The 71664-nt window shown below is 37.6% G+C and overlaps 5 protein-coding genes and 1 long non-coding RNA gene across 8 annotated transcripts; 4 read left to right on the forward strand and 2 right to left on the reverse strand.

The window, feature by feature from the left end:
• The first annotated feature begins 12089 nt into the window (after nt 1-12089).
• LOC113318520 (acyl-CoA-binding domain-containing protein 4-like) lies at nt 12090-19239 on the forward strand. Its single transcript, XM_026566689.1, has 18 exons — nt 12090-12386; nt 12690-12760; nt 12859-12922; nt 13005-13076; nt 13829-14020; nt 14176-14253; nt 14534-14641; nt 14767-14833; nt 14918-14979; nt 15622-15761; nt 16167-16293; nt 16384-16498; nt 16693-16781; nt 17664-17747; nt 17832-18008; nt 18212-18382; nt 18578-18637; nt 18742-19239. Exons 1-18 carry the CDS (start codon nt 12210-12212, stop codon nt 18955-18957), a joined length of 2070 nt encoding a protein of 689 aa, XP_026422474.1. The 5' UTR covers nt 12090-12209; the 3' UTR covers nt 18958-19239.
• A 310-nt stretch (nt 19240-19549) lies between these two features.
• Nucleotides 19550-23133, forward strand: LOC113317199 (autophagy-related protein 18a-like). Of its 2 annotated transcripts, XM_026565338.1 has the most exons (5): nt 19550-20030; nt 20611-21027; nt 22005-22197; nt 22404-22542; nt 22757-23133. In XM_026565338.1, exons 1-5 carry the CDS (start codon nt 19587-19589, stop codon nt 22833-22835), a joined length of 1272 nt encoding a protein of 423 aa, XP_026421123.1. In that variant the 5' UTR covers nt 19550-19586; the 3' UTR covers nt 22836-23133. The 2 variants fall into 2 exon arrangements, with proteins under 2 accessions (XP_026421123.1, XP_026421124.1); XM_026565339.1 differs by lacking the exon at nt 22757-23133 and having other exon boundaries at nt 22404-22546.
• A 1552-nt stretch (nt 23134-24685) lies between these two features.
• On the forward strand, nt 24686-26050 carry LOC113316953 (glutathione S-transferase F13-like). Its single transcript, XM_026565113.1, has 3 exons — nt 24686-24974; nt 25083-25131; nt 25291-26050. Exons 1-3 carry the CDS (start codon nt 24828-24830, stop codon nt 25740-25742), a joined length of 648 nt encoding a protein of 215 aa, XP_026420898.1. The 5' UTR covers nt 24686-24827; the 3' UTR covers nt 25743-26050.
• A 919-nt stretch (nt 26051-26969) lies between these two features.
• Nucleotides 26970-27581, reverse strand: LOC113315824. Its single transcript, XM_026564076.1, has one exon. It carries the CDS (start codon nt 27579-27581, stop codon nt 26970-26972), a length of 612 nt encoding a protein of 203 aa, XP_026419861.1.
• A 13544-nt stretch (nt 27582-41125) lies between these two features.
• Nucleotides 41126-44160, reverse strand: LOC113319531 (electron transfer flavoprotein subunit alpha, mitochondrial-like). Its single transcript, XM_026567784.1, has 8 exons — nt 43952-44160; nt 43374-43568; nt 43037-43248; nt 42672-42835; nt 42405-42563; nt 42100-42152; nt 41818-41958; nt 41126-41713 (listed from the first exon to the last, which is right to left on the reverse strand). Exons 1-8 carry the CDS (start codon nt 44030-44032, stop codon nt 41636-41638), a joined length of 1083 nt encoding a protein of 360 aa, XP_026423569.1. The 5' UTR covers nt 44033-44160; the 3' UTR covers nt 41126-41635.
• Nucleotides 44161-51796: 7636 nt separating this feature from the next.
• Nucleotides 51797-56729, forward strand: LOC113317987. Of its 2 annotated transcripts, XR_003344159.1 has the most exons (4): nt 51805-51917; nt 52023-53560; nt 54748-54868; nt 56220-56729. It is a non-coding gene; the product is annotated as an uncharacterized LOC113317987 (long non-coding RNA). The 2 variants fall into 2 exon arrangements; XR_003344158.1 differs by having other exon boundaries at nt 51797-53560; nt 56220-56722.
• Nucleotides 56730-71664: the final 14935 nt, after the last annotated feature.

The raw sequence follows: 71664 nt of genomic DNA on the forward strand, positions 1-71664 counted from the left end.
GAAGAATACAACATTGATAGAGCAGCTAGGCAGATGGGTCTTGATCAGTGTATGGGTCATCGGACAAATAAGCTAGAGATTGAGTACCTGAAGGCTCACTTATACTGCACACGTGTGGAAGGAAGCGATTATTTGTTTCCATGTTATGACCGAGATACTTTCGTAACCCCTGGTTACATAGACTTTTGGCGTCAGCAACTTGAGCGTGTGTACCAGTTTGCAATGGATGTTCAGTCCCCAGTTCGAGAATTCCCTTCCTCTGACATGATTTCTGATCGACCCATGCTGAGATACCTTTCCAGTGGTGACAAGAGGAAAACGTCTCCAAGTGCGACACAGGCAAATCCCTTTTTTTGCGATTTCAGCCAAAGTATGTAAATCACACTTTTAATTGTATTGTTGACCTTGTAATAGGATTGTCGTGCTGTGAGACCTCGAATTGATGTAAACTCTCCAAACCTTCAAGAAAGTCCTCAAGGAGGAGAAGGCAGGAGCAGGGCATCTCATAGGATGATACCGAACAATATACAATCCCCTGTCGCTTCTTTGGTGAGTTGTTAGCGCCTTCTTTGCCATTGTGACTTTCTCGTCCATATAGTTAGGATCTTGAAAGAATATTGTCAATTCGTTCCAGAATTTTGCTCCATCGGTTATTGATGGTCTTCGTTTTGCTCCTGGTCGAATAATTTAGGGATACAACACTGAAGAAGTCGACGTAAGTATTCTCTTTTCGCGTTAATCATTGTAACATGGTTTTGGACGAATTAGTGATGATTGTTGTTGATGTATTCAGGAGGAAATCATTGCGGACAAGCAGCATATTGATGAATCACACTCTTCTTTGAGTCATGGAGATATGGAGAGTTCCCGAAATCCTGAACCGAATGAAGATAACGGAGTTGCCAACGGAGATTTCAACGTTGTTTAGCCTTCAAATGGTTTAGAGACTCCCCTAGTAAGTATACCTCCTGTGAACTCTTCATACATATATGATATCGCTTATTTATGAATGAATGAGTGAAAATCCATGTGAATGTACGAGTAATTTTGCCGAAATACGTCACCAGAAAATTTCAGACTTTAGTCTTTTAGTAAAAATGCTGTAAAATTCTCGTTTGGAGTCGGATTTTCGATATCTGCATATGCATCTTCAAGCCCAGGAAATTTCCAAGCTTTAGCAAAGAAGCTTTTTGACTTTTGATCATGTTTAGATCCTGAAAAAGGCGAAACAGTAAAGTTCCAGGAGACTTTCAGGATTTTCCCAGATTGCATGTTGCCCAATGTTTTGGCCACATATCTTCGCTCTTTCCTACGATTATTATGAAATTTTGACATGTTGTAGAAGACTTCCGTATAAAGAGAATGGTGTATAACTTAACTCTAGATTCCTTACCAATTGCTCCCAGTTCGTCATTCAACACAGGGCAGTGTAAACTTTTTCCAGCTGAGCTTGTTTTGAAAACGTGTTTCATAACTTTCGCACTACTTGTGCATGTCTTAGATGCATAATAAGGAACTTAGATGATGTTAGTTCACTTAATTTCTTAAGTTTATGGTCGTATTAGGTTTCCATGCTTGAACCATTCTAATCCCATGTAATCTTCACATTAGGTGCCAAATGCGGAAGTTGGGAGTAACGGATCCAATGGTGATGGTTTGGGCAATCCTGGAGCTGTCAGTGATGAGACTTCCATACCTGCACCTCAGGGTCATGAAGTGCTGGTTGTTGATGCCGTGGAGGTGGCGGAAACCCCAATTGTGCCTGAGAATGTGGAATCCGAATCGAGAATGGTAGAAGCTACTCCAACTGAAGTTGTCCCCATGATTGTTGACACTGCTCCAGTAACTGAGAACCGTATGATAGCACATGAGTATCCCACTGCAGGGATTTATTTTGCTCCTCAATTTGTTGAGTTGATCCTATATCACCAGTTTGTTGGCGGATTTAGCGTTCCCATCGGATATGCTGCCATGTACGAGAAACTGTGGGAAATGTATGGACACGTCATTGTTACTCAGGATCCATGACGCAGTTATTTCTTGATGAGGCAAGTAGAAGCCATCTTGCGTGTTATAAATGATATCCAGATCACAGCCAGAAATGTTGTTACCCGAGATGTACTCTTTGATTGGGAGTACAACTTGAAGAATGCTGAAGAACTTGGCTTCAATCTGAAGTGGCTTCGTCAAAAGTTTGAGACTATCAGGAAAGCGGTAGAGGGTGATGCTCCTTTCCCCACTAGTTATGTTATGTTGAAGAAGATGAATGAAGTTGCTGAACTAACCAAGAAGCTGGAGGCGGAAAAGGCGGCCTTGAAAGTCTTGGAGGAGGCAGAGGAGTAGAAATCTTTCTTTGTTGACTTCCTTTAGTTTTCCTTTGACAATCTTCTGAGAGACGTGAGGTTTTATTGATGGGTTCTGAATTTATGAGTGGCTGTGGATTTTCTTTTGGATTTTGGATTCGATAGAGATTTTCTTAAATAAAAGACTTTGATATATTGCTGAATTTCAAATACTGAGTGCAAGTATGCACACGTTTTGGAGGAATTGAAAAATACAAGTAAAAGAAAATCCTAAGGTGTGAACGCCAAATAATTTGAGCGTTTTCCTTGGATATAAAACATCCAATGCTGAATGCTTCATGCGTCGAAAATCTTGAGCCAATTCTCATGAATCACTGGTACACTTGTCTTGCCTTTGATGTCATCCAATTTGTAGTATCCTCCAGCAACTGTCTTAGTAATCATAAAAGGTCCTTCCCAGTTAGAACTCTTTGTGGAGTGCAAATTGCGTCTGGTTTCCTTAAGAACCAAATCTCCGTCATGAAATTTGTTAGGCTTGGTTGTATGTGCTTTGAATATCTTCTGCTGGTTTGGAATTCCTCGTGGATTTGGTGGAGCTTTCCAGTTTTGCGGCACATGTAGACACTCATGCAAAGGAGAATACTTAGGATATTGATTGTGAAATTCAGTCATTATCCTAGCAATGACCGTGTTAGTGAGATGATGAATTTGGAGGGGCTCTGCGTCTAACCATTTGGTGAAGTATTGTTGAGGTGAGGCTAACCACTCATAGCGTTTGGTGATGGCTAGGTTTTGAGCGAGTCCCCGGATCAGAGTAACATATTTGAAAGTTGGTAACACATATGCATCATGAGGAATAACACTTGCCTGATTGTGAAACCTTCCGACAAACTCGTTGGCGTTCTCCCCAGGTTTTTGTGCGAGCTCCATCAAGGCTTTGACTTTTCCCAAATGCTCGAAAGGTTGATCGTCTTCCGAGTCAGAGATTTCTTCGACGGAGAATTATGCAACTGAAGATGATGAAGATATCGCAGCAACTTTTCCATCATGAATCCATGCTCGCCCGAGAACCATGTCATATCCCGGATCCTCCTTAATTATGAAGAATTTAGTTTCGGTCCAGGCTGAATCATTCATTATGTTGAGAATGATGTAACCAGAAGCCTCCCTGGAGGTTCCCTCATGATCTCGGATTGAAATAGGGGCATGAGTTGCTTCTTGTCGAGTAATTCCAACATCTCTGAGGGTTTTCAAAGGGATGATGTTAACAGCAGTGCCAACATCGATCAATATTCGTTTGAATTCATTTCCCTTGAGATGCACCATAGTGAGAAGTCCCCAGTCGTACATCTCTTTGTCCGTCACTGGCGGTTCAGGGAGTGTCTCCTGAATTGTCAGTCGTTTGCCTGACATAATATGGTTCAGTGCAACAAACACATCATTTATTTGAGACTTTGACAAGTACAACAACTCGCAGACGTGCTCAATTAAGGATTGAACTGCTTCTTTGACTGGCTGCTCGGAGAGTGCGAACGTTCTGATACGGAGAGGATTTCTGTGCACTCCTTCAGTCCCCAGTTCTCTTGAGTCGGCCTTCTCTTTGAATATGAGCTTCAAATTTCTGCAATCACTTGTTGGATGACTGACATACCTATGGAAATGACAGTATCGTGCATTTTCCATTTGTTCTGCAGTTGGTTCCTTTTTGACAGGAGGTAGATTGATTGCACCATCTTGGATCCAGACTTCTAATAGTTCGATCACTTCTTCAATGGGAAAAGGGAAGTCAGAAACTTCTTGATCATTCTGCTGAGGTTGTGCATTTCTAGTTTGGTTGTCCTTCCTTGGAGCTTTCGGAGGGTGAGACGTCGGAGCAGCATTCTTATGTTGTTGTGCCTCGGCTTTTCTCTTGCTCCCTTCAGCAACATTCATGGAAGTTTCAACGTTGTACTGCTTGTTGATCAGACGCCAGGAGGTGCTGCTTCGATCGTCTTTTGATTCCTCTACTTTGACAGTTTTAGTTCTTTCTAGTAAGGCCGGAGCAGTAGTCGCCGATCGCTTGGCCGCTTCATGAAGTTCTGAGAAGGTATGGAAACGAAGATTTTCCAGCAAAGCTCTATAGACTGGGATCATCCCATTGATGCACAAGTCCACCAATTGTTGTTCAGTAACGCTGGGATCATGACAATCCAAAGCTTGAACTCGGATCCTCTTCACATAATCATTCGTATTTTCGGCAGTTTTCTGAGCCATCCTTCCCAAGTCAGAAAGAGTAATTTTTACAGAAACAAAGAAATACTTCCTGTAGAAAGCATTAATCATTTCTCCCCAATTAGCTATGCTCCCTGATGCAATGTTGTTATACCAAGTATACGCTCGGCCTGTCAGGGATTTTGAAAACTCCTTCAAACGGACAACATGGTTATGTTCATGCTCTCCTAATGCTTCCAGGAACCGAGAAACGTGTTCTCGAGCATTCCCCGTTCCATTGTAGAGTGTGAACGTTGGAGAAGTATAACCCTTTGGGAGAGGGATTCTTTGCGTAGCAGCGGGATATGGAGGTTGGTGACGGTGCACGGACGGTGCATGGCCTCTTCCTCGATTTTCCATAAAACATTCCAGGTCTTCACGGGTGATGAAACTGGCAGGTTCAGGTTCTGCAGCTTTGCAGGTTTCATCATCGTCAGGGACTGGAATAACTTCGGGATCAGCAGTTGGAGATGTTTCCTTGTCTTTTCCTTTCTCCTGAGTTTTGTCTGACATCTTGTCAGTGGGAGTTTTGAGATAGTTAAATAGTTCCTTCTGAGTAGCAGCCATGTCAGTTTGATTCTTGGCGAGAACTTCTTGGACCTTCATGATATCGCCTATAGTAGGCGGATTTTCTCTGATTTCTTCTGGATACCGCCCAAAGAGAGGATGATTTTCGACATTGGTGTGAGGAGGAGTAATGTCACCACCATTATTAGAAGCAGGAATGGTTTCAGGAGTACCACCACTGTTGTTGCTGGTGCTAGCGTTGTTGGACTGAACCTGACCTAAGATTGACCATCTTGTGAAAAATGAGAGATTACAACCGAGAGATTAATCTCCCACTGTGGTCGCCAATCTGTGGATGGGAAAAAATGGGTCGTCGGTTTTTCGGGAAAGTGGAGATTCGAGCGTGCTGTCGAGACTCCTCAACCAGGAAAAATGTTAATCCTCACACAGATGCACCGCTGCAAAGGGGTTGCTTAGATTCGGGAAATCAATCTGTATGACTCCGGCCTAAACCAAGACAATGGCCGTTTCAGAGTCAATTCGGTCGCAAAGAGGGAGATGGGTTGATCTGTAGGAGGGAAGCTGAGAATTGTGTGGGATCAATGATGATCGAGGATTGTAGGTGTGTTGAAGGTTTCTGCAATAATGGTGAACTGATAAGTTCTAATAAGTTCTGATGGATTGATGAATTCCTGAGAGTGATAGCTCGAGAAATTCTACGTAAACGAGAGTCTGTCCGTTTAATCATGGTTTCAGAGACTTATTTATATTGTCAGAGTCGTGAACACCTTGATCCCTGTAAGTGTGAAGGTTTCTTGAGTGAAAGAGTGGGAAAGTGGGAGATCGTGGTAAAGTCAGTTCCATGTCGTGTGGAGACTTCTGATCGTGCACCCACTACTTTGCTAACTCCTTCAACCGTTTACACGACTTACGCACATTTCTCGTTGTGGTCCTTGTGGATGAATCCATGTGTCGTAGACCGCCAGACCAAAACCCTACATGATATCCCCCATTTGTGACGTGATTGATGTCTCACAAGTCGTGGAGTCTGCAGGGCAAACGTGTTTTGACCAGTCAATTGTTGACAATGAGTCTGAGTTTCGTTGAATCGAGCATGAATGATGAATGCTCAGCGATTCACGGGTTGAACATGTAGTTCTCTGAAGGGATGTCAGTATTGTTGATTCACTGATGAATTACTGATGAGCGACTGAGCAAGTATTGCTCAATTCTGCGAATTACTGAATATTGAGGATTTGATGAGCAACTGAGCAAGCATTGCTCAATTCACCAAATTAGTGATTTTTGATAGTCTGACGTGCAACTGATCAAGTATTGCTCAATTCGACAAATTACTGATGAGTTGCTGAATATTGAGCAATATTCGTGCAATTGAGAAAGTATTGCTCGATTCGGCGAATTATTTACTGGTGACGTGACCCAATAAAATATTAATTAAAATATTGGTAGATTACCGAATATTGTATAATTAATTTTTATGCTGATTGGTGGATCAACATAAATTTATTAGTGTCTGAAATTGCTCAGAATGATGGTTTCTCAGAGCGTTTATTCGAAACCCTAATTTTCGATCAATCCTCCATCAATTGGAGAATTGTTGAAAATTAGTCATGAATGAAGAGGGACCGACCACATGGGATGATGAACGCCCATGAGATGCCAGTGCCCGAGTGAGCACGCACCATGGTTCTCAGTTTGAGAGTTGGTGAAAGAATGATGATTAAATGGTGGTTTCACCATTTACTGAAAATATTCATGGATTCATCATTAGGTGGTAAAACCTAAGTATGAGAGATGGGACCGACCAAGGGGCATGGGACCGGCTCTTGGTGGTCACGGGACTAGTTGTTGGTCATTCGGAGAATCCCCAGTTGGTTTGAGAAAGTTCGGGCCCAGTATGAGCAATTGAGCAAATTAGGTCAGAATTATGAAAACATGTGGGACCGGCTTTGTGCAAGCCCTAGGAATGACTCTGGTCGGTCATGAAGGCGTGCACGTGTTTCCATGGTGTCCATGTCTCCATACTGAGAGTTTCAGTATTTTCTGATGTGCGTTCGAGCAACATCATGAATTTTCAGAAGAGTTTCATCTTGACTTAGAATTCTCGATTTTTATTGGAATGAGCATGTATGCTCAATTCATCAATATTTTGAAAATATTAAAATAAAAGTGTTTTAATATTTAAAATTACCTTGAGAGGCTAGCCAGTCGTGTGACCATGTTGGCTTTTGGTTTTTCGTGATTCGAGCAATATTTGAGAAAATATGAAGAAATCATGAATTTTGCTCAAACCCGGGAGTTTCACGAGTTGAGAAAAATAATAATTATGAAAGATTAGGGATTTCAAGGTGTGGGACCGGCCAAGGCTAGGGCATGGCCGGCCGTCCATGTTACCCGGTCCCGCACACCTTTCCCTATTTTATAATATTTTTTTTTCCGTGAATCTTTGAAGTTATGGAGAATCCTTGAAGATATGGAGAATCCATGAGTTTTTTTTGAAACGGAGGAGTTTCGTGAGATTGGGAATAATAATTATAAAAAGCTAAGGATTGTGAGGTGTGGGACCGGCCATGGGCATGGCCGGCCGGCTACGTTGCCCGGTCCCGCACACCTTTCCTTATTTTATAATATTATTTGGTGAATCCACCATGTCATGGAGAATTCACAAGTTTTGCACAAAATAAGGAATTTTGCTAAGATGGAGAAACCTTCATGAGTTTATGAAAATAAAATAAAAAAAATAATGGAGGAAGCATGGGACCTGCCACGGCTAAAGCACGACCGGCCGGTGGGCGCTTCTCTATTATTTTATTATTATTTTCTCTCTCCTATTTTTGTGTAGGATTCTTCATTATTTCATGTTTTTGGAAGCTCGTTCGTGCATCCAGGTGCTCAGTCGTGCATCATTGTCGAGTACACTCGAACCATTTTTGTGGGGCTTACTCAGTGATGGTCCAAATGCCCGATTGCTGAATATTTATTACTAATTTATGAAATTCAGTGGAGAATAGTTCATGAAACTGAGTAATTAAAAATGAATAATTGTTCATTATTAATTCATAGAATCAGCTATGGATTCGACTACGAATTCAGAATAATAAAATGAGCATTACCACCCTATGAGATCGTGGATTCAACCATAGAATCAGAGTAATTAAAATTATCCATTACCATTTCATGAGATCAGTGGATTCGATCATGAAATCGGTGCAATGAGATAACACAGTTGTGTTTTATTGTCATTCTATGAGATCAAGCCGTGGATTTGATCATAGAATCGGAGCAATTGTTATTGCAATTCCATGGGATCAGGCCGTGGATTCGACCATGGAATATGAGCAATGTTATTGCCATTCCATGGGATCAGGCCGTGGATTCGACCATGGAATAAGAGCAATGATAGATTATTCTGGGAATTCAGTAGTGAATGTCACGGCAGAAGTAATCTATTTCAGAAAAGATATTAGCCAGTTAAAGCGTCACATCCATTCTGAATGGTGCACAGTCAGGGAGTCACGACGTTGTTTACGACCTGAAGACGTTAGTGTTCCCAATCTACGGAGAACCGCCTGAATCTATGCACTCTCTCCACATAATCAGGGAACGGTGAGTGTCACCGACGTCTTGAAGGCGTCCGCCGCCCAACTATTCTTCTATGTGGAGGTGGGTCTCTCTCCTGCAGTCAGGGAACAGTGAGTATCACTGACGTTCTGAAGGCGTTGAGTTCTCAATCTACGGAGAACCGCCCAAATACGTTATTCTGCATAGAGGGCACGACGAAATTCCAGGGATCGAACGCTCAACTAGTGGAGGCTTTTCGAAAACATATTCCTCATGGGTTTGTAAAATATGAATCGTTGCATGCATGAAAGCCGTGTCAAAAACATACCTCATGATTTTACGGTTTTGCCCTTTGTTGAAAATCCACCATCTACAGATGAAAGCATTGTATCACTGGGTTGTGATATCGTAGGAGCATAATCCCACCTATTTATGGTCCCTTGTCCCCCCTCCCCCCCCCCCCTTTTTTTAAGGTAACAACTCAAATAGGAAAGTTTTTCTACACAAGAACCTAAACAAAAACCTAGCCTAAACTCACAAGGTTACTATTGCAAGTTATGAGAAGTCATAGAGTTAAAATCAACTCCCCTTTTGTTTTTCTGGAGTTTAGCAAATCATCGAAAGATGCTTTCACATTGATATCACTAGATATTTCTAGATCCTTTTTGAGTATAAGCACTAGACTTTCATAGTCATCTTTGTCTAAGATTAAAACTGGATTGTTTTTCTTATAAACTATTTTAGATAACTTTGTTTTGGATACCTCCTCAAATTTTAGTATCAACTTGTAGGTGGACTTTGAATGAAGGTTCTTCATTTCTAGTGACATCGCATTTTTCCATCTTGAAACATCAGATCTCATATCCCCATTAATAAAAGTATGACATTTTCTATTATTTTTCCTTTTAGGAATGCTTCTCTTGGGATATGATTTTGAATTTTTGTAATAATTCGTTTGTCTCATAGGACAGTGATGATCTGAGAGGTTTTTGGAGATGACACTGTTCAATTCTTTAGATACAAAGGATAAAGCGTTTTGCATCTTCCGAATTTTGCAATCCCTTTGCATATGACCTTTATCTCTATAATAATGCTTATTGAAAGAAATAAAGTTTTTAGTTTTACCTTTATGAGATGTTCGGCTACTATGTTGGTCCTTGGTTGGAGTATTCTTCTGACTGCTTCCGGAGATGGTTTCTGTTGGAATCTCAATTGAGCACTTGGGTGTCTCAGGCGTACAAGCTTGTTCAGGTGAATTTTCTGGGGTGAATGAGATAACAGCCTTTGCGAATTTTACTTCCTTGTTGATTGACAACGAATCAATTCCATCATATCCTAATCCACGTTTGTCGCCATGAGATCTTCTCGCATCCAACATCGAAGATAAATTGATTGTGCTATCATTGAGTCTTCTTAACCTTACAACTTCTTTTTCTAAGAACTTGATTCTTTCAAGAGCTTCAGTTAGTTGATCCTCAAGAGGATTTTTATGAGGAAATCCAACTCATGTTGTTCATTTCTCGTTGATTGTTGAAAATTAAACTTTGCTTCTAACTCAACAAGTTTCTTATTCAACAAGTAATGTTTCCTATTGAGATTCTCATACTCAAGAGTTTTTTAGTGTAGACTTTCTTTGTAGTCTTTAAGTAGATATATGGTATTCTGATATCCATAAAAGAAACCAAAAAATATATTTCTTAGTTTCCTATTTTCTCTGCTGAGAGGAGCAAGGAGTCCAATTACATCCGAGGAAGACAGTTTTTTGTGGAGACTGCTCCTAGTACTGCAGAAAATTCAGATAGATCATCTTCAACATCTTGATCAATTTCTGAGTCACCATCTTCAGAAATCTCATCAAGTTGCTTTTGTAGGCAAGTTTTCCAATCACCAGAGTCTACATTATAGGAGTCAGTCTGTTCAGTAGATTCACATAAGATGTTATCTTCAAGTGCAGATTTTTCATCTTGACTTACGTTAACTGAATCACGCATTAGATTCATTCTTATAGGTTGGATCGCACCAAACACAGATTGTTAGGTCTTTTCGTGTTTGCCTGCTCTGATACCAATTGAAAAGGCGAGGGTACCCAAATATACCTCAAGCTAAAACTTTTCCTACCTATAATCCTTTCTCCGAAAGTGATTGTCTATGGACTGAGTCGAGACAATGCAACTAATTGGATCACACTTAGTATGATCGTCTATGGATACGAGATCGAGACAATACAACAACGAAGTATGTTTACTTGATAAAAAGGTTCAGACTTAACCAAACACAATAGGATTGCTTATCAAGTAAATAAGAATTAACATTTGTGTAATTTACTTTAATTATAGTAAAACAATTATAATGCGGAAATATAAAGTAAATGTCACAGCAAGATTTTGTTAACGAGGAAACCGCAAATGCAGAAAAATCCCGAGACCTTGTCCAGAATTGAATACTCTCAGGATTAAGCAGCTACACAAAATTACACCAACTTCGTATAGTTGAGATCAAGTAACTAAACCTATAGTTCACCTAGTTCCGTCTGTATTCCCACGTCTCCAACTTATGAATAAGTCACGTACTTGGAACAATTCCTTTGGTTCGTATTCCAAACAGTAAAGGAACAACAAATCTGTTTGGTATCAACTCTCTTCAACCAAGTTATGTGAGTTCGACAAAGGCTCTTCTGTTTATCTCAATAAATTCCTTCGTCAGGTTCTTAGATCTATCTTATTCTCAACTACCGAAGTAATTGTTAAGATTTTGCAATCATTACTTTTAGTTGGTGACTCTATTCTAACAGGTAATTTGTCTAGAAGCATTATATTTATTCGAGAATCGAGGTATGAGATAATGGAAGCATCATATTCGTTCTGAACATTTATTCTGTATAGTCAGGAAAAGTTGCGACATCTAGAAGACGATATCGCTCTATACTAGCTAGCGGGCAATCTATCTAGGAGCCGTCCAATCGTTTTCGATTCTACAAAATAAGTGAATAATGAGCCAGACAATATAAAAAAAATATATGGAATATCGAGAGCTCAGCCGGGGAGGTCCCAATATTGCCGTCATATATTTATGTTTTGATGAGGTTACATAATATAAAAATATATGGAATATCGAGAGCTTAGTTGGGGAAGTCCCAATATCGCCGTCATATATTTATGTTTTGATGAGGTTATAACATGAGCTTTCATGTCCAAATTTATAAAATATGAATTTCATACATTGATCTTAAATCGGATCAGAAATATATAAAATTCGACATTTTATATTTTTAGTCCTCGTCAAAAATCCACCATCAACACGTGGAGGACGCGGACCTATTGACAACTCAATCAGAAGGACAGAGACCATGTTTATTCGGATTTAGGGTCGAATTCGGATCTTGTGGAGTTTTGCGTCCGTTTACGCCACCTCCCTAGATGGAATCGCGCTCAAAAGTTATGTCCATCCCTCACGCCAATAGGGAAGAAAAAAGTCATAAACATTTCCCTTCCATTTTTCATCACCGTCTCTCACTCATCATCACCATCTCCATTACTTTCTCTCTCTAAAAAAAACTTGAGAGAGAAAATGGCAACAACAAGAAGAAGTTCATCGGGATTAAGTTATCCAGAGAGATTCTTTTCGGCAGCTTCTTATGTTGGATTAGGTCAATCTTCCTCAAACTCAAATTCATCTTCATCTAAATCACCGATCTCAAATTTCAAAAATGATACTGCTTTGTTACTATACGGATTATATCAACAGGTAAACTACTCATTCTAACTTCTTATTAGATCTACTGTAACACATCTGAATTTGTTGTCGACTGCCACATTATCTTTGTGCAATGTCATATATTCAATTCGCATTGAAATTTGGTTATCACCTTGAGATTTTATTCAAAGTACAGCTAGATCACTAGATCTTATGATATGTAGCTGATTGGATCTTTACACAAATGAATTTTGGTTTTCGAGGTTTAGATTTTGGCGGGAATTTGGTAAAAGTATTGAAATCTAAATGTATCTGGAGAGTTTTGATCAGTCATATATGTTGAACTAATTGCAGGCAACAGTTGGACCTTGTAATGTTCCGAAACCTCGAATCTGGAGTCCTACGGAGCAAAGCAAATGGACCAGGTTTACATGCATCATAATTAGCAGATACTCAATTTGGTTTTTAAATTTTCAGCCTTTTGATATTTTGTTTATCTCAAAGATGTTGTTCATATGTTCAGTTGGAATGGGCTCGGTAACATGGCTTCAGCAGAGGCGATGCGTCTTTTTGTGAAAATCTTGGAGGTAAATGCAGTTTTTAATGGTTTATCCCTTTTGGTGTGGTTTTTCTTTTAGCTGATTATGTCTGAGTTGTTTCTTTGTCCAGGAAGAAGAGCCAACATGGTATTCAAAAGTGCCGGAATTTGTTATTGAGCCTCTTGTAGATGTGGAAATTAATGTGAGTCTTAAACTTTAAAGTTCTTAGTGTTGTATTTTTGTGACCAATCTAGTAGCTATATTTTGATTGCTTCTCTTTATCGGATACAATAACATTTTTATGAATCCTTTGGGGTTCACAGTTAATTGTTATCATCCTTACGTTCAGCTGACATTAGAATTGGCAAGATATTGTACTATCTCATGCCCATGCTTATCAACCTTAACTTATAAGTTATCTTAAATATATGTTGTCGTATCTACACTACATAACCTTGTCTTCTGGAAGTACAGTTTAGCTCGCACTATTCATTCCTTATTATTTTAATAGCTGGGTAGCACCTTCTCTTTGTTGCTCATCACCTTTGCGATAATGACATGGGTACAAGTACCATTGTGCGACACAGGTACTGGCTGCCCAGCAAAGCGAGCTCAAATTGTGGGGGACCAGGGAGAATAGAAACATTCTTGCTTTAAGTAGTTGAAGACCTATCTCTGGCCCAAATAAAAATTGGGACAAAAGATCTCTAGAAAGTTAAAAAAATCAGGTCTGGTTTAAGTTTTTCATACCTCAGTTGTCTTTAGGTTTTGTGAAACCTAAAGGATAGAGGAGACCTCAAGATCCAGTGCAGTGTCCACCAGTGTCTAAACACTAAACAGCCTTTTTTTCTATGGCCCTGCTGATTTCTTCCCTGAATATTCATACAATGTCAGCTACATACATCTTCTTCCACTAGACTACCTAAAGGTTATACTTCTCTTGGTCTCTTGCAGAATACAAAGATGGAGTCAGTTGCTCCAAACGGAAACCATTTTCCCGAACCAAAAACCATTTCCACTGAAAATGGCATCCTTGCTGAGGCTCAGGATAAGGATGTTGTCACAGAAGGCGTTGGTTTTATTGCTGTGTATGATCAATGGATTGCTCTTACAGTATCTGGTCAACTCCCAAAAGCGCGCTATGAGGTATCAGTCATCTACTTATGTGTTGACTTGAGCATAACTAGTTAGCTTGAGATTTTTGCTACAGTTGTACTGTAAAAGGGATTTATTACCATACATCTTTTTTTGAACTTGATTTTGTAGTCGAGTTATTAACTTAGACTTCTGTGTCCATGCAGCATGCTGCAGCTGTATTTCAAGACTCGATGTATGTATTTGGGGGAAACCACAATGGTCGTTACCTTAACGATCTTCAGGTATGCAAGTATGCTTTGTATAGCTCACTTATAATTGGCCTCATATTCAAATCATACCACTAAACAGTAAGTAGGCACAATGAAATTCTGTAATCTGTCACCCCTTCATTCAACACCTTTGCAGAGTTAGTCGTGAGGGAATTTTGAAGACTTAACATCATTATAGATTTTGGATATGTTGGTTTTGTTGATATCAAAACCTATTGGACATTTAGTCGTTTAATCTTGCATCTAGGTAGCTAACTGAAATGTGTTTTCTTTGTTTCTGTGAATAATGCAGGTCCTTGATTTGAGAAGTTTGACATGGTCCAAGGTTGAGGTTAGCGCAAAACCAGATTCTTCAGAAGTGTCTCCAGTACCTCTGCCTCCCTGTGCGGGCCATTCCTTGGTTAGTATGGCATGAATTTCTTTATGAATCTTAGGAAACAAGCTTCAGCATATCACTATTATATTTGCTGATCATGTGCATTATCCAATGCCCATTCAAATACTTATTGCTTTTTGTGTGTATAGATACCATGGGAAAACAAGCTTATTTCAATTGCTGGTCATACAAAAGATCCTACCGAGACTATCACGGGTTGGCTTATATCGACATTATGTTTGGTATTCCATAACTGTTATAGTCCTCCACCTTTGTATTAATATTTATTCTCCATGGCAGTAAAGGCATTTGATCTGCAGTCTTCTACTTGGTCAACATTAAGAACTTACGGGGAACCACCGGTATTTCATTTACTTGCAAATGGTTGATACTTATGTTTCAGTAGGATGATATTTTTTTGTCTTTTTCCTACATTGAAAATGTACCACTTTGATGTTGTAACATACTGTCTGCATCAGTGCACTTCGGCACTTTATTACGAGGTACCAGACTGCCTAGTTGGTAGAGCCTTTCATTGATAATATATAAATATCACGTCCTTAACTTTATAACCAGTTTATATACTGTCTGCGTTAGTGCACTTCGGCCCTTTATTATGATGTACCAGGCTGCCTAGTTGGTAGAGTCTTTCATTGATAATATATAAATATCAGGTTTGTAACTTTATAACCAGTTTATATATTAAACATTGTCCCGCCTTGGAGGAAGAAAAAACTAGTTAACTATTGAAAACCTAGATTGTAAGGTGCTGATGCTGATCAGAGTGTTATCAGTTGCGGTATCACTTCCTGGTCGTTGTGAAGATGTTCAGTACCCGGTTCTTCATATTCTTGGAATTTTCCGCTAAGTCAGAACTAGCCTTTGTTCATAATATTAAGTCACAACTTGCAAGATCATGTTAGATATTAGTATATTACGTGTTGTGACTTATTTTTATTGCCGTTTCTAGAGAAGTTCTCAAACGTCGACTTGTAATTTTCCAGATCTCACGTGGAGGTCAGTCTGTGACGCTTGTTGGAACTACTTTAGTCATATTTGGTGGTGAAGATGCCAGTAGATCTCTCTTGAATGATTTGCACATTCTTGATCTTGAAACCATGACCTGGGATGACATAGATACTGTGTAAGTGGCTTGTATAACTTCTGATGGATTCTCCTTGTTTGTCACCCAAGCTTCAATACTATCACATTATATTTGGTTGCCATCCTATAGTGAAAGCAGATATTGGCATAACATCTCAACAGTTTTATCTTCTAGTTCTTTATTTGGTTGTCCGTGAACTTTACTTCACTCATTATATGTAACTTTTTATTGTTGTACGCAAAACTCACCTCATAGAAGAAGGCTTATCTTAGTAACGTGATTGTTTGAACCTGTGGGATAATTTGTTTTGTAGCATACTGAATGGTCTTTCTCATTAATCAACCCCCTGAACATATTATACTTATTGTTGCTGTGCTTAAGAAACAAAGCTTTAGAAGGTCTACCTCATATTGATTTCATTGTGTTTTTCCTATTATTTTGCAGGGGTATGCCTCCTTCCCCAAGGTCAGATCATGCTGCTGCAGTGCATGCAGAGAGATACCTTCTGATCTTTGGTGGGGGGTCACATGCTACGTGCTTCAATGATCTACATGTCCTTGACTTGGAGACGGTAAGGGAGCCTCCTTAGTGTGGAATAGTTTTTATCTTGCCTAAGAGACACTCTTTCTAGTTTTCCAATTCTAATATGTCTTTTTTGCAGATGGAATGGTCAAGACCGAAGCAACAGGGTAGCATACCAACTCCACGAGCTGGACTTGCAGGTGTAACAGTTGGCGAGAATTGGTTTATTGTTGGCGGAGGCGATAATAAAAGTGGTACGTGGTAATAAGCTTAATTTCATTTAGTTTTTGAATAGTTTCAATTCTGACGCGTACAATCTGTATGTAAATTGCTCTTTAGTCATCATTTGGCATAATGACAATACAGTGAGTAAGACGGAACCTTTACATAAAATGCCGTCTCTCTGATTTTCGTAAACTGTTCTTTTTTTTTTTGTATATTCCTGCAGGTGCCTCAGAAACTGTAGTTCTTAACATGTCAACGCTTGTCTGGTCAGTTGTAACAACAGTCCAAGGACGTGTTCCTATTGCTAGTGAGGTAAGGGTAGGGCTGAACATGGTGTCGGTTAACCGTTGGAAACCGACCGAACCAGACCAATAAGCAAGAAACCGAACCAAACCATTTAGATTTGGATTGGTTTGGTAAAAAAAGCTGAAAAACCGACATTACTGGTTTGGTTTTGGTTTGACCTGAAAACCGAACCAAAAACCATTGGGGAACCGATTAATTTTTAAATTTATTTTCTACCGTCGATTTAAAAGTATTAGATTCTACCCATTGATTTAGAGGATAAATAGAAACCCTAAATCTAATATTTCATTATGATACTCTCCCTCTTTCTCCTTCTCTCAGCCGCCTCCCTTCTCCACCCCCAACAACAGATGCTGCTACTTGACTTTTTTCTTCCCGTCTTCCTTCTTTTTTATTTGTCAATAACTAAATTAAGATATATTATATATCTTCTTTTGATCTTTAGAATTAGAGTAAGCTTACACTATTCTTGATTTTTTTTTTGTATGTATATTTGTGTAAACCAATACTATCGGCAACTACGATTTTTTTATCTGTAAATTTGTGTATTTTTTTTTTGGTTTGACATAATTATTGGTTAACCAAAAACCACTGGGACAAACCGAAACCAACTGGAACCATTTGGAAACCGAACCAATGGTTAATGGATTGGTTTGGTTTAGATTTTTAGAAACCAATAATATTGGTTTCGGTTTTGGTTTGGCTAGAAACCGAACCAAAACCGACCATGAACAGCCCTAGGTAAGGGTTTTTGTTGAATTTTTCTATTACTAGGCAAGTTAGAGCGAGGAAAAGGCAATCTAATCACTCCATTGCATGGCTAAGTCATCTTTTCTTTCATGCAATTGAATTAAAAAGGTTGTTTCTGAATGTTTTTTCTGCCTGCAGGGACTAAGTTTGGTGGTGAGCTCCTATAATAGTGAAGATATCCTAGTGGCTTTTGGAGGATACAATGGGCGATACAATAATGAGGTCCAGAGTAACTATAATTCTGTTCTACTTCTTTTATATCTGACTTAGTTTTTCCCCTTCTTAATTCCGTTTGCTGATAATTAGGTTAATATTCTTAAACCAAGCAACAAATCAACATTGCAATCGAATATAATGGAGAGGAGTATGCCCGACAGTGTTGATGTGCATCATGCAACAAATGCTACAAGAGATGGGGAGTCCGAGTTTGAATCTGGGAAAATAAGGGAAATTGTCATGGACAATGTTGACTCAGACCCCATGGTAAGCAAACTGTGGAACGTGTTGTTGATGTTAACTTCATTTTTGCAATGAACTCCTCCACCGCAGGTAGTACCTGCATGGATCTTATTTAAATATAAAATCCAGAGAAGATTCTTGCACGAAGATCATTGTAATCAATTTTATTTGACAAATGTTTTTAAAGTGGAACGTTTGGTCGCTAAAGCTGGTTTTTACTCTGCCAGGGATCGGGTAGGCACAACATTAAAAGCGGTGAACACAGTGAACGGATTATAGCAGCCCTAAAGACAGAGAAAGACGAAATAGAAGCTGCATATACAAAAGAGCAGTTGCAAACCCTAAAACTGAAGCAAGAGTTAGCAGAACAATATGGTCGAAATACAGATATTAGCGAGGCAAGCATTTTAAACTTGGTCAAATGTTTCAATCCCCTCGGAAATGAGCAATCAAGATGGATAAAACTGAAATTGTTTTAGTTGTATTTTGTAGCACATTTGTTTACAAAATACTCTTGCAAATAAGTTTGAGTTCTGAATGACCTTTACTCCAACCCTGAATTTGTTGTTTCCTTTTTTTTGTTTGTTTTATAGGAACTTCAATCTGTTCGTGCCCAGCTTGCTTCTGAGCAGTCGAGGTGTTTTAAACTCGAGGTATTTGGTTACCATTGTGACTCACTTTGTTGAGCTTTGATATAAAGCCTCTCATCCATTTATTCTGCCAAGGTCTATACTAATCATGTGATTTGAATCTGCAGGTTGATATTGCAGAGTTACGACAAAAGTTACAAACGATGGAGACCTTACAAAAGGAGCTTGAACTCCTTCAACGACAAAAGCTTGCCTCTGAACAGGCTGCTGCAAATGCCAAAAAACAGCAAAGCTCAGGCGGTGTTTGGGGTTGGATTGCAGGAAACCCTACTCGTAACCGAAAATCCGAAGACGATTATGACGACGAGGATGAAGACGCCTGAACTAGTTTCAAATACAAACCCAGTTATAGTCGCCTGTAGTTTTTGTTTAATATCTCATTTTTGTTCTTTATTTGATTATTTAGTTCCACACTAACTGTTTTCTCAACGTTAACTCGTTCTTTCTAGTGATGGCAATAAGTTTCCAGTTGTATCTGTTATAACTCCTCCCAGAAAAAGGTTTCTGTAGATGTTTTGTTTTCTTGTAAATTTTGAGGCATATAGTTCATGAAAAGACTGCTGTCTGGTTTTATGGTAACCAAACCAATATTTATTGAAGTTGTATACGGGAAAGAAAGAACTTTTTGATGAGTTAAACAAAGAGTTTAAATCTTTATGATGTATATTGGATATGCCAAAGTTCCTTGGTATTCTACTAGGCCATACTAGAAATGCAAACCCTGTGAACTTATATGCCTGACAGTCCCATACGGATCCAATTCTCTTCTGATTCATGCATCTGACTTTTACAAAGCTCACTCGGAAGCGTCACACACATTGAAGGGACTGTGTTTGTCCTTTGACTGTCTTAATATGACACTACCGTATAAATAGTACTTTCCCAGTTTTCTTCATCAAAAATCCATACCTTACGTGTCAAACACCTAAACGTGCAGAGAACTCTTCCTTTAATGGCGACTCCCTCTGCTCAATCTACTCATCTCCCACTGCACAACCATAGTATACCAAACGATGTCGATGAAGAGGATGTCGATGAAATTCCATTTCCTACTTCGGTTTATTCATTAGATTCAACTTTTTCCACATTAAATTCTCATTCTCAAAGTAATAACAATGATATCCCTAACCCTAAGAATTCAACTTCCACAGATTCTCAAACTTGTTCATCACCAGTACCGTCTTCTCTTCTTTATATTTCCTTCAATCAAGATTTTCAATACTTTTCAGTTGGGACAGATGAAGGGTTTAGGATTTTCAATTGTTATCCATATGGCGAATCCTTTCGGCGCGATTTTAATGGTAGTGGTGGTATTGGTATTGTCACTATGCTCTTCCGTTTCAACATTCTTGCCTTAGTTGGTGGTGGTACTCAACCAATGTTTCCTCTTAATAAGGTAGTTATTCTTATTTCATTTATAGTGCAATGGTCAATTTAGTTTTATTGTTCCTTATCTACAATGTATACCATGCTGGTTGAAGAGTTTAGTGATGATACTGTTATTATAGTGTATATGTTAGCCTGGGGAAGTTACAAACTTAACAAGGTTTCTTGTTGGGGTACATTTGAAAAGGTTGAGTTACGATGTAAGTAACTAGAGTTTCATTGAACTGTGGTTTGCGTATGTCTTGCTTACATTAAGGGTGATTGTACATTAGCTGCGGTTGGATGAGGGTATGCCGACTTAATGTCATTGTATGAGGAAACAGTAATCCAAAACTAAACTGTACGGAAGGATGGTTGAAGTTGAACATGAAGAAGAGTTGGGCTGAATGGAGTTTATATGCTCTCCCCAAATTGAGTTACCATTAGTGAACTTGGAGTTGGGAACTTGGATGGTTTTTAGTTGTCGTTAATGTTTTGTATCATAAGAACAACTGGTAGAACAATTTGTTACACGGATTTGGGTGTCAGATGTATAGAATATTTCCCATGGTATAATACTGACCTTGATTGCGCTATGGTTTTTTTTGCAGGTCATGATATGGGAGGATGACAAAAGCCTGTGCACGAAAGAGATTTCATTTAGATCAAATGTTCGGGCAGTTCGTCTTCGACGTGACCGAATAATTGTTATTCTAGAGCAGAAGATATTCATATACAATTTCATTGATATGAAGCTTTTGCATCAAATTGAAACGTTCCCAAACCCCAAGGGACTATGTGAAGTATCTCATGTCTCAGGGTCACTACTACTTGCTTTTCCGGGACTTCAGAAGGGGCAAGTTAGGGTTGAGAATTATACTTCTAAGAAGACTAAGTTCATATTTGCTCATGATTCAAACATTGAATGTATGTCACTAACACAGGATGGGGAGTTGCTTGCTACAGCCAGCTCGAAGGGAACCTTGGTTAGAATTTTTAATACTTCAAATGGAACTTTGTTGCAAGAGGTATGTTTTGTTTATGAATGAACTTTTATTTGCTTGCAGTGAAAATTATTTTAGTACATATTTCTTTGCTTAATATTCGCCGTGCTTTCACCAGTTAGTATCCCTAAAATCTTATATAAACCTTAGCAGTATGAAAGCTACTGAATCCAAAAATTCCATTTCATTGTTAAACTAATCACCTATGCTGAAGAATGATATATCGTCTTGAACTAAGTTGTTAACATTAAGACGTTCTGAATAACCACTTTTCTTTTTTTTGATAAAGACATTCTGAGTTTACAACTAGGTGACTTCTTAGGAGAAGAAATATGCATTGTCCTTGAGACCTTTATTTTTGTGTTAGTGTTCTCTTACTTGGCGATCTGGTACTCTACACTGAACAGCTTCGTGCAGAAAAATATATGCATCCTAGTTGTTGAGATCAGCATCTATTGAGCAGTAACTGTTCATTTGAATGGACTTCGTGGTTATCAGTTTCAAGTCACCCTATAACTCATCCAAGTGTTACCTCACCAGCATAAATTTTCTTCTTAATTGTTTATATAGTTTAAATGGTTTTAAAGTGAATTAGATATTCTTGGGAAGAATTAAGTTTTCAAGAGTACTTCTTTTCTTATGCATTAGCATGTTGCCTCGTTATTGGAGTCGCTAGTTGCTTCTATGCGGAATACGCTTAGTGCTGGTCTCGTCATTAAGATGAAACAGTTACCTTTATTCATTGTTTGGCACCATTTGCATTACGTGCATCGTTCGACTTCTTCCGTCTTTACTTATTTTTGATCTTCCAATAGTATTTCTACTTTCTAGACTCTTCATTATCACTGTCCAATATGTCAACATTATGAGATAGATATGCAAAAGGGTAAGGAATGATGGGGAGATTATTAGTATCTATTCGGCTTACAGTTTTCATTCTCACATTAACTCTTAGTGGACGTTCTAGTTATGACGCAATTGCTTGGATGCCCAAAATGCAGGTAAGAAGAGGCGCAGATCGAGCAGAGATTTACAGTCTAGCTTTCTCACCTACTGCACAGTGGTTGGCGGTTTCAAGTAACAAGGGTACTGTTCATGTATTCAACTTAAAGGTCAATCAAAACACGTCACTGGGTTCATCTAGTTCCAATCCCCCTATTCCGGCAACTAGTTCACCCTTCTCTTTCATTCGAGGTACAAACTGGAAAGTTGTTATATTGTTTAGAACCAATTGTGATGTGAGCATTTCAGTAGGCTAATATCTTAGTTCTTTAAATCTATGGCAGATAGTTCTTAATGTTGCGTTGTTGAGTATATAAACCATGGTCTGTTAGATTCCACCACAAACAAGTGCCCAAATATCACGTCTCTTGACTGATGTGCCATTTTTTGTATTTCAGGGGTACTGCCTAAGTACTTCAATTCAGAATGGTCGGTAGCTCATTTTCGGTTTCGTGAAGATTTGAAGCACATTGTTGCATTTGGTGACCAGAAGGATGCCCAGAGTAACACCATTGTGATCTTAGGCATGAATGGAAGGTAGGTCCAAAGGAATCTCTCTCTTTATACACATTCATATCAATATTATGTAAAACTTGGCTGCGACTGCAGCTAGGACTTTCTATGTGAACACTACTTGTAAGAAATTGCCCATAAAATCCTTTATTATCTTCTTATCTACATCTTTTTATACCCAGCCTGACTTGATTCATTTATAACGACCATATTGGTTTGTTGGCATCTGTGCGTGCAGTTTTTATCAGTGTCGGTTTGATCCAGTGGCGGGTGGAGAGATGACTCAGCTTGAACATCATAACTTTCTGAATTTGTAGCCAGCTTTTCAAAGTAATACAAAGATCTATTGGTATATTTATTTTACTTTTTACTTTCGGTCATTACTTTTTTCCCAGTTTTTTTAATTTGAAGGGTTGTTATTAGTAAGCTGTAAATATTTGTCTGTCTAACGAAGTGAAAAGTTTAGGGTTTAGTTAGTAGTTAGAAGCTGCAAGTTGGTACTACAACTACCTGGTTCTGACTTGGTGTTGGGTGTGGGCACATTTGTATATAACATTATTGTATATATTATTTATGGCATATATAACAAATAGTTATTCTGTGTGCTTGATTCTAGTTTCTGGTTTTACTGAGCTGACGAGATTAATTAAACCAGGAGAGATTAGGGTTTAGAGATCTCAATGAGCACTTGAGCTCAAATCTGCTGTTAGCCTAAATTTTATATCTTATCACTTTGTTGTTATTTGAATGCAGTGCCAAATATATGGTGTCTGGAGTAAGCATTAGTTATCGACTTTCAGTACATAAGTAGGATCCTTTACTCGATGTAGCCCCAATTATACTATTCCTTGGGTTTGTACCAACATCAGCGTAACTGATGCTCTAAATTGTGGTCCTAAAATTTGATACTTCAGTGATTTGTTTATTTTAGACGACAACGGATGTTGTATAGTATAGCTGCCTTTAAGATGTTTCTTACTTCTAACGAAGAATAAAGGATGAGTGGTAACACCGGACGGACTACCACATTGGAAGGCTGTAGAATACCCATAATCCCTCTCCTGACCAGTATATAATGGAGTACTGAACTGTAGAATTCCCGGTGGTGGAGCTTCTTTGAGTTGAGAATACTGTGTTTATTTCAATTCAAATGTGAACTTATTTGTTCATGATTGACTTCTCTCTCTCTTTCACACCCATTTCTTTACAAGATCATATATATATATATATATATATTGGATTGGATTGGAGCTGAGATTAAAAATTATTTTTATTTCATTGAAAGAACACAAAAGTTCAGTTTTGACTGGTTAGAGTTCAAGATTCTACAGTAAAATCTAGTCTAGATTTTAGTGTGTTGAATATGGATCATCCCTTGTGCCTACATCTACATGGGATACTAGCATTTACTCGTATTTATAGTACAAGATTTTCGAAGCTAATACCAGTGAGAGAGAGAGACTATAGAGTTATTATTTTCTTACCAAAAAATTCAGTAGCAGTCAGAGTCTATCGACATAAAGAATCTACCCTAGCTGTGGCTGTGAGCACTCACATCACATAGTCTTATTATGATTCTTTCCGATATTAGTAGGGTACACTGCATTTGTTGTCATCATCAGCAGTCAGGTACTATAAAAGTCTTTACTGCAATGTAAACCGCCATTATATGAGTGTACTGTTTCCGTTGCTTTGCAATGAAGTTTTGGTTTTGAACTTTTAAACTCTAAGAAATCCATAAGCTACTTGCAAACTAATGGCACTGTTGACGCCTTCCAACACAGAGGATTGAAGCGGTGAAAATTTCGGTTATCAACAACGGAATAAAATCTTAAACACATGAATTAAAAATAAAAACCGAAGTTAACCAAACAATCAATGGACGATCTATGCGTTACAAAAACGTGCGTGCTTTAACCATTGGCATTGTGATTGGCAAAAGAAAGAAAATGTCAATTATCCAATACAAGGGTGTGAGCGGTCAAGAAAATACACTGAAGGATTTTTTGTTACTACTACTGAAACGCTGATACCATTCATTGTTAATTAGATTTTCCCGACATACCATGTGACAGATTTACTGCAGCTTTTCAATAGTAAAATGACTCTGTCTTTGAAACTTAAGTACTTGCATTTTATTCAAAAGTTGGTTGAACGTTACGGACTTGGAGGCCTCCTCTCTCTACCTCATTATATATAGAGACTAGAGTCATAGAGAACAACAAGCCTCATATTCCCTGTTATATGCAAATCCTTTGTCTATCTGAATCTAATCACTTTCTTTCTCAAGCTTCAGTCTCTTGATCAATATGGCACTTAAGCTGTATGGCACCCCCATGTCGACGTGCACTACGCGTGCCATGATATGTTTACATGAGAAGGAAGTCGAATTCGAGCTTGTCCCTGTCGATCTTTACGCCGGAGAACATAAGCAACCTTCTTACCTCTCCAAAAATGTAAGTGTTTTCTTCTTATAGTGGGTATGTCATCGCCTAAATGAAATGAAGATTTCTCATCATTTTTATGAGCTTTTAGTATTTGACAAATTATTTTCTTCTCTGCAGCCATTTGGTCAGGTTCCCTTGTTGGAAGATGATGATCTAACACTCTTTGGTAATTATATTTTCTTACTCCCAAAATTTAAATTTATTAATCTGACAAAAAATGTTATGGGATGTGGACCTGCCACGGGATTTCACCGGATTATCTATGGTTTGTCTGGAATTGTTGTTAAAGTTACTGAAAGTATTTTTTTGTGATTGGCTTGAACAGAATCCAGAGCAATAACAAGGTACGTCAGTGAAAAGTACGAAAAGACGGGGATCGATCTACTAAGAAGAGACAATATCAAGGAAGCTGCACTGGTGAACCAATGGGTAGAAATTGAGTCACAGCACTACAATCCAGTGATCTTGCCTATCATCTATGAGATCTTCGTGAGTCCAATTACAGGACAATCACCAGATAAGACGGTGATCGATGCCAATGTGGAGAAGCTAGGAAAAGTGCTGGACATTTACGAGGATCGACTCAGAAACAACAAATACTTAGCAGGGGATTTCTATAGTTTGGCAGATTTGCATCACTTGTCTTACACTTACTACATGATGAAAACAGAATGGGCTTCTTTGATAAATACTAGGCCTCATGTTAAGGCATGGTGGGAAGATATTTCTTCAAGACCTGCCTTCGTCAAGGTTGCACAAGGGATGACTTTTAATTAATGCATAATATGTGCAACTCATGTCGCACTGTTAGATTTATTCGAAGAAAAAAAAATACGAGATTTTCCTGTCATATTAAGTACGTAGGAGAAAAAACTCTGCGAGTTCTGTTTTAGGATGAATTATTGATAATGGTGGTGGATGGTAGGGACTATAGCTAGCTAGGGAAAACTAGAGTTTGATAATGGGGGAGGGAGCATGCACGTGTGGTACGAATTTGTTGGTGTGAAGTGATTGGTTTATGATATGTTTATTTATGTGTGTTCTAATATCCCCAAGCTAGCTTTCGACATGGTTCATACTTTATACTTTGAGCATAGCAATATGATTCAATGATTGTTATTTATCATCCACACCAAATAATTGTTTTATCAATGACTCTAGATATCCGGTCATACCGAGTGAGACAACCGTATACAGATTAGCAGGGATAGCCCATTGGCTCTCTCTCTTCGGTATGACCCGCGTGATGCCAATCATTTTCATTGTTCTATATTTCTTTTTAAGGGCGTAACTAGGATTTGGAATTAGGAGTAGTTCGGAGAAAACTTGTGCATAATTATAATTTTCTACCCTAATTTGATAGCAATTTTACTCGGGTTTGCATTGGAGTGGGTTAAGCTCCACTACCTATTTTAGAAAAATATTCAAATTTGGGGTGGCCTAAGCCAGCCCAAATCTGGTTGTATATCCGTCCTTGTTCTTTTTATAATATTAGATACTAGTATAGTATAGCTGTTAAAGTCTGCGATCATCCAACTCAAAACCAATTGGTACAATGAGTGGAGCGGCCTTTTCATATTATATTCAAGTTAATTAAGCGGATTATAGCGATGTGAGACTATTTGTCCTTTCACAATAGCACACATGCGCGATGCGGCTGGCGGTATATCCGTTTCGTAATTTTGTTGTCTTTGTGCAGTAGTAATCAACGGTCAAAGTCAACACTCGGTCAACGATCAATGTCAAGTGGTGAAAACTAATTTTTTATATCAATGTGCAAAAGTAATCACAACTAAACTTGAATTTTTTATTTAATAATTTTTCAGTCGTAAATGTTCTTTTACATCAAAATGTATATTCGTAATTCGTATTTTTCTAAGACAGAAAGACTTCTTTATATACAATATTTTTCGTGTATGTTCCCTTCTTCTTTGCAACAGTGCCTTTAGTAACTAATACTTTCGTATTGCTACTTGACACTCCTCTCGAGAGAACAACGTACAATTAACCATGGCTGAACACGTGTTCAATGAAAACAATACCTGTGTTTTCTATTGTTCGCCCTTGCACCTTGTTGACTGTAAAGGCGAAACACAAACATATTGGAAATTGTTTACGTTTAAACTTGTATGGGAGCTTCAGATTCTCAGATGGCTCCAGTGGCATCCTGTGAATAAAAACTCGTGTACCCATGTAATTCCCACTAATAATTACATCATCTATACAGTTTTGGAGGAACTCTTTGATTATTAACCTGGTATCATTATTACATAGACCATTTTTTGCATAAACATTCGGCAACAACATAATAGGTGCACCGATCTTCAATTTCAAAATATGTGATGACAAACACCCAGGAGCAATGTTGTTCAAGTATTCTTGTTTGTAAAGACCGTGAGTATCGTCGTCCACATAATCAAATGAGTAGAATATAACCTCTTTTCCAGGAAAGATGCTAAGTACTCGGTCATCAAGCTTCTCAACGTACTCGTTCAATGGTGTGATCAATGCCCTATTGACCACGTAGTCTCTATTTCTGGCATTTTCCACCAAGTTTGGAAATGTTACATCTATAAGCTGAGATAAAGAAGCATCACTAACCCATGGTATGACCATCTCTTCCGGAACCTTTATAATCTCATTAGCAACATAAGGTTCATCCCGTCACCAACAAGAATCAAAAACTCAGAATAAGATGCATCCTCGGCTGCGTGCATATTCTTCTTCAGATGCAAAACATGTACATTTTCCCACAAATGTGATCTGTTAAGAAGGTAATGTAATTCAATGTCATTTCGAATTATCCGTTTAAAAGTTAATTAATTAAGTACCAGAGTTTAAGAAACATTAAGTATCACATATCAATATAAAATATTTTTTTTATCTTTAAAGAAAAAAATGCAATGTACATGCTAAGACATTCATCGACTGTTTGTCCCCTTGTACTCCTTGGAATCACTGGTAGTGCCTAGCGTAAATCACCTCCCATGATTAGAATCTTTCCACCAAATGGTTCAACAATCCCTGTAATATCTCTCATCATTCGATCAAATGCTTGCAAAGAGTAGCGACGCGCCGTTGTAGCTTCATCCCACATAAGGACGGTAGCATGCCTCAAAAGTTTAGCTTCCTCAGATTGCTTCTTCGTACGACACGTTGAAGTTGATGTCGGTGTCATCTGAACCTTGACTATGCTGTCCTCCCACCAGGTAGCATCGTAGCAGCAATTCCCGACGTGGCTGTTGCTGACGCAATACCACCATTTTTCCTAACAGTTGTCAGAATAACACGATAGATATATGTCTTCCCAGTACCTCCCGAACCATCTATGAAGAAGAATTTACTTTCCTTTCACTCAATTGCTCCCATGATTGTATCGTAGGCCCTAGAATGGTCTTCATTCAACTTTTGGACAGAAGACAGGTCTTCGTCGGATAAAGGAATCGACAACTCCTCTTGAATATCAGACTCAAAATCTCAAAGTCCTCACCCAATGTGCCTACAATCAGTGGTATATTATACATGGATATATCTTTATCATGCTGCTTAAGTATCAAATTCAACTCGCAAAGAAGACAATATGATAAGAATGTCGAGCTTGTATTGCTTAAACTCGAGTAATCCTCGATCATGATATTGAAAAATTCATTCCATAATTCTCTTACACCTGATGGATTACAAAAGTTCAAGATAAAGACGAATTGTCTTCTCAGAACAGATGGCATTTTGACAGTTGCTGCTTCATCCAAAGACGCTCTTACACTCTGATCATTCTCTAAGAGTCCCAGTTTTTTGGAAGCTATCTTGAATGTCTGACATCTCTCTCCATAAACAAACATTAGATCATCAAAATAAGTCGGACCTCTAACGTGGTTCAGAATGTGCCTTAAGAACCACACATCTTTTGCACATAAAGGTACTGTATAAACCCTCCTGCCGCCTTATGTGTACTTCGTCTTCTTCTCCACTCTTTGGTTTTTGTATCCCAATAGTAGCATTATGTAAATTCACGGTATAACAACTCTCTCGCTCTAGGATCACGAACATTTGTCACAAAGAAATCTGTCAAAGTTGTTCTTTCATCAGACAAAATTTCATCCAACGTTGGTAATCATAGTATCTGACACTATGTTGGTTGGGAAGATGTATTTTTAATCTCACTACCGAAGGGTAGACTTTGTAAATATCTTCTACATTGCCTCTTGAGCACAAACCCATATTGCATTAATATACCTTGTTATCTAGTCATGGTCTTCTGGCTGCACTCCAAAAGATACATAATCTGGACCCTTATACACATACTTGTAAAGATATTTAACACTCTCCACACTGCTAAAAATTTCTACGTTTATGTGACAATCATACTTCTGTATTAACCAAGGGTTATAAGGCACAATCATCCTATTGTCCACTTCAAAACTTTCACTCTTGCGTATGCGTCGTCCATCATTACGTCTCCTGTAAACAGGGTATGCATCTTTTCCTTGTACAGTACACTCAGAAAACTCTTTTGGAAAGTTTCTCTTACATTTAAAATCTCTCATGCATTTACTGCAACATGGACCGTGAATCATCCACTTTTTCACACATTCGTGTAGTTATGGCTTTTCATCAGGGTCAGATATTTCTTCTCTCACTATCTTGTCATAATCATCGGGACCTTGTAATTTGTCTTTGTCACTCAATATAATTAACATATAAACATGAGGTAGACCCCTTTTTTGAAACTCAACAACATGCAGATGGGCAGCTACTCTGCCAAATATTGACTTGGTAAAAAGATCTACCTTCAACTCTTCGAGCTTTGCACGGAACACCCTTGTAGTCAGATCGGGTATATCCGCTGCAGATTGACCCGGTTTTAGGTTGGACACGATTTCATCCTAAAGTGGGTTGCAAGTCATTATAATGAACAAATCAGGCTTCCCATACTTTTGCACCACTACTATTGCATCCTGATACCGCTGGTACATATCATGGGGGATGCCCATGTATGAGGAAGGAAGCACTTTCCTTTGACCAAGATTCTCTGTCATAAAAAAACAGATTTCAAATTTCAAGGATTTAACTGTTTGTCGCTTATATTCAGATTTTCTTAGTCATTTGTTGTTAGTTGATAATACTGCTAAGCAGTTAGAACACACATAGTAATGTACGCGATGAAATTTCCCTTCACGACATCTTATGACTCTATGTGGATACAATTGCATCCTTAAGCACCACAATATGATCGCAGTTCATCCTTCTTCAATAGAAAATTTCTAGTTTTCTCTCTTCAGATTCTGTATGTCTAAGCAGTTAGTCTTCTCGCGCTTTAATAGGAAATTTCTAAACCTAATTTCCTCATATTTACTCTCGCAATTCACTGCACCACCCATCCTTTGAAATTTCCAATACACGGTTTCTTTAATCCCTCTCTCGTTTCAGAATCCTTAGGATAAGTGGCAAGTATCCATAAACGCTTAATCATTTCATTACTACAATACGTTTTCTAATTGATAATTTTAATAGTTAAACCTTTAAATCCACAAGGATATAATAGGTACTTAGATAATAGGGGGCATCAGATCCCTCTAATTATTTTTTGGAAGAATAATTTTATCTTTTTATCTTTTTCTTTTACTCTTGCATAGTCTATATTTATTTTCTCAAATATGTTGTTTGGACTGTGACAGACATGCTACAGAGCCCGAAACATAGTATTGTCAAAACCTAGTAGTATCAAAACCTCGTTCTCCCCAACTCTGATTAGCAAGTCAAATTCTAGTACTCTCTTTATCCTAGGAGCTAAGATAATCTTAGGACTATCTCTGTCGATATTTGATTGGCCTAAAATTTTAAACACTTCTCTTGTGTTTTTGATTGGAAGAGAGATTTTGTTAAAGAAGAAAATAATTTACAAAATACTACCAGGGGTTGTAAAAAAACAACAACAAAAAAAAACAACAAGAAAATTAAGCAAAAACAGAATTCCAGTTTTGCATTGTATATGAGAAATTTAAGTGAATCTTATTGATGAACTAGCAACCCAAGATAAAACTAGAGCTTTAGCATCGGAGCATAAGTCTTCATCTGTTTTGAAACGATATTTCTCCTCAAATATACGGAAATTCCTTTATCTCCACAAGACTCAAACAACACTTCTCTTGTCTCTCTCACTCACGGGTATGCATAAACTTTCTCAAAATCAGTATTAGATGTCTTGTTGTCCAAAATCATCATCCCTAACTCTGCTACTTCTATTATCTTTCTGCTCCCTTCATCCCCTTCCTTTCACCGCTGTTAGTAACTATGGGAGACAATAACGCCTTATACATACATCTAAGTGTATTATCTTTATTCTAATGTTTTACAAACCATAGCAACGTTAGTCTTCTACCAACTCCTCCTGAGTTCATTAGATATTATGGAATTAAGAAAAATAGTATCCTAGCTAGAATCTTGTCAGTAGAAATTTACAAACCTTGGGTAGTCAGAGGAGTCTTACATCACTTCTGGGGCCCTAACATAGTATTTTGAAATTAGAGAAGTTGATCCAAACATATTCATTATCACCTTTCGTTATTCTGCGGATATTAGATGGATACCATTCAACGATCCTTGGTATCCATTTGGTAAAGTAATGGCAGCAACAAGTGCTTATCCAGGGATGAACATTTCCAAAGATGCAGTAAAAGAGATCCCAATATGGGATAGTGTTCATAATGCAAAGCATGAACATAGAGGAAGAGAAATGCTGGGTCTGATTGCAAGCATATTAGGGAGTGTAAGTCAAGTCTCAACTGAAATGAAGTCTCCAGATTTTTTCCCTAGAGTCCTTGTATGAATTAATATAGAAAAACCTCTCATTGAGAGGATATTAGTCAAGGTGGGTAAATACCCCACTACTGAAATCTTCTTCAGTTATATCAACCTCTCGTCCAGATTCTGCTCTCATTGCAAAAGCTTAGGTCATAAAGAGAGCAGTTGTGCAATAATCCAAGGAAGAAACTTAGAGGACATATATGATATCTTTGTAGCCTTTACTTTTCCATGAGATGATATCTTCTGGCTCAATGAAACTCAAGTGCAGATATGGAATCCAAACTATAATACAAATCATCATGGAAGAACAGTACCAGTAGAATCATATTTAAGCTTACCAGGAGTTAGGGAAACCTTTAATGACATTTTTCGGCAACACATTTCTGAGGATACCCAACAACCACCTGTTAGTATAGAAGCAAGTTATGAACTGCTTGGCTCTGTTTACATTGACGTAGATATGCCACAAGCATCTGATTCCATTATGGGGAAACATATGTTTCCATTTAATCTTCCTGAAAATTTCATTCCTCTTGAATCTTCGGAAACGGAATCTTTCCGATCCATTAACTCAGAAACTCACAGAGTTATTGAGATCTCTAGATCGGCTGAGCCTGAATCGACTCAGGGAACCAGTTTACTGCAGGATATACCTAACACAGTTCAGGACGGAGTCGATTTATCCTCTCCTATTTTGAATAGAAGATTGTCTTTCTCTTCATATGCAAACGCTAGGGGTTTCCTAGAATCTTCAGATTCAGTTTCACCAGTTTTTTCTGCATTTCATTCTCCATCGTTTTTCCTAATTTGCACGAAAAAATTTCAGTCAATGTTTCCCCCTATACCTAACCTAAATCAACTTTTAAAATATACATACCTGAATTTCCACCCCATGTACCCAATCAAAATCAACTTTTAAAATATACATACCTGAATTTCCATCCTCCACTTCTTCGGAAAATCCTTGTGCTTTTTCTGTGGATAATGGAGATTTTCCTTCTATCAATCAGTATGGGTCCAATCTCAAAGAACAACTTAAAGCAACCGAATCATATCTCCATATACCTTGCTCACTGAATTCCCCATCGATGCAACAAGATGATTTACAAGTACTACTTAACTTGAATCTTTCTCTTTCATATTTCATCCCTATCGCATTTCGATTAATGTAATTGGTTATTGGCTTCCTTTTCAATTTTTTGATGTTGCCTCATGCTATTAGAATTTTAAATAATCATAACTCAGCATTCACTAGCAACAACTCCACAACATATTGATAATTCCTTTAACCTAAATCATAATTTGAGAACTAATAGCGTTCACAATAATGAAAATAATTGCATGGAATGTGCAAGGGTGTGGTAACCCTTTCACACAAAACCATCTAAAACAACTGACATCACAGGAAAAACCTAAAATCCTATTTCTATCTGAAACAAAATTACAAAAATCCTTAGTTAAGTCCTTCTTGTCACCTTACCCTAATGTTCACATAGTAGACCCTACAAGAAAAGATGGAGGTCTAGCCATAACATGGATTGATGGATTTCATTTCCAATTTTTTTAATGGAGCTTAAACATGATTAACCATTTTAGTTCAAACAAACATAGAATCTACAAAGTGGCTTTTAACTTGTTTTTATGGCAGCTCATATCCAACCAATAAAAATATAGCTTGGAATTATTTAGGGACAATTTCAGACCATGTTTCACAAAACAACTTACCTTGGGTCCTTTTGGGGGATATTGAAAGGGGGGGGGGGGAGGGTCTAACAACCACACCCAATAATTCGTTTGGCAATCTGTATGGACTAACTCCAATATACTTTAAAGAGAATCAACTAGACAGTCAGACTCAATCTTAAGAAAAGTATATCAAAGAGTTATATCTCAATTTCTCAATTTAATCCGCAATCAAACAAATAGGGATTTGCGAGCCCGATTGAATATTATAAATAACTTGGACGGTATCAAAAACCAATATCCAAGTGTCAATCAATTTAATCAACAACCCAAAGGTCGGATTCACAATTGATTGAACTTACATACAACATATGATATTTCAATTATATAAACAAATATAATGCGGAAAAGAAATAACACAGACACCAGAAATTTTGTTAACGAGGAAACCGAAAATGCAGAAAAACCCCGGGACCTAGTCCAGAATAAACACACACTGATTATAAGATGTTACACCAATTTCCTACTACCTATTCGGACTAGATGTAATACCTGCTTCAGCAAAATTTCCTAGCACAACACTGATTGTCTTTAGGAATTCTTCTCATAAATCTTCTAGCAGAACCCAAGGCTCTCTTTAGAATATACAACAACACGATTGATACGATTCGATTTTTGTTTGCATAAAACACCGATTTGATTTCCCTTTAGATGTAAATCAAGGTTTTGGAAATCTTGTGTTTATTTTAATTAAAACAATTACTAGGTAAAAATAATATCAAAACAAACTTGTAGATTAGGGTTTTAACTTACAATCAGTATACGTACACACAAGGAGTCAATGAACCTGATTTTCGTAAGTGAACTTGGGCGATTCCAAAGATCAATTTCCAAGTTAAGAAAACCCTAATAATCCTATAACAAGAACAACTAGAATAAATCTAGAGATATCTTGTTTAAAACTTCTTAATGATTTTTACGAGATACCTTAATTGAAGTTTTCTTTCTAGCTTCCGATTTCGACTAACAAGTGTTGGTATACGATCGGAAACTGAAATCTATCAAAACCTAGGATTTATGATCAACAACTCTTGAAAGGTTTATATCAGAAGAGAAAACCTTAGAATAGACAAGAGGTGAAAAACCTAGATTACAAGTTGTATAATCAATCACGAAGATTAATCCAACTCGGCTTTGTGATCCCCAATACAAAGACTTTTATCTCACTCTTGTTCACGAAGAACAAAAGACATGGAAAACAACCTTATGAGCTTTACACCAATTTTCCAAAAAGGGGATGAAAACGTGTAGCACTCATGAACCCTTTATTTATAGTGAAAGGTAGCTTGAAATCTAAGTAGAGCTATTTTCCTTTTCCAAAACTCTCCTAATTTTAGGAGTCTTTCCTAAGTTACAACTCTTGCCAAAATAATTAAATAAATAATTAATTTAGCAAATATTGTATTTAAGTGAATAAATCATAAATTAAATTACGAAGGAATCAAAAACTTTTTAATATGATAATCAAATATGTTTGGAGTAATAGCTAACTTGCCTAGATAAGGAAACATCACCAACTTGACCAAAAATGCCTTTTAGTCACGTAATTGGGCCCAAGTCCGTGAACCGTTACAAACAGTCCATGGATTGTTTCCTACTAACGAACTGTAACAATTACAGCAACGCTTATAATTGTTACTTTAATAAATCACTCATAACTTCATCGTTATAACTCGGAATTGAGTGATTCTTGGCTCGTTGAATTCATAAGCTCATTCACTATAATATGAGAACCTTTCCAAGGATAAAGATTATTGTCACAAAAGTCGTGGCTCAAATAACCTCAAGTATATATACATAAATGTATATTAACCGTCATAGGAATTGTTCTATAGAGTGAGCATTTGTTTCTATAGATTAGAAAGGTAGAATTTGAACAAGAATCCAAATGAAATCAATCACCACATACCTTTGTTGATGAAGTCCTTGTTGATGTCTTCTTGTAAACTTCAGTCTTTATCCTTCAAGAATAGCTCTTCTTAGACCTAATCTAGTCCGAAACTATCTATAGTATACTAAATCAAGAATGAATTTTGACAACTAAAATTGACAACTACCTTGACATATCAACGCTAGTGGGTTCAACCCTACAATCCCCTAACAGATATGAATATCATCTTTGGTCAGTCAGAGAAATCAGGCGGACTCCCTTTCAACAAGAATGATAGTACTTACTATAAATATCTTTTACAATCTGTTGGTCTCTTAGACATGGGTTTTTCAAGTTATGATTACACTTGGAATAATCATAGGAAATGATCAGATAATATACAAGAAAGACTAGATAAAGTTGTCTCAAATACTAAGTGGAATTTGCAATTTCCTCAAGCTAACTTAACCCACTTAGTAGCAGTAGGCTCAGATGACTATCCTATTGCCCTGACTCTGAATAAAAAATCTGAAAAAACTAGAATGGACTTTCAAGTTTTACGACACATGGCAAAAGGAGGCTTCTTGTGTACAAATTATACAAGAATCTTGGAATCATACTATTAGGGATAACCCAGATAGTACATTAGCTAGAAACTTAACACAATTAGGAATCCAGTTGCTGGACTGGAAAAAAAACATTTTTGGCCTTTCTTCTAAACAAATAAAAAAACTTCTCAGACAAATCGGAAACCTAAACTCAATAAATTTTACTTACAAAAAATAAGCTCCGATACAAAATAAATTATGCTCCCTAAAAAAATTATATGGCACACATGAGGCTATAGCCAAAAAACAATCTAGAGACAATTTAGTCAGACTAGGAGAAAGGAACACCATATATTTTCATACAATAACACTTAAAAGAAGAAAATGGAACACAATTGAATGCCTTAGAAAAAGCAATAATGTAGTCACTTTTGACAGACAAGAAATACATGACACACTAACTGATTATTTTAAGAATATATTCTACAAAAACACATCTGCTGATAATACTAACAATGACATTTTCAATAATATAACAACCTCTATTTCTGAGGAGGATAATGATAAGTTATTAATGATTCCCACTAAAGAAGAAATCTTCAGAGTACTAAAGAATATGAAACCTAATAAGGCTCCAATACCAGATGGTTTTCCGGCTAGTTTCTACAAACAAAATTGGGACACAATAGGAGAAAAACTTTGTCAAACCATTCAACAATTCTTCAAAACAGGCATTCTTCATCCTGATTTCAATAAAACCTTCCCTTTTCTCATTCCTAAAGCTAGACATCCAAAAGATCCAACTCAATTCAGACCAATCGGTCTCTGCAACACTGTTTATAAAATTACTACTAAATTTCTAGAAAATAGAATGAAACCTTTACCAAAAAATATCATTTCCCCTTTTCAACCGTCTTTTTGTCCAAAAGACAAATCTCTGATAACATAGTAATAACACATGAAATAATTCACTCCTTTAAGAAGAAAGAAAGCTATAACTGGTGGTATAGGGATAAAAACAGACATGTGTAAGGCATTTGACAAGGTAAAATGGGATTTCTTACTTACGGCTCTTCAATCTTTTGGTTTCAATCTTTCCTTTTGCAACTTAATTCAACAATGTATTTCATCTTCATCTATAGTTTTCCTTCTCAATGATAACCCAGGAGAGTATTTTAAACCCACTAGAGGTCTCAGACAGGGAGATCCTCTATATCCCTATCTATTCATTATCTGCATGGAGATCTCCTCAAGGCTCATTCTCACTAAAGAAAATGAGAAACACATCCATGGAGTTAAAATAACACCCAAAAATAGTCATATTTCACTTTTTTTTTTGGTATGATTGCCTCCTTTTTATCAAAGCGGACTTAAAAGAATGTCAGAATATCCTCAAAATCATTGAAACTTTTAGTATTGCCTCAGGACAGTTGATCAACTTTGAAAAATCGGGTGTTTTCTTTAGTAAGAAAGTACATCCAATACATCAAAGAATGATATCTAAACTTCTGAAAATCAAGAAAATTGATCTAAAAGACTCTTATTTAGGTGCTCCTTTATTCATTAACAGGTCAAAAATAAAAGTCTTTGAAAATATAATAGAAAACATGGAACATAATCTCAAGGATGGAAAGCGAAGGTAATAAATCAACCCAGTAAAATGGTTTTAAACAAATCGGTCTTGGCGAGTATGGAAAACTATCAAATAAGTTGCTTCATTCTACCCAAGAAAATAACCAACAAATAGATGCTATCTAGAAAGATTTTTGATGGGGTAATGAAACCAAATCCAAAGGTTACTACCCCAGATCTTATTCTTGTCTTTGTAAACCGTTAAAGAAAGGAGGACTAAGTTTCAGAAACGCACAAAAAATGAATATTTCCCTTATAGCTAAACTACCCTGAAGACTATTAATTGAGCCAAACTCCCTTTGGGGATCTCAACTTAAACCAAAATACTTTAAAAAAAAGTTCGGCCTTTAGAACTAAAGCTTTTACCTCAAATTCTTGGATGTGGAAGTGTTTAAGTAAAGGCATAAAGGTAGTAGAACAATACAACATATGGGAAGTAGGGGACGGATCAACCATAAACATTTAGGAAGATAGTTGGATACCAGATCTAGGGTCTAAGCTCAGTCAGTTTAGGAACACAAACAACACACATTTAACACTTTTGATGGATCTCATAGATCCAATCACCAAAAAGTGTAACTCAACTTTAATTTTCTCGATTTTCTCCTCTAATATCGCTGAAAAATTTGTAGGATCAGACTCACTCAACATGTACATTCTAACAATCAATCTGATAAGCTAAGATGGTTATTTACTCCCTCTGGAGAATTCTCTGTGAAATCCATGTATAGGAAATTGAATGAACGTACAGAAAACGCTAACAATCTATATATGACAGATTCCTTTTGGGAAAATTTTTGGAAACCGAATTTACCACAAAGAATAAAACCTTTTGCTTGGAAATGTTTACAAAATGCAGTTTCAACTAACGCCAAATTAGCTAGATTCATGAGAGAGATTTATCCGAATGTAGTCATCCCATTAGAGTTAATCCTGGCAAAAATTTGGTTTATTTGGAAACAAAGATGTAACTGGGTTTTCGGAAGGAAAAAAAAAATAGAAAACTAGTTCTCAATTAGTTTTAGAAATTCAGAGACATTTGACCTTCTGGCACTTAGAGAAGTAAGTTAATTTACAGGCGCATGATAACTCAGAAAAGAAGACAAAAGAACCATGGAAACTTCCTTTACCTTCTCAGCTAAAAATAAAATGGATGCAACATGAATTTCTAAAACTAACCCTGCAGGCATCTCTCTAATTCTAAGAAATGATACAGGAGATTTTGAACAAGGAAGAGCAGGACCCATCTCAACCTCATCCCTAGAAGAAGCAGAAGAATTAGGTTTACTACAAGCATCACAATGGGCAACGAGCTGAATCTCACCAACTTCAACATAAAAGGTGACTGCAGGAATCTTTTTGGTTATCTGAATGGAATCTCTACTTCCATTACTTTGCGGAATCAAGCCATTATGAAAGTAGTTAAGCAAGAAATTAGTTTATGTTCAACTTTTTAGGTTTCTTTTCAGTTTCTAGATTAGCAAATAATGCTGCGGATATCCTAGTTAAAGAGGCAAAACATTTTACTCATTTTCTAAATTGGGAGAATTCCCCACCATTTTGTATTATCAAGGCTTTACAAGTGGATAAATCAATTGCTTGGATCCATAATTCTCAGGCAATAGATGGCTTTACTTCTTTTGTACCACGAGTTCTAACACCCCAAGTTAGTCTCTCTTAATGAAACCAATTTGCAAAAGAAAGAATACTTTATTTTAAAAACCGTTCTTTATTTTAATGGTAAAAAGAAGAAGCAGTTGGACTATACCATACTGATCAAACTTGTTCGTTTTGAGCTAATTTTTCATAGTGGAAAAACGAGTTTGTTCATCCTCGTGGCCAAGAAAAAATCGATATTAGCAAATTCTCATAGGAACTGCTCTAAGGCTAAGTCCTATGGTGTACTAATCTAGCCGCTAGATTAGCAGTCCACGTCAGCTAGTACTACCTCCTAAGTCCTATAGGAGTGCTAATCTAGCAGCTAGATTAGCAGTCCACATCAGCCCAGCGTTGTTTGGTTCAACGCTTTAAATCTCAGCCGTCAGATTAAAAGATAAATCGCCCAGCGCTGAACCATTAAGCGAAAAAGTGTTTTTTTTTTGCGCTGAACCATTCAACGCTACTATCTCGCTACTAGTTCAACCGCGAGCAACTGTTAGGAGAGAGAACTAGTGTTAACAAATAGACAACACTTTTTTCTTTGAACTGCAACACTTAATTATTAATCTAGCAGTTCAATCTAGCCCATAAGGCTTACATCATGTTTGTTTTTTCCTCTATGTAGAGGCTAACCTCTATTAGCCTCTATATAGTGGTGGGTCTCATTTATTTGGTGTTTGTTTTTTCCACTACCTCTACAAAGATAGAGGCAAAATCTCTATCTATATAGAGGAAATCAAATAGCACCAATGAGGTGCTATCTTTGAGCCTCTACTTCTATTAAACCTTCAAATGACTAATATATCCTCGAACAAACTTATAATGTCCAAAAATAATTCCTTAATTTAAAATCTAAAATTTTACATGTTTCAAGAAAAGTGATATTTTCGTCCGTTTCAGAAAAAGGGATATTTTCGCGATGTTTCATAAAAAAGTGATATTTAGCCCCGTTTCAGAAAAAGTGACACTTTAGCCCCGTTTCAGAAAAAGTGATACTTCCACCGTTTCAGAAAAAGTGATACTTTCACGCCGTTTCAGAAAAAGTGATATTTTCGCGTCGTTTCAGAAAAAGTGATATTTTCGCCCCGTTTCAGAAAAAGTGATACTTTCGCGTCGTTTCAGAAAAAGTGATATTTTTGCTCCGTTTTAGAAAAAGTGATTTTTTCCATGTTTCAGAAAAAGTGATATTTTTGCCCTGTTTCAGAAAAAGTGAAATTTTTGCCCCGTTTCAGAAAAAGTGATATTTTCGTTCTGTTTCAGAAAAAGTTATGTTTTTGCCCCGTTTCAGAAAAAGTGATTTTTGCCCTGTTTCAGAAAAGGTGATTTTTTTTTTCCGTTTCAGAAAAAGTGATACTTTCGCCCGTTTCAGATAAAGTGATACTTTCGCCCGTTTCAGATAAAGTGATACTTTCGCCCGTTTCAGATAAAGTGATATTTTTGATCCGTTTCAGAAAAAGTGATATTTTTACCCCGTTTCAGAAAAAAGTTATACTTTCGCTCCGTTTCAGAAAAAGTGAACATCTTTGGTTGTATTTTCTAATACATTTTTTTCTTTTTGGAATTTTTGAACATCTTTGCTTGTAATGGATATTCATGGATTTTTTGAATATTATAAGGGTAAAATGAGAAATATATAAAATTGGGTACACAATATGGAGTTGTTAGATAGTGGTCAAACAAACATGATTTTAAGAGAGATTATATAGTGATATTTATATAGATATAGAGGTAAACCTCTATATAGAACACTCTACCTGTATAGAGGAAAAAACAAACGTGTTGTTAGCCTAACAAGGTCACCAAGAATCTCCAATTTATTTTCCTAGGATATCCATCCGTCTAACCAAAAAAAGAGAGAAGAAAAAGAGGTATCATATTCCATATATCATGCCGATGTCAAGCGGTGATTAAACCATTCATAAAATGTGACATTACGAAATTCCAGTTGAGTTCCTTTTAAGAAGCTATTCCACATGCCAAGAGCATAACTGCACTAAGTGATCAAGAACGCAACTAGGAGAACCTGTCATCTCAATATGCTGCTTCCGCAATTCAAGATTATTTTAGAAATTGTGAAAGCATAGCGAGCTTACATGAATGCGTGGTGTCAACGGTGACATACATTAGGATTTTCTTTTCTTTTTCTCCTAAAATGAAAAAACATTGGTGAAAACAAGATCCTGGAGGTTAATAACGAGATGGCAAGGTAACATTTCCCAGGGGAGCCACTTCAGAGGCAGCTGGATAATACTAAGACTTGAAGACAAATTTATTGCCTGAAGGCGGATTAATGAAAAATGAAAACTAGCTTGTGCGGGTATAATCTGGTGATGTGTTGCAGCTCAATTGGATGCACTTTATGAGCATATATACAATACAGTGCGTCAATGCAGTTTCTTTAACTCTGGTTTCCCCTATTTTTTGCTGGGTAGTTTTTCTAACAGTTCTGGTATCGCTTCAAAGATATCAGTTACAAGACCATAATCAGCGACCTGCAATTCCAGAAACTAGTTAGAAATGAAACGAGAGCATTTTTATGCAAATGAACTTCCTAGTCTAGCCTAAACTAACAATTTTAAATCAAAATGATCATCACCTGGAATATGGGAGCGTCTGCGTCTTTATTTACAGCAACGATGACTTTAGAGTCTCTCATGCCTGCCAAATGTTGGATGGCTCCAGAAACCCCAAATGCCATGTACAACTCTGGAGCCACGATTTTTCCAGTTTGACCAACCTGAAATGTTACCGCAGAAACTAACAGCCTAAGATGATAATATCAGAGGCAAGAATATCTTGGTAGTTCCATCGCATTATACGAGAGACATATACAAGAGTCTTACAGTTTTAAGCTAGAGAGAACTGTTAGACGTCTTACCTGGAGTTCATTAGGAACAAACCCTGCATCAACAGCTGCTCGAGTTGCACCAACTACAGAAAGAAAAGAAAAAAAGTGCAGAAGTTAGGTCAAATTCTACTCCGTAGTATTCACGGGGATTGTTCCCAACTGGGTTGTTAATTGCTATATCCAAATTTTTTACACTTTCTCTCTTTCCAACGAAGCAAAATATAATTAGAATGAAACTAATCAACCATTGAAGTTTATTGATGGGTATCGTTAGAGAACTACATAAACTATTAAATCATATAACCACGTTGCATCTTAAGATTCACCATATATACCTGCTCCACCAAGCTTTGCTGCAAGCTTCTCTATTAGTTGGAAGTTTTCGGCACTCTTAAGTGCTCTACCCCCTGTGATCACTACTCGCGCACTTCCTAGATCCGCACGTTCTGTATCTTGGGATGTATGATTTACATATCGAGATTTGCCAACACTATCTGTAGGTATGGAACAGAGATGATTAATTAGCTAACTTGGGTTCAAATTATTTTACAAATTTGGGAAAACATTTTTGTGAATTTAGTAGCAGACGTTCAGAAACAGACCTTCACTGAAGGTTGAGAGATCAACCTGGGAGATGGGAGCTGCTTCGGATCTGGAATCAGCTGAATTAAGCGACACAGGGAACGAAGTGGACCTAATGGTTAGCATACAAGGATTTACACCGGTGTATCGAACAGTACAAAGAGCGTTTCCAGCATAAATAGGCCTAAAAATAGAAGCAAACCATACAACACAAATCAAATAATCATTCCAAATTTTGGTTGGAGCATTTAATTTGGCAAGGTATGAACATAGATCAAATAATCATTCTAAATTTACGCTGGTTGTGATGGTCAAACAGTTGATTACACAAAAGTCAGTTAGGTCGGAGCATTTATCTGGTAAGGTATGAACACAGCAAAAGTACCTGACAAATAGTTTAGGCCCGGAAATATCAATGACATCAGTAATTGGAGAAACATCTAAAAGAGCAGCCGCACGTGGCAGAACATTCTTCCCAAAGGAACTTGAGGCAGCAATTATGTGCGAGTAACCTCCTCTCTGTTGAATCAAATGGACTAATGCAGCCCAAGGTTCAGCAAGAGGATGGGCTAGTTTATCTGAATCTGCCACAAGCACCTACACAATGAAATGAAATGAAAGAACATTAGATAACTGCCAAACATCCAGATAAAAACCTTGCTATATAATTTAGTCGTATGTCAAAAGGAATGCACCATTGAAAAGTTTATAAAAAAACTCACTTGTGAAATTGAAGGATGACTCATTGCAGCATGTGAAACAGCTTTTTGAAGGGATTCACCTGATCCTGCCAGTAGAACTGAAATGGAATTTTCTTCCTCACTACCACCAATTGCCCTTGACGCTGCTTCTATAGCACTTAATGATGATTGTTTCATATGCCCGTTTTCATGTTCCCCTAGGACCAATGTACTTGCCTACACAGCAACCATTAGGAAAACCAAACGATAGGATGGCAGGAAGAACCAAGTAGATATTAGAACAATTTCAACAACTACACTAGTGGCTACCACTGAAGTCACAACCCAAATTGGATAGTAAACCAAGAAACAATCATATTCAAAATTAATTCACAGAAATGTTGGACTGCAATCAAAATCCATCAGCGCTCAAAGGCTTTTCACCGAAATTTCAATTTTGATCTAAAAGAGATTCTCTTTCAACTCACAATTCTACCGTAATCAAGATCAATTGAGCACTAAATAATTGAAGAAAAATAAACAATTGGTATAAAAAGAAGAAAATCCATTAAAATTCAAAAGAAAATGAACCTAAAATTCAAATAAAGAAGAGAACTTACAAATCTAGAAGAAGAAACCACAGACAAGAACCGATGTTTATTGAAGGGAGATCTTCTTAGAAAGTTCATTAGTACTGTCATTCTACTGGATCACTTTGCTTTTTTAGGGTTTCGTTCCTTGTTTGATCTCAATGTTGATCGCGGGAAAGATAGAGTTTTGCCCAACTACTGCAGTAGTTATCTAACTCGGTCACTGCTGACCTGCTGAGAGAGAGTACTTATCTACTATTTGCCTAATGTTGATTTTCAAATGTTACATCTTGTTTCCCCGAAACCTTACTTCATACTCTTTCGCATAGTATAATGTAACGGTGAAGTCAACAGACCGTTATTTGGGTTGGCACCCAATTCGTCCCGATATGAGACGACCCTCGTCTCTTGTAGAGACCGTCCCTAACTGCTACGGCAACAACTATTTGGTGATTCAAATACCACGACTCTTTGTCCTTCTACTTATATCAACATACGAAATCCAACGATTTTAAACACACTCAATTACTATCTATACTCTATCTTCACGAAAAGTCTTCAAATTTCTTATCTTCACAATTTTTTTTCAAATTTCTTAAATATATTTTTTGTTTTCATTCATTTATGGATCCTAATTTGGAATATGAGGAAGCGCAATTTTTATTAGCGGAAGTATTATTGCAACAACTACAAGGATTTATGCAGCAGATGGATCACCAATATCATGATACAATTATACACATACCAAGTTGCGCGAGATCCAAAACCAGCAGATGTACTGAGAAGAAGATATACATGGAGATTTCGAGAGGAAGGTCACGAACATATGATTCGTGATTATTTTGTTACTAGAAGTGTGTACTCTGATCAAGATTTTCAATATCGCTACTGCATGCCACAACACTTGGTCATGAGGGTTATTGGAGATCTTTGTCGGGTAACCCCTAAATTCAACTATCAATTTAATGCACGAAACATACGAGAGCATGGTCCTGAATAAAAGGTCACTGCAGTCCTAAGGATTCTAGGTTATGATTTTCCTGCGGATGCTTGTGATGAATACGTTCATATGGCAAAAACAACAGCATACGATAATCTCAAAATGTTTTTCGAAACTGTAGTCAACCATTTTGGTCCACGTTAATTACGTCAACCAACGCAAGATGATGTCGACCGACTAGTAGCTGAAAATAAAAAGAGAGGCTTTCCAGGAATGCTAGGTAGCCTTGATTGCATGCATTGGGTGTGGCATGGACATTTGTATGCTTGGCAAGGTCAGTATTAGGGCCACTATACAAAACCAATTGTGGTTCTGGAAGCGTTAGCTTCTTATAATTGTTGGATATGTCATTCATTTTTTGGCCTCCTGTGTTGCAACAACGACATCAATATCTTGCACAAATCACCATTGTTCGAAGAATTAATTATGGAAATGCTTCAACATCTAATTTCACCATCTAACGACATTAACTATAACATGGGGTATTTTCTGGCTGACGGAACTCATCCAGCGTGGTCAACTTCAGTTCAAGCGTACTATGAGATACCTATAAACGTGAAATTTGTCCGTGCTCAAAGGTTGTTTAACAAAAAACAGATGGGGTGTAGGAAGGATGTGGAACATGCATTTGGAATTTTGAAGAGAAAGTTCCATATAATTTGTGGAACCATATCTTTCGTTTAAACCAATAGAGATGAATAGGATTATGCTCACCTGCATCATTTTTCACAATTTGTTAATCGGGGAAACTCGACGGGACAAAAGTTGGGTTCGTTATCCAGATAAGGATTTGAGGAAAGAAGTTTAACCCGTTTGAGGTGTGCCTGAAAGAGTGTATAGACTGGTAGAAGAGAGAATTCAAAACAGAGGTTTACATTTAATACTAAAGGATAATCTTATGCAGACTTGTGGGATGATTTTGGAAGAAGAAACCCTAACATGATTTATTTTTCTTTCTTTTAATTGACGGTTTAGTTTTCTTTCTTTTAATGAATATAATGTGATTTCTGTAATTTGATTGAATTTGAAATTAAGAATCAAATAGGAGGGGAAAAAACACTGGATTTGGAACTAAAACTAAGGATTAAATTGAATCTAAAACAAAGGAATACTACATCCAGAATTTAAAACTAACTAAGCCAGTGTAACGGCAGTATGGGATTCCTCATCTAAGGCGTCCTCCTCATTAGAATCAACATCAACTAGTGTTGTCGTTGTCGTGCCTTCTGTGCTTGAATTTCATCAAATGCTTCTTGCCATAATTTCAGTTGTGCCCGATTCATCTTTGTCGTGTCCATTATTATTATTCCTCTCATGTTGCATTAGAAATATTCTTTTCAACTGCTTTACGACCTTTCTTCATTTTTGAAGACATTTTCTTACGCTCAACTATTATGATAATATCATTTACTTTCTTTTTTTTCAAAATAATCTTGAAGCTGACATTTTGAAGTTGATGATTGTGCAACATCTTGAGCTTACTTTCTTAGTTTTTTTTGTTGCTTTTTCACATTCACTCCCTCCCATTTATTATCCCTTCCATTAATATTCAGGTTTGAATTACCATGTACTAATCCACCGATGTTGGGGTGGGGTTTGACTATCATGTTGGGATTGACTACCATGTTGGGATCCATCGGTCTCGTAAGGGGATTCCTTTGGTACAACATATCCATCCAACAAATCGGGTTATATCGGTTCAACTTTCAAAGGTTGTGGATGCATGCTTCGTGCTTGAAACTCGAGCTTCTTATTCTTTGCCATTCCTCTCGAGTTTTCCTTTGCTGCAGATTTACCAATATACAAATTAGCTATTTACAACAAATTGATAAAAAATTCAAAATAAATTAAACAATTTGAAATGCCACTTACCACATCGACCATCAGTATCATTGCTTCCTCTTTGTCGGGTCATTTGCATCATCAAAGATACCCAACTGTTCAGGTATTTGATAATTGTACTAAAACGACTTGAGAACCCGACAACATCACAGTTTTTCGAAATCCCAATTTCCTGAAAAAATTGTATAAAAAATTTTCCCCAGATCATATGATGTGGTTGTTGAACACCATTGATTGGATCAAGCGTAAACGATATGCATGATCTGGAAATAGCTTTGTCTTCATCAAGACTAAACTTTGGACCGCGAACTTTTTGTGATGTATTATTTTGTGTTTCCGATGAGGTTACCATTTTTTAAAAGATTTTTTGTAAAATTGAGGTGAAATTAATGAGGTGTTTGAGATTGAAAGATTAAGACTGGGGATTTTTAAGAGTTTGAGATCGAAAGATGAAGATTGAAGAGAAATTATAAAAAATTATGGGTGTAAAAGGTGGAGAAGGTGTGGTTTTGAAGTTGAAAATTGTTGTACTTTAGGAGAGGAATTATAACTGTTTGGATGAGAGTAGCCATTACCGGCTCAATCAAGAACGTCCGCCTTAACAAAAGGTGAGTCTCGTCTTACCTTGGGCCAAGTCTCGGCTCAATGTAGGCCGACCGACCTTTTTTTAAGTGCTCGGCTCTTGTTGAGCCGACCGTCTCAAGTTGAGATCCGATGGACAAACCCTCGAATTTGAGGGTTTTCCCATCCATTTCACTTTTGCTTGTCCTTCGAACTATAGGTGTATAATGGGAAAATATGTTAGTTTTCCATGCCCACTTGAGCTCCCTTACAATTAGTAATGGTGCATTTGCTTCCTTTCAAACGGACAATCACTTACAAAATGACCAGATAGTGTCCATAAACTAAAAATAATTGGTAATGGTGCTCTTGTAACTTTCATTCTTTAAGCTTGGTTGAAGTTGAAGTTGAAACTACTGTTATATTAATAACACACTTAACAGATAGTATTTGAAAATCTTCGTCGTTGAGCATTCAATAGAGTGTACTTATTTTTAAAATATAATTTTTATACTAACAATAAGTTATAGGTTTGTGTATGGTTTTATACTGACATAGGTCGTCAAGGTCTATACTTTGGTACAACGACGACCAGTGAACAATCGTTAGGGACGTCACTTTAATAACATGACTACCTTGAACAGTCAGCAATTTAGAAAAATTTGTACCTTGACGACTTACTACTAGTCTGACATTTTTTGAAACTGCAAAAACGACTAAAATTTAAGAGTAACTGAAACTAAAATCAACATACGTAAAAATGTTGTCTCAAACCACAATCTAAAAGTACACAACATACTCTAAAATGTCTTAAAACACATAACAACAACCAGTAAAGCATACATATCAAAGATATAAAAATGGATCAATATTAATGTCATATTCTTTTACAACTTTATCTGGTTTTTCAGCATCATCAACTCATGACACCTTATCATCAACATCCATCTTCTTGTCAGCAACTTCTTCCAGTTTCTCCTCAGCAACTTGTTCTTCTAACTCCTGAGGTGGATATATGTAGTCACCATTTTCATTGTAATATTGGTTTACACTTAAAAGTATGATTCCCTGGGAAAAAAAACTCTCGGATTATAATCCTCTTCTTCTTCCTCGAATTAAATATAATTGAGGAGATTCTGGTCACTGTTCATCCAGTTTGTAAATTCTTTTGGATGACTATCCATCATGATTAAAAAATTTGCTACAGGGTCCTCTTCAGTTTTATCACAAGGGAGGTTTTGAAGGAGGAGTAGCATTTTTCTTTTTCTTTGTTATTTTGTTGGAACCTAAATGATAAAACAATACACAAGTACAAGTTATGAACACAAAAGAGAGAGTTGAACTTTTACTAGTCGTCATGTTGTAATTTAATCGAATACGCCGACCATAAATGTTACTACATAGTCGTTATGTTTAATTTTTAAATCAATGACGACTTACATCCTAAAATTTACACAGAAACAACGAAGTTTCTGTGACATTATTAGGTCTTTATGTTATAAGTAATACAAAGATGATGACCAGAATAACTATAGATGACGACCAGAATAACTATCATCGTTCATCATGTTTGGGGAATATTACCATGATGATCCGGGGTATTGTGTACTAGTCACCATTAACATTATCAAAAGTAGTCACGATCTTCATCCAGTGACCATGACGACCATCTCTAAACATCAAAGGTCGTCATAATGCTAATACAAAAACCATGATGACCTACACCTGCAAATCACCATTTTGAATAATCTAACCTAGTATAAAAATCATAGCATACAATAGAGTAATGGGATTGAGTTTAGATTATCAGTACTTACAGTCTTCTTCTTGCGGTTGATGGGTTCTTTTCAACATTTTCAGGGATTTCAACCTTGGGTTCAATGATTTCACTAATTCCAACTTTTCTCTTACCTTTTTATGTTGATTTGGAGATTTTTGGTATAAGTAGTTGCTTCCGGGTTGTTACTTGGTTGCTTCCGATCACTCATTTTTAAGGAAGACCAAAAATGATGATTTTGGGAAGGAGTAGAGAAGATGAAAGAGCTTTTTAGTTTTTAGGTTAAAATGAAGGGATAATTGGACTTTGGTACTTAGGTTTTGCCCAACACTAGGCTTTGGTATAACATTTGTCCAATGTTAGGGCTTGGTACCTGGACTGGACGTTGACCCTTGTTGACTAGGTTAAGTTTTGACTTATGTTTAGTTATTATTAAAACAAAACTAGTCAAATAAAACCAAGGTGACCAAACATGTGGTACAAAAAATCCAGCCATATTATTTTTAATAAATGAAAACCTTTTAATTAAAAAGTGACACAAAAACTCCAGGTCAAATAATAATGTGCAAATTTAGTTTTTATTACTTTAAAAAAAGCCAAACATACCCTTTTTACCTTGTCTTCTTCTTCTCTCCTTTCTTTTTTCTATTTATGCGGTCTTCATCTCCCCACCACCATTAACACCAGCAGCAACAACTATCTCTCCATGAACACCATCGCAACACCTCCGTCACCACCAACAACAGCACCTCCGTCACCACCAGCAGCAACACCTTCGTCTCCTCCACGAAACCTTCGTCTCTTTTTCTTCTATTTCTATTCAGATCTATCACCAACAGTAGCTCCGCCACCATCAAACCAACCGATGTGTCCAGATCCGCCACCAACAGAACCTCCGTCTCCTCTATTAACACCATCATCACCTCCTTCTCCTCCATTAACACCATCATCACCTTTTTCTTCTCCGTCTACAGATTTTCCATCAACAACACCGCCTCCTCTTATTTTTGTTTTTCCCACCAGTACATCAGATCCGCCACCAACACTACTTCTACCTCCTCCTTTTATCATCTAAAACCACCACCAATACCTTCAAATCGGCCACCAACAACACCTCATCTACAATCAACACCAGTACCTGCAGATCCGCTCCCAACATCACCTCCGCCTCCTCGTTCAATCCTCTACAATCACCACCACCACCTTATGATGTTTTCATCACCAGCAAATGATGATACATCTTCAAAGTCGAAATCAATATTGTATTGGGAAATGACAGATTTATGATGAAACCAAAATTGGTTTCATCAAATTCTGACAGTTTTGGTTGGTGAAAACAGTAAACTAATGATGAAACCAAATTTGGTTTCATCATAAACTTGCCTATTTTCTGTCATGAAACCAAAGATTTTAATGATGAAAATTAAGTTTATGATGAAACCAAATTTTGGTTTCACCTGATTTTTGTCTAGTTTATTCGGTCTGACTTGGAAGACGACATGTTTGGTTTCATCATTGAAGTTATGTTGGTGAAATGACAATATGTGGTTTCGATTATATGTACAATGGTGGTTTTGATTATATGTGTGTATGAATTGGGAGAATGTGTATAGCAGGGTCTGGTACTGGTACTCCAGGTATTGATGAAGAAGTTTTGTTGGTAGTGGTGGCCTTAACTGAAGTTATGGAAGTGATAAATAATGGATTAACTGAGTAAGGGCGGTGCTAATGCAATGAGAGTTGTAGTTGAGTTTCAGGTGTTGCATAAATGACTGGTATGGGTTACAATTAAAGAGGTGTATGTCTGCATTGTTAAAAGTGTAATGAATTGGCTGAAGTTGATGAAACCTAATTAGGTTTCATCGTATTTTTTTCATTTTGTTGAATATTAATATCTGTGAAGCCAATTTTTGATGGTGGGATACAGGTGGATTATTTTTTGTTGAAACTGGTTGTAGTTGAGGGGGTAATGGTAGTGGTGGTTGTGGTGCTGGTGGTTGTGGCAGCGATGGGGGTGGTGCAGTTGACGGTGGTGGTAGGTTTCATCTTATTGTGGATTGTTTTTTGTTGAAAGTAGTCTTAGTTAAGGAGGTAATGGTAGTGGTGGTTGTGGTGATTATGGTTGTGGTGGCGATGGGGGCGGTGCAGTTGACGGTGGTGGAAGGTTTCATCTTATTGTGTTTCATTTTTTCTTCTTCTTCTTTCTCCTTTCTTTTATGATGAAACCAAAATTTGGTTTCATCTTATTTTGGTGAAACCAATTTTTGGTTTCATCATTTTTCTGGTGGTGGCGCGGTGGTGGTCGGTGGAGCCGGCGAAGGTGGTCGGTGGCGGCGGCGGCGAAGGTGGTCAGTGGCGGCGGCGACGACGGGCGGTGGTGATGTTGCTGGTGGTGGGTTGTTGTTCGTGGTGATAATATAATAAAATTTAAAGGTTGGGTTGATTTTTGTTTTTGTTGGGGTGATTTAAATAATAGAAGGGTAATGTAGACAGTTTATGTTAAATGGGGTTTTTGTGAACATTTTGTTTTGGTGGAGTTTTTGTGCATGGATGTGACACCTTTGGGGTTATAACTCGCGGACCTTTATTAAAAACATTATATAAAATGTAATTATTAAACCAATTTACTATCATACCCTCTAGTTATTTAATATTTACCAAATTCTCAGATTAAATAATAAAAATAATTTTATCTTTCTCTTCCTTCTCCGAACATTCACCACTCACCACCACCACTACCACGGTTCTGTCTCCACTCTCCATCTCTCCGGCACTACCACAGCGATCACCAACACAATCACGATCAAATAATTTGGGTATTATCAACAACACGACGGAATTGATATTATTAGGGTATTGATAATTAATTTTTTTTTTTTGCTGAGATTAAATCTATTGATGGGTATTTTTTGCAAGAACAGTCGGCGAAGAACGTGAATCTGTTATGGGTTTTATGCAAGAGATCACTTGGAGAAGCGATGCGGGTATTTGATGATTTGTAACATTTTCTCTCTGTGATTTCAGATTCTTTCAATTGTAATAGATCTAAATTTTGGGATAAATTTTTGGGTTTTATCAGATTTTCTATGATGTGGGACTTACAGCAAAAATTATACTTTTAGAGTAAGATTTCAGAAAGAAATTTGCCAATTCCCGGATGAAGATGAAGATGTACCATTATTAGGTTAAAAATTTGGTTAATTTGGGGCTGTTTTTTTTCCTGAGGTATTAAATTTGCCCAAATTTGTGGCGCTGATTTGAGATAATCGTTGAATTTGATGGTTTGCTATTAATGGGAGATTTGGGTTTTGATTGAAATGGATTTTAACACAGCAGTGGTGTTGTTGCCACTGATCAATGGAAGGTGTTGTGTTGTATCTCGGTCATAGATGGGGGAACTGCACAATTGTTGGAGAACGAGTAAATGGCAGTGATGATAACTGAGAAGGGAAGAAGACGGGTATCAACAATGGTGGATGATGGTGACTACTTGGGTCAATGGGAAGAACTCGTGTGTGGTGTTGATGAAGAGGCAGAGCTCGTGGAGAACAGAGTAGTATATAATGGTTTTGGCTCGAGTCTTGGTGAACCGATGATGATGTTGTTTCATGGTTGGAGTTTGCTAATGAAGGAAAAGAGATCGAGTCGAGTAACAGAGTCGAGAACGAATCCATCATGATAAGGAGGAGCTGGGTCATTGATGGAAGACGGTAGAGACTAGAGATGGCAAGTATCATAGTTTCCAGTAACCGATGGATCGTGGGTATACCTGTAAACTCATAATTTCACAGTACTTTTAATCATATTAAGCTATAAAAAACCAGGGTGATACTCTTTGAGTTACACAAACACCAACCATATGCATATAAGTTTTTCTTCTTCTCTCTTAATTCATTTCCTTTTCCTCCTTCCCTAACAACACCACCATCTCCAATAGCTGCACCACCATAAACCACCACCAGTTTCAGATCTAATACCAACCTTCTTTTTTCTGCTACTACCATTTACATCGCCACCAACAATACCTCCGCGACCACCAACCAGTTACGACGTTCAGATCTGACATCAACACCAGATCTTCTCAATCCCATCCTCCTCCCTCTTCACCACCAGCAGCAACACCTTCTCCTTCTTCTTCTGTACCTCTAGCAAATCCACACCTTCTTCTCCTTGTTTTCTTCTTCCCCCAATCCCACCAGCAACACCTCCTCTTCTTCCTCTTTTTCCTCTACCACCACAAGCAATAAGTTGAATTGATTGATAGTAATACGATTGAATCTGAGAGTGAGCCGAAATGATTCATGTATTTGAGTATTATTACAAACTCAATTAGCGAAACCAAGGTGGTGATGGTGGCGAATTGATCTTATGGTGGAAATGAACCATTGACGGAGATTCAATTTCATCTGCTGGTGTTTGTCTTGGGAGAAAGATGAATTTTAAGGGTAATTTGAAGTTGGTAAGTAATTAAAATCTTATTATTTCATTGATTTTTTTAATTAAATTAGATACTAGATCTTGTTTTGTTGTGAATTTTATTGAAACTGGGAATTGAAAATCCCAAAGAAAAAAGTTGATTTTTTTTTTTTGGTGTTAATTGATTTGTTGGTGAAATAATATTACTGGTGTAAACATAGATGTCAATCTCAAAACTGAGTGGTTTGGGAAACTAGTCTTGGAATGTGCTAATTACACAGTGGTTTTTGTATATCGGGTAACCAGAGGCTTCTTGACATTGCAGAATTAAAGTTTTATTCGTGAGCTGCCAGTAAGATCCAATCTTTGTTACCTAGGGTCCTACACTTATTGTACATCACCAAAGAAATCAAAGATGTGGGTCAACATCGATAGATAGTCTCTCCTATATGTAGGTTTCTACTTTATAATGAGTTTTAAGCAGCTGAACATTTCATTAAATTTTCTACCGATAGAGCTTTGCAATTCAATTAGAGATGCATTGTTACGGAACTTTTTACCATCCCTGCCCTCTCCTTTCTCCCATTATCTTCCATCACTTTTTATTTTTATGTTGCTTAGATTATGAAGTAGCTTAGTTTTTTGCATCAATCTCACATCTTCCGGCACATGTGCTTTCAGAACTTTGCATTACAAGAACGGACACATATTTATTTTATCATGCACAACGAGGTAGCTGATTTTACTTATCCATTATGGACTCTTGATGCTGAAGAACTGAAAACATGTACCTAAGTGTTATGGGAATGCCTTTTAATTGGTTGATGCCTGTTATGAGTATGCCCATGTATCATTGTCTTACAAATGAAATTAACTGACGCACACAAGACAATGCTAGATCATTAGGTTCTCGTGTTTATATCTCATCATGCAAAAGGGTGGGTGTTGCTTTTTCTTATATTTGTTTTGATTAACATTACAGGCCTGACATCCTTATTTAAATCAGTCTGGGTATATGGCCTCATGCTGCTTCAAAGCTCAGGGTTCACTTTCGATAATCTTTTGTAGTAACCTGGCATGTGTTAGACATATATTGATACTCATTAATAGACCATATTACTGTTTTGTTGTTGTCGTCCCTGTTCTTCGGTTTTGCCACATTGATACGGTTTTGTCACATTAATATTGTTATTATTTGGCTATTTGATGTGTACTTTTATGTGTTCGCAGGTTCTGGTCAGTCTATAAAGTAAGTAACTACTTGGAAGAGAAGAAGGTGAAACTCCGCGAGTTCACATTCGACATCCAGTATGTACTTGAAATTTTGAAGGGATGATTGGATACATAATGGGTAAGCATGTGTTATGCGATTAGCTTTGGGCATAACAAAACTAGTTCTCTCATTTTTCTTTGTGGTGAAGTTAATGTAGCTCCATAATTTCTCCATGTTATTATTTGTGCTGAAAATGTAGAGATAGGTAATGTAGTATCTACTTGCAAAGTATTTGCAGCTCGTATAGTCTTACCTGCAACTTAAACAACCGGGGAGAAAAAAAGTTCATCTTAGTAACTTTGTGGTGGTGAGCACTTTGTTTAGCTATGTTTCATCCGTTAGTGTTTTCAAAGCTTTGCGAAATAGCATTTAGGCATGCCATATCAATCATGACATTTTCTATCAATGGACGTGTATAATACATCTTTCTAATTTTTCTTGCAGTTGAATAGACATTTGAACGAAACCAATTATGTTTTCATCTTAGCTATGATGGAACCAAAAATGGTTTCATCTATTTATGATGAAACCAAAATGGGTTTCATCTAATTTTTGCTAATTTAGAAATTTTTGCTGTCAACATCCTTTTTGCCGAGGCCATTCTGAAAAGGCACGGTTGACCATGAGCCATGGTCTTTTGGGAAGGAGGTTTGTGTTTATTTTTAGTAATGGAAAAACACCATAATCTTTGTGATCACTGATAGGATATAGGTACAAGGTGCATGTTTTATCGGAAAATTGCGACTAACTTATGTTTCTCCCATTAGTGTGAAGAAGTATGCCTCCTTATTTTGCATGTATGACTTACCTTTGGGATTTGGCTATAATGAATGAATTGAATGACCCTGTTCTGAATATTGAGACCTCTGTGTGTCCATGCCTTACAATATTTATGCGAGTTTCAAGTTATTTTTTTTATAAGCCAACACAGGTTATTGCTATTGGTGTGGTCAAACAGAATGAGTCATGGTTTATATCTGACGAAACCAATTATGGTTTCATCTTATTTATGATGAAACCAAAATTGGTTTCATCGTATTTATAATGAAACCAAAATTGGTTCCATCTAATCTTATCCTTACTTAAATTCAATTTTGTTTATGAGTTTGAATTGTTGTTGTGTTTGATATATGTGGATTAGGATTTACAATGCTAGCTGTGATGGAGATTATGTGTTTTGAATCAAAGAAGTGGTATTTGTGTTTACGTTAAGTCTGAAACATAAAAGGTTGAGTTACAAAATGTTGTTGGTGGGTGCTTTACAGAATGTTATGAAACTGAATGTGATAATGTTTAGGTAGTTGTGTGGTTTGAATTCTAGCTGTAACTAATGATGTTGCTGAGGTTTGAATGAAATTTTTGTTTCATCTAATATGTGATTTTTTTTCTAGATTTTATGTCGATGAAACCAATCTTGTTGGTGTTTCAGATAAATGGGTCGTGGAGTCAGTTATGGAGGAGGTGAGAGTTTTTAGGATATCTCTTTGCTGCTCCTGAGGAACCAAAACCATCCGCACCTGTTGCACTTGATGCTGCTTCAACTGCTTCTGCTACTCAGACCCCCCAGTTCAAAATGTACCTGCAGTTAACAAGTCTCCCCCTTCTCCCCCAGTGTATAAAGATAAGTTGGGTCCATTAGGAGTAGTGCAAGGTCCTCTAGCCAATAAATACTATCGCACTAATGGCCAAAACACTGGCAAATTCATCACTATGAGTTTTTAACTAAGATCTGCACAATTTTATCCATCTTGTCTCATTCTTAGACTATGACTGATATATATGCGAAACAACACATTTATGCACTGACCTTATTGTACAGTCTTGGATGAGCCGTTCAAGTTTCATTGTTAACCGATGCTTTGCCTAGCTCCGATATATTTTTATCTTGTATACTTTTGTTATGCTGCATCTGCATATCTGCAATTTTGTGTCTATTTTGAATGGATTTCTTAGATTTTTGTGGTTACAATAGTTTCTTATATATGCGTTTCCGGAAACAGGATCGATCTTCGACTAAGGTTCACTTTGTTTAGTTACGTTTCATCCAATGTAGTTAATATCGGATATCGGTTCATCTCGGCCGGGACCGATACACTGGTACGATTTTATATCGGGGATATTATCGTTGAAATATTGGTATAATATCGGTTCTAGATTTAGAGACTATAATTTTATATTAAACATTTTCTCCACACATTTTCGGATAAGATATAATAGATAACATCAATTTTATCAAAAAAACAAAAGAGTAACTTTAGTAACTTGCTTCGAGAGCTACATGCACCTCTACTACTACCTGGAAGACTTTCTTCGCCAAAATTACCCTTAAACTTTATAGAAAATGACCAATACCGTCTTATATCGGGAAATGTAGGAAAATTTCGTATCGACCGATACAGCCGATATTTGACCGAAACGGTCGATATTCGACCGATACGGCCGATATTATCGGGCGAATATCGTATCCCCGATATCCTTCTTATCGTATCGTTCTGGGCCGATATCCGAAATATCCCCGATATATCGGCCGATACGGCCGATATTGACTACATTGGTTTCATCCATTGGTGTTTCGAAGCTTTGCGAAATAGCATTTAGGCATGCCATGTCAATCATGACATTTCAATGTTGTCTTTCTATCAATGAACATGTATAATACCTCTTATAATTTTTCTTGCAGTTGAATTCTCACGAAACCAATTATGGTTTCATCTTATTTTATGATGAAACCAAAATCGGTTTCATCTAATTTTTGGTCGGTGGTGGTGGTGGGCGGTCGTGGTGCTGGTGGCGGTGCGGTAGATGTTGGCGATGGTGCTGGTTTTGGTCGGTGGTGGTCGGCGGTGGTTGATAGTGGTGGTGCTGGCTGGTGGCGGTGGTGGCGGACGATGATGGTGGTGGTGCGGTGGTGGTGGTGGCGTACGGTGGTGGTGGATGATGGTTTTTCAAATAGTGATTGTAGTTGAAGTGGTAAAACGGATTCGTATCAGACTTGTGAAGAAAACAGTTTTTAGATTTAAATTTAAACAGGCAAATAAAAAGAGTTGTTCAAAGTTATAGAGAAAAACACCAAGACTAGGATTCCACCAATGACCATTTTAATAGTAAATTCTAAATAGTTCTTATGCAATTTTATCTTTAAAATCAATTCTAATATTTGCCTCAAATAAGTTTTTGAAGTAATAATTGTAATTAAAAAGTATAAAACATCAAAAGTTACTAAAACCCAGCATGCTTCATCAAGTCAATTCACAATTACTCAATAAAAACTATTAATTCAATTTTAATTCATGCAAATAATCAAATAATAATATTACAAATAAATGTAAAAATTAGAATTATACCAATAAATTTTGTGCCAATGGCTTCCTCCATCGTCTCGGCTAATGGGTTTAGCTCCTCATCCAAAAAACACACTCACAAGATAAATTCATGGCTAAAATAGGTGTTTTTATTGATGATTATATGATGAAATAGGAATTAGCAACGCTGTAGAAGTGTTACAGCGTCACTGTTACAAATGGTGTAAGTGCTGAGAAGAAACGATAAAACTAAAGTGCTGTAAATAGCGACACAGGGTGTAAGCTGCTGGAAAGAACGATACAAGCCGTGTGCTGTAAACAGCGACAGCGTGTTCTGGTTTTAAGACTGATGAAGAACGACTGCCTTAGCCGGTCTGTTCTTCCTCTTCTTCTTCCTCTTTGAACAGCAGCAGCAGCAGCAACAATCAATGGTATCTTCCTCGTTTCGGCTCTGAACTCTCTCCTATTTGTCTCTAAACTTTTATAACCCTTTTTATGACTTGAAACCACTCTTATATATCCCACAGACCCCAAATATCTCGTATAAATTCCGACTTTTTCTTTTCTTTTTCTTCTCTGCGCTGTTGAGAGAATAATCCCTTCTGTTGAGCTTTTTCACGTGCTGTTAGCTATAAAATAGCTACCAAACTCTTCCCTAGACTTGAATAAGACCGTGTACATGTTAATCCATCGTCAAAGTCCTCCAGAAATCTCTCAAAAATCTTTGAAAGTGCACAACAGGACACGTCTCTCTGTTTTAACTTTGATTGTTTCTCCCGGATATTCTAGCCCAATTAAGCCCATGAAATCATCCATACTAGAATTTTATATCCATATCACGTCCATCCCAATCAATTTCCGGTGTTTAATCTCCCTAAAACAGCTCCAACAATCGGATCAAAATTCAACAGCGATATGCATGGCCTTTCCCGCCAAAAACCAGTATTTGAAATTTGAAGAAGACCTCCCCCTATCCAGTTCTGGTGTCCCTTTAGCAGCTGCCTGGAAATGGGTCACCCCTTAGTAATTAGGTTACCCCTTATCCAAAGTGAGAGTCCGTATAGTAATTTTCTCCCACGAGCGCAAAAACCATTTTTTAGCCAATTTCGCCGCAAAAGCTTATTTCTCCGGAAATACCTACAGGGACATAAAAAGCCATAATAAGTACAAAAATGGGTACTAACACAATATACAATTGGGCTATATTAGACACATAAATGCGTCTATCAAATACCCCCAAACTTATTATTTGCTAGTCCCGAGCAAATCAAATAAAATAAAATCCTAACTCACTGTCGCAGGCATCGTCGATTGCATTTAGCGTATGCAATAAGCCTTTAAACCCCTAGGTGGCCCTAGTGGCCGAGTTATAGTCTCGGGAGGGCTTACCAGAGATATACCCACAAAACCTTACTCCAGACCTTAGCTATCTACGCAGAACCTTGGAAGGCACTAAAGAATCTCCTTGGTTGGCATACTTATTGACTACAGGAAGAAGTACCCTGATGCGAAATTCCAATTGTTACACGAGTTTGCACTCAAGCATACTAAAATTCATATAAAGTGACAGAGCTCTACTCAGATAGTTGCACTATGGACATCATATTCGGAGTCAAAACTAATCACATGGATAGATCAAAAGATGGATATAGAAAACATAGATGGTTTTGATGTTTACTAAGTGAACGACGTTTCCCATATCTGTCTGAAGGCCTCCGCCAAAATGAACCTATCCTAATGGATTGAGATACTAGTCTGACTAATATCAACACACTGGCATATACAAGGGTACCAGTGGTCGATAACCTAACTCTAGGTCAACACAACTGGCATATACAAGGGTACCAGTGGTCGACTTTATTGAATTTATTCCTTTTGGTCAAATGGTCTGGTCTCAATTTTTTTTTTTTTTTTTTTTTTGGTAACTACCATTTTTTTTCATTTTTTTTTTTTTTCATCTCTTCTTTTTTTTTTTTTTTTTTCATGGTACTCAATCACTCTAATTCACCCTAGCATTGGTAACAACTTGAATCGTGGGCCCCACCTATCACTTAGAGAAACATAGTTTAAAAACAAAATAAAATAAAAATAGAAGTGAAAAGGACTCAACGAGATATGGTGAAACTATCATGTTATTTCTAACACCTGAGCTCTGTGCTTTTATGAATAGACTCTTTAGATGTTTCCATCTAATCAGATTGGTTCCTCAAACTCCTACAATCAAAATGCTTCCATCCACTTAGATTAGTTAGTGCAATCCTCAATAGCATAAATTTCTAGGCTCTGGAGTTTATTTATTGCAAAAAGGTGACAAAAATGTTTCTTCCCCCCACCCCCAAACTTAAATCTTACATTGTCCTCAATGTTCTAAAGATGAAATTAAAAGCATGAACAAGGAGAAACTATTACCACTAGGGAAGAAAAAAGGAAGGATATTACCGTATCACATGAACGCGGGAGCCTCCCAGTAAATGCTAAATTTATAGTCATTAGCTAGACATCAAATACCTCAAAAAGAATTTTCACCTTCCAAAGTCGTATACCAATAGTCGAAACAATTGTGGGTCCATAAGACCAAATAGAACTGCCACGAATAGGAGACAAATGCTCAAGATCAGAAAAATGAGCAGATAGCACAACCTGATCTAAAGTTTCTCGCAAGACAACTGGATTTATCTCGGGTGACCACTTGGGCTTCATATGAGTGTCTCGGCAAACAGCTTCATCCGAAAAACGGGTCTCTAATATATGGATTTTTTCCTGGACATTATCAGGAGGATCGGGTTGTGGAGTCTGAATAGACTCATGGAATACCTCACTAGGCTCGAGTCCCAAGTTAGGGACTTCTAATGGGGATAATTGACGATCACAAGAATCATTACTAGCCCCAAACTTAGGGTTTTCACTACTCTCACACAAACCTCTCATTATTGCTTGAATTTCCGGATCTTCCCAGTCCTTAAAATACTCAAGAGATTCTTCTAGTTCTCTACCCCCAAACTTAGAATTTTGGGTGCCTCTACAATGACTAGTCACAATGTTCCTAATTTCTAGACCATCGGGTTCTTGAAAAGGTCAATTGCTTTCTCTAAGTCATAATCAGGTGGTTCATCCTCAGCTTGCTTCATATCTTCTATGGTCCACTCTAAGGCTTCCTTATTTTCTTGAAGCACGGTCTCTGGCCTACTTTCCTGATCACTATCCAAATCGGAAGCTATAATCACAGGGAAAGACTCGGGTGGGCCTAAAAATGTATAATTAGACTCCAACTCAGGAGGCTCTTTTAAATAAGGTATTAAGATAGACTCAGAAGCTAGTAATGGTTCGAACCTATTTTCCATATATCAATATCTAACATAGGAACAGAATCCAACAGAGCATTACTTGTTCAATGTTACTATTATCGTCGAAATCCAGGCTAAAATGGGATAAACAACTCTCCAATGTATTTTCCGATACGATGTTTGGTAATGACTCCTGAACTAAGGTTCCTATCATGTTCACCTCTTCAATACATGTGCTATCTAGCTCAGAATGTAGCTTGTTTACATTAAAAATATTCAGCTCAATAGTCATATTACCAAAAGATAGATTCATAATACCATTTCGACAGTTTATGATCGCATTAGACGTAGCTAAGAATGGGCGACCTAAAATCACAGGTATTTGGTTCTCTGGGTCGGGGACAGGTTGGGTATCTAGGACCACGAAATCCACTGGATAAATAAACTTGTCGACCTCAATAAGAACATCCTCGATCACACCACGAGGGATTTTAACGGACCTATCAGCTAACTGGAGTGTTATCTGGGTAGGTTTCATCTCACCAAGTCCTAGCTTAAGGTACACATGGTATGGCAGTAAGTTCACACTGGCTCCTAAGTCAAGCAACGCTTTCTCAACACGGTACTTACCTATTGTACAAGAAATGGTAGGGGACCCTGGGTCTTTATACTTAGGAGTAGTGGTATTCTGAATAATAGAACTCACATGACTAGCTATGAAGGCTTTCTTCTGGACACTGAGCTTACGCTTTCGCGTACACAAGTCCTTAAGGAACTTGGCATAAGAGGGAATCTGCCTAATTGCATCTAATAATGGAAGGTTGATATTAACCTGCTTAAAAACCTCCAATATATCATTAAAGTTGGACTCCCTCTTAGTCGGAACTAGCAGCTGGGGAAACGGGGCTCTGGGAACAAGCGGCTCAACAGGACCCTCATTGGTCTCTTTGGAGACTCTATCAGTCTCCTCATTTCTGGCTCAGCTCAGCAGGTGAACTACAGCATGTTCACTATCAGGCATGGCACCTTGTTGTCAACTTTCTTTCCACTCCTAAGGGTTGTGACAGCATTCACATGATTGTACGATTTCTCTCCTTTGGGTTGGGATCAGTACGACTAGGGAACCTTCCATCTTCTCTCTCACTTATGAACTTAGCTATTTGTCCTACTTGAAGTTCTAATTTGGCAAGACTCTGGGAATTATTCTTCAATTCTTGCCTAGTTTCTTGTTGAAAGCTCATGTGGTTCTTTGTTAGCATTTCATGGTTATTTGCTAACATAGTGAGAGTATCCTCTAAGGTAGAGATCTTTTTCTCGGAAGTGTTCTGAAACTGGGTTTGACCTGAAGAGTTCTTAAAACCAAAACCTGGGGGAGGCTGAGAATTGCTAGACTGGCCTTGACTCTGGCCCTTAGACCAAGAGAAATTAGGATGGTTTCTCCAACCAGGGTTGTAGGTTTCTGAGTATGGGTCAAACTTCTGACGGTTCTCAAACCTAGCATTGTTATAGACAGCATGGGCTTGTTCTTCACTAACCTGACCTTCCCAAAATGAATTATCGGGCTCTATTCCACAACTAGAGACTTGAGAGGCTCTATTAGGTTCAACAAGGGACCTATTTTTAGACTGGCCCATTTCTAAAGCTTCTAACCTTCTACAAAGCAGCAAACTTAGCATCTGACGCAAAACTCGTATCTACCATATTGGTGCTACTTCTATTGACCAAGAGTCTTTTAGGGGGTTCAACACAAGATTCCCACTGTTGGGATTTTTCAGCGATAGCTCCTAAGAAGGTAAAAGCATCATCAGCATTTTTACTAGTGAACTCACCAGCGCACATAGACTCAACCATGGCTTTGGTCGAATAGTCTAAACCATCATAAATAATCTGTACAAGTTTCATATTATCAAATCCATGGTGAGGACACTGAGATAGGAGATCATTGAATCGCTCTAAAAACCTATAAAGAGACTCTCCCTCTTGTTGCACACTAGCACTAATTTTCTGCCTAACAGCTGCAGTTTTATGCTTAGGGTAGAATTTCATATAGAAGGCAGCGATAAGTTCCTGCCATGTTTCTATGGATTCAGACGGTAGGTTGTTAAGCCAGGTCTTGGCTTTATCTCTCAAGGAAAAGGGAAACATTTAAGTTTCAAGACTTCATCAGTAAGGTCTTTATCTAATTGTCCCACAGATTTCCTCAAAGTCCCTAATATGAAATAAGGGTTCTCATCATCTTTTCCTAAGAATATAGGGATCATCTGAAGAATACTAGGTTTTATCTCAAAATTAGCCGTAGTGGCTGGCAATTTAATGCATGAAGCTCGTTGGTCCTAGTTGGGAACATGTAATCTTTCAAAGTTGCCATCGGTGGCACAACAGAAGTACTAGGGGTACTTTTATCACTCAGAGATAAATTCTCAAAACTGAAGTTTTCCAAAAACAGGGCTCTCAAAGAAGAGTCTTCGAGCTCCCTGCTTAAATCAGAAGAACTACTAGGTTTTTCGCTAATCAATCGACCTAGAGTATCTCTTTTACAAGCCCTAACAAATAGGGCATACACTAAAAGAATTCAAAAAGAAATAAAAATCCTAACAGGAAGGTTCTAGCAAACACACAGCAGGCTGACTCGACTTTACCACAGCAAACCTAAAGATTTCTAGCAAACAACAAGCATGATGGCTCCACTTAGATTGTTTCTAGACCAGCTTCTAATCCTTCGAAAGGGAATTCGTTACAATTTAAGCAAACCCCTCTGGAATCAATCCGAGTTAAAGCAAGTTGAATCGAGGCGAGGGAAGCTCAGTGGAGCTTTGATACCCAAAACCCACCGATCCAATGCGGCGCATCACGCATTCAACTCGCAGAAACCGTCAAGAACTTCGAGGTGTGCTTAAAAGAGTAACCAATATTTTTCGAATGATTGTCCTGTTAAGCTCGATACCCTATAGGTCTCTTTCTAGTCCAAATTTTAGGCTTAGGTTCGCTTCAGGTTTCGTTTTCCTAAGACGGGCAAGAAGGGAGCGGTGATGAAATCCGAACCCTTATCTTATATGGTCCAGTCCTTTCCCTTTACTAGGAATTTAAAAACAGTCCATATTCAAGTCCTCAGCATATATTCACCTTAAGGAGTCCAGTAACCCGCTTGCAGGAGATTCGCGGGTGTTTAGAATTTTACCTCCCGTACCAGACGGGCGAAGAACCGCTGAAGTCGACTCGGGCCACGACTCCTATGCCGTGTGCGAACCCGAGGGGCCGAGGTGATATTGTAATCACCGTCCTTCCCTGCAAACAGTTTGTATTTAAGGATACCCTTCCGTAGGGTTTAAAAATAAAAATGTTCCAAAATTAATGTCCAAAGTCCATAAAAAAAATACAAAAGAAAAGAAAGTCTAAAAAAAAAAAAAATACAAAAAAATAAATAAAAATGTCTCTCTTTTTTTTTTCTCTCTTTTACAAAATAAAGAATCTTCTTCTTTCGCTCCTTTAGCTTTGCTTGTCGCTCCCAAACTTTAAGTAAATCACCACAAGCTTTGGCAAAATTGTCTTTCGCTCCAATCTTCAAAAATCTGCAAGAACAAAAAAAAACCAAAAACGTAAAGAAGAACAAAATAATAAAAATAAAAAATCTAAAAAAAAAAATGCTAACTAAACACAAATCCGCGTCGGCGGCGCCAAAAATTTGATGGTTTTTCAAATAGTGATTGTAGTTGAAGTGGTAAACGGTTTCGTATCAGACTTGTGAAGAAAACAGTTTTTAGATTTAAATTTAAACAGGCAAATAAAAAGAGTTGTTCAAAGTTATAGAGAAAAACACCAAGACTAGGATTCCACCAATGACCATTTTAATAGTAAACTCTAAATAGTTCTTATGCAATTTTATCTTTAAAATCAATTCTAATATTTGCCTCAAATAAGTGTTTTGAAGTAATAATTGTAATTAAAAAGTATAAAACATCAAAGTTACTAAAACCCAGCATGCTTCATCAAGTCAATTCACAATTACTCAATAAAAACTATTAATTCAATTTTAATTCATGCAAATAATAAAAAATAATACTTAAATAAATGTAAAAATTAGAATTATACCAATAAATTTTGTGCCAATGGCTTCCTCCATCGTCTCGGCTAATGGGTTTAGCTCCTCATCCCAAAAACGCACTCACAAGATAAATTCATGGCTAAAATAGGTGTTTTTATTGATGATTATATGATGAAATAGGAATTAGCAACGCTGTAGAAGTGTTACAGCGTCACTGTTACAAATGGTGTAAGTGCTGAGAAGAAACGATAAAACTAAAGTGCTGTAAATACGACACAGGGTGTAAGCTGCTGGAAAGAACGATACAAGCCGTGTGCTGTAAACAGCGACAGCGTGTTCTGGTTTTAAGACTGATGAAGAACGACTGCCTTAGCCGGTCTGTTCTTCCTCTTCTTCTTCCTCTTTGAACAGCAGCAGCAACAATCAATGGTATCTTCCTCGTTTCGGCTCTGAACTCTCTCCTATTTGTCTCTAAACTTTTATAACCCTTTTTATGACTTGAAACCACTCTTATATATCCCACAACCCCAAATATCTCGTATAAATTCCGACTTTTCTTTTCTTTTTCTTCTCTGCGCTGTTGAGAGAATAATCCCTTCTGTTGAGCTTTTTCACGTGCTGTTAGCTATAAATAGCTACCAACTCTCCCTAGACTTGAATAAGACCGTGTACATGTTAATCCATCGTCAAAGTCCTCCAGAAATCTCTCAAAAATCTTTGAAAGTGCACAACAGGACACGTCTCTCTGTTTTAACTTTGATTGTTTCTCCCGGATATTCTAGCCCAATTAAGCCCATGAAATCATCCATACTAGAATTTTATATCCATATCACGTCCATCCCAATCAATTTCCGGTGTTTAATCTCCCTAAAACAGCTCCAACAATCGGATCAAAATTCAACAGCGATATGCATGGCCTTTCCCGCCAAAAACCAGTATTTGAAATTTGAAGAAGACCTCCCCCTATCCAGTTCTGGTGTCCCTTTAGCAGCTGCATGGAAATGGGCCACCCCTTAGTAATTAGGTTACCCCTTATCCAAAGTGAGAGTCCGTATAGTAATTTTCTCCCACGAGCGCAAAAACTATTTTTTTAGCCAATTTCGCCGCAAAAGCTTATTTCTCCGGAAATACCTACAGGGACATAAAAATCCATAATAAGTACAAAAATGGGTACTAACACAATATACAATTGGGCTGTATTAGACACATAAATGCGTCTATCAGTGGACGGTGGTGGTCGCGGTCGGCGGTTGTGGTGGACGGTGGCGGTGGTGGACAGCGGTGGTGGTGGTGGCAGATGGTGGTGATGGCGGTCGGTGGTGGTGGTGGACGGCGACGGTGGTGGTGGACGGCGACGGTGGTTGTGGCGCGGTGGCGATGGTGGTGGTGGTCGGAGGTGGTGGTGGTGTAGTGGCGGTGTGGTGGCGGTGGCAGATGGTGGTGTGGCGGCGGTGGTGGTGGGTGGTGGTGGTGGCGCGGCGGCGATGGTGGTGGAGGTGCGGTAGTGGTGGTTGGTGGCGATGGTGGTCAGTGGTGGTGGCACGATGGTGTGTTGTTGGTGCCAATTATAAAATTAAAGGTGGGGTTGATTTTTGTTTTTGTTGGGGTGATTTAAACTAGAAGGGTAATATAGACAGTTTATGTTAAATGGGGTTTTTATGAACAATTTGTTTTGTTGGAGTTTTTGTGCATGGATAGTGACACCTCTGGTGTTGTAACTCGCGGACTAATTTTTAATTCATAAAATTAATTAAAGAAAGGTCATAAACAGTCAACCCGGGTCCACATCTAGTCCAGGTACCAAGCACTAACGTTGGACAAATGTTAGACCAAGGTCTAGTGTTAGGCAAAACCTGAGTACCAAAGTCCAAAAATTATCCTTAAAATGAATTCATGAAACGGGGGCTAAGTTTAATTTTATTTAGGTCAAGGAAAAAAAGATAACTTTACCACATTTTACCGCCCCTTAGCCACCCCTCTAAGTCCATTTAAATTTTGGTATATCCCAATTAGTTTGGATATATCCTAATTCGGCGAGTTTCAGATTAACCTCAGTGTCATATTTTTTTATTAATTATTTTAATTCTATTTCTTTTGAATAAAATTAAACTGTACGATTTTATCATATAAGATATTGTATGGGTTAAACTATATACTAAAGGTCTTAAATAAACTTCCACGTAGGATTTTGTAATGGATTTAGCTAAAGACTAGACAATTAATAACTTGGATCTGTTACTGCTACTCCTCAGGGATTGCAGTGCTTTCTTTTCTATTCAATTGTTCTTACAGTTTCAGTACATCAAAGACTGAAACACGAAACCGCAATGATAATGTCACCCTACACGTGAAAGAATCATGACCATCAAAACTTAACAACTACTTAACCATTAATTGCTAATAATTACTGTGATTTAAATGGATTAACAGAATTTCCTACGAGCACTCAGTAAAATGTCTAATGGCATCTCAGGCATATGACAATACCCCCATCTTGAGATCATTCTTGTCGTCAAGGATGAAACTTTGTGAAGTGTGCTTGGACGTGTGTTTTATCCTCCCAGGTTGCGCCATCAGGTGAGGAGTGAGACCATTCAACTAAGAGTTGTGGCACTGTGTGACCATTTCTTGTAATTTCTCTAGAGTCTAACACAACCACTGGCAAGAGAATAATCTCAAATGAATCACCCGTAGGTGGTAGTGTAGGCATCATCTTGTGTGCTGCTCCAAGTTGTTTTTCAGTTGAGAGACATGAAAAACATTGTGAATTCTAGACCTTGCTGGAAGATCTAATAATTTGTAAGCCACCTGACCAACTCTTTCCAAGATCATGTAAGGGCCATAATACCTTGCTACTAGCTTGAAGTCTCTGCCCAGAGATATTGAAGATTGTCTATATGGGTGTAACTTGAGGTAGACCCAATCTCCAATAGAGAAATACATGTCAATTCTTTTCTTGTCAGCAAACCACTTCATTCTCTCATGTGCTTTAGTAAGAGATTCCTTCAGAATATCTAATATGTTGTCTTTTTGTTTGAGATATTCCTCAACTGCAGCAACAGAAGTAGTAGCCTCAGTGGGAAAAGCCAGATGAGATAGAATGTATCCATATAAGGCCTGGAACAGAGTCATCCTCAAGCTGGTGTGGTAATTGGTGTTGTACCACCATTCAACGAGAGTGAGCCATGGAAACCAGTTTCTTGGTTTATGACCTGTCATACACCTCAAATAATTCTTTAAGCGAGAATTTACTCTTTCAGTCTGTTCATCTGATTTGGGATGATAAGAAGTGCTAAGATGGAGATTAATGCCCACTGGCTTAAAAAGTTCTTGCCAAAATAAACTGGTGAGTACTTTATCTCTGTCAATTGAAGCAGAGATGCCATGAAGTTTAAAGACATTGTTGATAAATTCCTGAGCAACAGAGGAAGCAGTGAAGAGATGACTCAAACTGACAAAGTGAGCATACTTGGTTAATCTGTCAACAACAACCATGCTGGCATCCTTTCTATTGGACTTTGGCAAGACTTCTATAAAATCCATTGTGATATGTTGCCATGCTTGAGTTGGAATATGCAGTGGTTGGAGAAGACCAGCTGGATGTGTATATTCTGTTTTGGTTCTTTGGAAGGTATCACAGTGGATGACAAATAATGACATGTCTTTCTTCATCCCTTGCTAATATAAGTAATTCGTGGATCTCATATAACTACTTTGAATCCCAGAATAACCTCTTATAGTTGAAGCATGGACATATGCTATGATGTTTGATCTCGGTATTCCCAGTTCCAACATATATTCTTCCGTTGTATCTTAGAATTCCTTCATTATAAGTAAAATGGGATATTGCGCAGTAGCACTTACTTGTAGTTTAGGAATGAGTTGGTCAACTATTGTATCTTAATGATAGATTTGGATGATATCTTGTGTCCAAGTTGGAGAACAAAGAACTATATCCTTGCAACTTGAAGAAGTATCTAATGGCAGTCTAGATAATGCGTTTATAGTTGTATTTTCCTTGCCTTGCTTGTAATGGATTGTGTAATAAAATCCTAGTAATTTTATGAGCCAGCTTTGTTGCAAGATAGTAGTTAATTTCTGATCCATAAAATACTTTATGCTTTGTTGGTCAGTGTTAATAATGAAATGCTGACCAGCTAAGTAGCGCTTCTATTTAGTGACTGCCCTGACCACTGCCAATAATTTTTTTTCATAAGTGGAAAGAGCCAGTGCTTGAGGACCCAATGGTTTGCTGAAACAAGCAATGATCCTACCCTATCGCATGAGGACAACTCCAATTCCAGCAGAGCAAGCATCGGTTTCTACTACAAATGTTTTAGAAAAATCTGGAAGTGCCAAGACTGGTGTAGTACACATAGCCTGTTTCAGTGCTTCAAAGGACTCCAATGCTGATGTGGACCAATGAAAGGCATTTTTCTTGAGGAGGTCAGTTAATGGTTTGCTGATATAACCATATCCTCTCACAAATATCCTATAATAACCAGTGAGTCCCAAGAATCCTGTCAATTATTTAAGAGTAGTAGGAACTGGCCAATTGGTCATAGCTGCAATCTTCTCAGGATCAGCTGCTACTCCTTTTGCTGTAATTATATGACCCAAATACTTCAAGGAAGATTGTGCAAAAAAATACTTGGAATATTTAACAGACAAGTGATGCTTTCTTAAGAGTGACAGGACAATGGATAAGTGTTGAATATAATCTGAGAGTGAAGCACTATAGATCAAGACATCGTCAAAGAAGACCAGGACAAACTTCTTTAGATATTCTTCAAATACTGAATTCATTAGTGATTGAAAGGTATCAAGTGCATTTGTCAAGCCAAAAGGGATAACTTGGAACTCATGGTGACCATGGTGAGTTCTAAAGGCAGTTTTAGGTATATCTGGAGCATATAACCTTATTTGATAATATCCAGACCTCAAATTTATCTTTTTAAACCATCTAGCACCATGGAGCTCATCAAGAAGTTCATCTATCACAGGAATGGGGAATTTATCGTTAATTGTGAGTTCATTTAACTTCCTACAATCCACACCGAAACGCCAAGCGGTGTCTTTCTTTTTGATAAGGAGTATAGGTGATGCAAAGAGACTGTGGCTGTGTTGGATGATCTCAGAATTCGATATTTCTTTGATAAGAGACTCAACAACGGATTTCTGAATAAATGTGCATTTATATGGCCTCAAGTTAACAGGTTGATCATGAGGTTTTAATGGAATATTGTGGTCCAATACTCTCTGTGGTGGTAACCAAGTAGGTTCCTAAAAAACATCCTCAAATTCATGGAGTAATGTTTGAATAGGTGGAGGTATTGGAGTTTGGGTGGGTGCAACTGAAATGGAGAATAATTGGCCCAACAACCCATGAGTGGTTTTCGTGAGAAACTTCTTAACGGACTTACTGCTCATCATCTTGAGGGAGGGTTTAGAAGTAACAACTTGCAGAGTAATGTAGGCACCTTGGTTATGGAATGATATGCATAATGTGGCTAAATTGAATAAGACATCTCCTAAGGTGCGGAACCAATCAACTCCTAGAACCATGTCGCAACCTCCTAGAGGAAGTAAGAATAAGTCAGTTTGGAACTTATGTCCTTGCATCTGTCATTGTAGTTGTCTGCAAACCCCTGTGCTGGTAGTACGGTCCCCATTGGCCACTGTGACAATCATGTTAGGTGTGGAACTAACTGTACAAGCCAATTTCTTAGCCAACTCTATATCCAAGAAACTATGGGTACTCTCTGTGTCCACTAGTATAGATATAACTTGTTTTTTGAGAACCCCTGATAGACGAATTGTATCACCACCTATATGACCCGTTAAGGCATGGAGAGAGATCTCCATATATGTTTCTACTATTAGATTATATGGTGATAGAACTTCATTGTTTTCGTTAGCCTTTGGGGTTTCCTATTCCCCCTCAACTACCAGCATAAAGAGTTGTTGATATTTACAACGATGACCAGGAAAAAAATGTCTCATCACAGTTGTAACATAGATTCTTAAAGCTCCTTTGATTTTGTTGTTCCACTGTAAGGCGTATGATAGGAGGTATGTAGACTGATTTGGTTTGTGGGGTGGGTAGTAGTTGGGATTGGTTTGTTGGCTGATATTGGAGTTGATGATGGAGATGGGAATGAAGGTTTAGAAGGGTGTGGAGAATTTTGTGAAATAAGAAGAAGTGGTGGGTTGTTTAGTAAAATGTGGTTTAGAGGGTTGAGTTTG

This window comes from Papaver somniferum, chromosome 10 (genome assembly GCF_003573695.1).
Source record: "Papaver somniferum cultivar HN1 chromosome 10, ASM357369v1, whole genome shotgun sequence".
Classification (NCBI taxonomy): Eukaryota; Viridiplantae; Streptophyta; class Magnoliopsida; order Ranunculales; family Papaveraceae; genus Papaver; species Papaver somniferum.

What these genes read in the sequence shown, in the direction of transcription:
- LOC113318520 (XM_026566689.1), top strand. Translation starts at nt 12,210, where the DNA reads ATGGCAACAACAAGAAGAAGTTCATCGGGATTAAGTTATCCAGAGAGA. An exon ending in TTTTTGTGAAAATCTTGGAG is followed by an intron (nt 12,923 to 13,004) that starts GTAAATGCAGTT and finishes TTCTTTGTCCAG; the next exon opens with GAAGAAGAGCCAACATGGTA. An exon ending in GTTACCTTAACGATCTTCAG is followed by an intron (nt 14,254 to 14,533) that starts GTATGCAAGTAT and finishes TGAATAATGCAG; the next exon opens with GTCCTTGATTTGAGAAGTTT.
- LOC113317199 (XM_026565338.1), top strand. Translation starts at nt 19,587, where the DNA reads ATGGCGACTCCCTCTGCTCAATCTACTCATCTCCCACTGCACAACCAT. An exon ending in ATGGAACTTTGTTGCAAGAG is followed by an intron (nt 21,028 to 22,004) that starts GTATGTTTTGTT and finishes CCCAAAATGCAG; the next exon opens with GTAAGAAGAGGCGCAGATCG. An exon ending in ACCCTTCTCTTTCATTCGAG is followed by an intron (nt 22,198 to 22,403) that starts GTACAAACTGGA and finishes TTTGTATTTCAG; the next exon opens with GGGTACTGCCTAAGTACTTC.
- LOC113316953 (XM_026565113.1), top strand. Translation starts at nt 24,828, where the DNA reads ATGGCACTTAAGCTGTATGGCACCCCCATGTCGACGTGCACTACGCGT. An exon ending in CTTCTTACCTCTCCAAAAAT is followed by an intron (nt 24,975 to 25,082) that starts GTAAGTGTTTTC and finishes TCTTCTCTGCAG; the next exon opens with CCATTTGGTCAGGTTCCCTT. An exon ending in TGATGATCTAACACTCTTTG is followed by an intron (nt 25,132 to 25,290) that starts GTAATTATATTT and finishes TGGCTTGAACAG; the next exon opens with AATCCAGAGCAATAACAAGG.
- LOC113315824 (XM_026564076.1), bottom strand. Translation starts at nt 27,581, where the DNA reads ATGGTCATACCATGGGTTAGTGATGCTTCTTTATCTCAGCTTATAGAT.
- LOC113319531 (XM_026567784.1), bottom strand. Translation starts at nt 44,032, where the DNA reads ATGACAGTACTAATGAACTTTCTAAGAAGATCTCCCTTCAATAAACAT. An exon ending in GTCATCCTTCAATTTCACAA is followed by an intron (nt 43,249 to 43,373) that starts GTGAGTTTTTTT and finishes TTCATTGTGTAG; the next exon opens with GTGCTTGTGGCAGATTCAGA. An exon ending in CAGACGCTCCCATATTCCAG is followed by an intron (nt 41,714 to 41,817) that starts GTGATGATCATT and finishes CTGGAATTGCAG; the next exon opens with GTCGCTGATTATGGTCTTGT.